Source organism: Castanea sativa, chromosome 3 (genome assembly GCF_040712315.1).
Source record: "Castanea sativa cultivar Marrone di Chiusa Pesio chromosome 3, ASM4071231v1".
NCBI lineage: Eukaryota > Viridiplantae > Streptophyta > Magnoliopsida > Fagales > Fagaceae > Castanea > Castanea sativa.
The window spans coordinates 17,799,169-17,871,257 of NC_134015.1; the positions used below are offsets into that span (position 1 = coordinate 17,799,169).

The following is a 72,089-nucleotide window of genomic DNA, read 5'->3' on the forward strand; positions in this document are numbered from 1 at the left end:
GTTAGTGATCTAAGTCGATATTGTACAAACTTCAATTCTTTCATGGTGGATCTGTTTTACATTGAGGATAGCAAGGTTAAATCCTCCCTAGGTTTTTTACCAATTTGGTTTTCCTAGGTTATCACATCATGTGTTATTTACTTTTCCGCACTACTTTGCATAATATGATTTAATTGTTTTAACCTAGATCTGAATAATTTACCTAAGTTAATCACTTGGCTAAATAACTAGGTTAAATAATCTAGTTTTATAGGGATCTAAAAACGTACATTACCGATTTAAATACCGGTTATACCAGAGCTATTTTGGCCATACCAGGTTTTAATACTGGATTTCCGCTGGTAAATGGATTTCGGACCGAAATAAAAACTCTTGCTTTCCCATACAAAATAATGAAAATATAAACCCATAATCCAAACAAAGTAGATATAGATCAGTAACGGAGGTGAGGAGACATTCTGCTAGGTAGAGGCGGCTTGAGAGAGGAGCATGGAGGTGCTATTAGGGACGAACGATGCTTGTTGAGAGAAGCATGGAGGTGCTATTAGGGATGAACGATGCTTGTTGAGAGAAGCATGGTGGTGGCGTAAAACGATACATAAGGAGAACATTGAGAGAGAAGAAAAGCTGTGACTAAGAAATAAGGACAAAAAAAAGAGAAGAAGAAAGAAAAGAGGAAAGTAGATCTGAAGAAAAATCTAAAAGGGAAAGGATAGAGATAAGATGTAAAGCACATGTGAAGGAGAGATAAAAAGTTAAAGCAAAAATGACACATAAGTTCAAAAAAGAGCTGATGGAGAAAACAAAGGAAAAGGGAAAAAAATTTATCAAAAATTAAATTAAATTAAAGGGTGGGCCTTGGTTTATGGTTTAGGTTATGACATGGGTACAATTTAAGGCTTGGGTTCATCACTTGATTGGCCCACTCAACTTTTAATTACATTATACATATTAATTATACACGTACACATATAAATATTTGCAATATTATTTATACACACTCACACACACACACACACATATATATATATATATATACATATTTTTAAAAATAGCAGTAATTTCGAAACAGTACACCGGTAATAGTCGATACCGAAATATTTCGTTTCTTTGACCTAACCAAAACGGCCTCCAGTATGGTATTGACTCCCTCAGTTTGGATGCAACCGTTTATGGGTACACATCTCCATGATGTCAATTTGCTCGATGCATGCCCTTTTCCACTCTGTGTGATGATATGCTTGTCTTGATTGGTTTGTGCCATCCCATTTGATTCTCTTTGTTTCTTTGCATCTTTGCACATTTGCCTATATGTTCATGTAAATGCCTTTGTGTGTGCTTGTTTGTGTCATCAAGCTTAGTTCCTACAAACTCATGCTGGCTCATACTCATCCCTAGTACATGAAGTCTCGAGTCCCTTTTAGGTACTTTGCTTGATGGCACATTTATCATCCGTACTCCAATTTAATGGAACTACAGACACCCAATCTAAACCTACATTTGTCCAACTAAGACGCCCTCTTTTGTTTGATAATATGCTTGTTTTCCCCTGTTTGTCTCTCTTCTTTTGTTTATCCTTGCATATGCTTTCTTTCTAGTTGTTTCTTTGCTTATCTGTTGGTTTTTTGTTTCTTTTGTCATTACATGTGCACGCTTGGAGCAAGGATGCAACTCCCTAGGCAAACAAAAAGGACAAGGATGCAAGCAAGAAGAAACAGGGCCAAAAAGGGCAATGTTTAATAGATTAGGAGGCCTAGCCTCTCCGAGTGGTCTTCTCTTTCTCCCTTTCTCTTTTAGCCTTCTTTAGAACCATGTACTAGGGTTTCCTTTCCTTGTATCTTGCTTGGGCCACATTTCTAGGGTATGGCAATGTCTATTTTACATTTCCTATACCTTGTTGGGCCATACCCTTTGGATGTAAGCGATTTTTGCTTTACTTTCCCACTCTACATGCAAGCATTGTGCATGATGTGTGTGTGTGTGTGTGTGTGCCTGTTCATCGATGATCATGTACTTTGTATGATGGACTCTCATGCTTAGGAAAGAGACCCTCTCATAATCATGAGTACTCTTGACCTTGTAGTGTGGGTATGCGCTCAAGGCGATTGCTGCAAGTGCATATTCATGCTACGTTGTGTGTATGATCATTGCAGTGTGATTATTTTTATTGGTTAAATACATGTTTGTATCGCATACAAAACATACGTAACGGAAAATTAACGGATCTACTTCATTTACAATTGTTAACATATACTATAAAAATTTCAGAATTCAAGAACAAGACAGCATAACTTGGCACGATGAAATTCAAAACAAAAGATCAGAAGTACTCAAGAACACTTTTAATCTTCACTCCAATTCCACTTTACGCCCAAAAAGTGTGGTCTCTCAATCAATTTTCAAAGGGAGAATAAGAGAGTGTCTCACACTCACATTCACACCATTTTACAATGATGTCACACCCACACATAAAATTTTGTATGTTTCTCCATTTGTATCTAACTGATTATCTAATTGGGCTAGCCTTTAGGCCTTTCCAATTGGGTTTTAGTATGTGACTTGGAGTGGGACCAAAAAGGACCAATAAGACACTAGCTTCAATGGGCCTTAAGTTTTTCTGTCAAATCCTGACAAGTCCAAAGTTACCATTAACTATATTTGATACCACTATATAAATATAATTGCACTCTAGGCCTTATTTATAAATTATATCCCAAGACTTTATTTATAAATATAATTGCAACCCTTTCATAAAATATTTGTATTAATATAAAGTCATTAATGTAGACTGCCACTTTGTAAATTACTACATTTTAATTCTTGAGTACCCGATTTAATCCTCTTTGTTATTCATCATATATTTATGAAATCCAATTTAATAAATATATACTTTAGTAACTCCTTACTAAAGTAGTTAGGCCTAACACTCTGAATAACCAAACCCATTAAACTTACCTCAATGAAATATTTTGTATCTCCGTTAAGAGACTATAGATTTCATCTTGAGAATATATGTTCCATCAACACTAAATATGGCTGCCCAACATATTGAGGTTTTGATCGTGTCTTTAGATCTCACTCATGATATATCAAAGAAACCTACATTTCATGATCAGGTCCATTATCCTCTCAGAATTATGAGTTCACGTAAATAGAAATCGTGAGATTTATTATCCATTTGAAAGTCGTTAGGAGAATAATAAATGCCACAGCGGTCCAACTCAATATGTCTTAACTCTTAAAACATATCAACATACCAACTAGAAGTCTCCACTTCCATGATCAAGACAAATCATCTTAGTTGATATGTTATAGTCTTCGCAGATGAAATGCCCAATTTCATCACCGACTACAAACTATAATTTTGAGTTTACAAAGAATTTGTGATTTATATCTTCTATGACTTTTCACATAAATCACATACTATGCATCTCATGATATGATAATGTTCAATATTCATGTTACCATTATTTTAGATTATAATAAAACAACTTTATTAATTACAACATTAAGTCATAGATAGCATCATACAATAAGATTTAAGGTCACACACCCTAACAGTTTCAATCCATGTTAGCTAGTGACATTGGTTTCCTCGTGTATGCAACACGCATCAGCGTGCTTAATGCTTTGAGATGCTTCGACTCGTGTTGATATGAGCATGTTGGCACAGGCCGTATACACAAGCACAAAACCCTACCGGTGCACTATAGCGCATCAAACGTGAAACTCTGCCAGATTTTCGTCATGAAAATGGGGCACCCTCGTTGCCATATTCTCACCACGAAAGCTTGGTAAGGATAGTGTTTTGTGTGCTATGATGCACCTGAGGTGAAGCGCTACTAGATTTCCAAACAAAAATAAGGTGAAATGCTGCTGGATTTTCATCGTGGAAATTTGGCAATGATTCCAAGATGTACTAGTGAAGCATTGATTAAGACCACACCCTCTCCAAATCCAAACCTCAAAGCCCAATTCCGTTAAAGCCCCAAAAGTTAACGCCAATAGCTTGATCTTAATTGCCAATGTTTGAAAATTAAGAGTTTACCAAAACAAAGGATTATCCTTGGACAGGCGTCGTGGGGTGCCTAACAACTTCCCCACACGTAACCAGACTTTCAAACTCAAGAATCAAGATTTTTTATTTATCCATATTAGATTAGGAAAAATGACAAGAATCAAGATTTTTTATTTGTCCATATTAGATTAGGAAAAATGACATTTTTCTTAACCTAGGATTAGTAATAAAATCAAATATAGTCTGGTGACCAATTACACTTTAGAAAAAAACCCAATGATTGGTGGCAACTTCACGTACCTTTGGTAACTCAATTAAAATTGACCCAATTCTGTCACGCACACTAGAGGTACCTTTCACCCTCATCTTTCACTGCACTCGAGCTATCGAGCTCACATGTTTAGGTCACGCGCGAGCGTTGCCGCGAGGCATCAACAAAAAGAAACACACAAAAGCATGTAAAAAGACCAAACAAGCATAAACATGCAAAAAGGAAACTTATCCAAACCCTTTAATGAACTTGGGTGTTCAGATGCAGGTCTAGGCCAAAAGATATAGATCTATACCCTACCCAAAAGCAAGAGACACAAAGAAAAGTCATAAACAAAACATTTAAAGCCACAAAGCATCCAAACATAGCATCCAAACAAGACATTTAGGCAAATAAACATGGAAAAATGAACAAAAGCAAGAGACACAAAGAAAAGTCATAAACAAAACATTTAAAGCCATAAAGCATCCAAACAAGACATTTAGGCAAATAAACATGGAAAAATGAACAAAAGCAAGAGACACAAAGAAAAGTCATAAACAAAACATTTAAAGCCATAAAGCATCCAAACAAGACATTTAAGCAAATAAACATGGAAAAATGAAAAAAAAAATAGACATATCCTAACCCAAGAAGGCTAGGTCAACAATATGAAAGCAATAAAGCGTGCTAAGAAAACAATAAAACATGCTAGAAAAGCAATAAAACATGTTAAGAATTTAAAAGAAAGCAATAAAGAGTTAAGGAGACAATGGGTGTAGATTGTAGCTAAAAAGCTACATCTACACCCCTTAAACCTCAAAATCAAGGTAGATGGACCAAGGAAGAGGAAATGGAATAAAGAACACTACCTCTTGATTTTTGAAGATATGAGAAATAATGATTTATTTGTGTGTTTGGGAGAGGATTTTGAAGAAAAGGGAGAGAAGAATGCTCCAGAAAAATGCTCTAAATTGCCCGATTTTTTTTTTTTTCAAATCTGGGAGCTGCTGGGGTATATATAACTTTTTTGTGACTTTTTTTGTCTTTTTCTCCAGCTTTTTGGTTCCAATTTAGGTTGCTCATTTGAAGGCATTTCCACACTTTGATTAAGCTGATTCTAGTGGCATTGGAAAGATATGGGTGTCTACTTTTCAGAACACTTTGTGTCTGTTTGGAACAGCTTATTTAGCTGAAACTGAAAACTTTTTGCTTAAAGTGTAGAAAAAAAGTTTAAAAAATAAGTTAAATACTATAGTTGGATCCATGAATAGTATCAAAAAGTGCAGCGGGATCCATAAATTGTAGAAAAAATAAGTTGAAAGTGGAGATAAACTGAAAAATTCAACTCATCCCAAACGCACACTTTACTTGTGAAAATCAGATGGTTAGCACCATTTTCAAGATATCTCAACCGTTTAACTTTGAATTCGACCCATGAATAGCCATTGGAAAGGGAATTTAATATTTCTTGCAATGGCATTGGTTCCAACCCATTTTGATAGTCAGATCAAAATTAGATTTTCAGTTGCTACAGAGAGTCAACCTTAGGTCAAATTTGGTCAAAGTTGGTCAAATTTGACAAAAATCTCTGATAGCCTCAAGTTTGATGTAAAAACATGTAAAATGTTTTTTTTTTTTTTTTTTTGGTTTTGACCAATTTTAACCTTTGGTCAACCCTGGGCTGATGAAAGGCATTTTGGTCATTTAACCTAAACTGGTACTTTAATTGATCCAATGCTTAAACGGGTTGTATTACGATGATCTAGATGTTATCATGGTCGTCCAGTGAGAAAGTGATATTTGTGGAATTTTCAGGATCTAGCACGCAAATTAAGGGCGGACAAAATATGATATCAACAAAAAATTTATAGTCAAGAATATTTAATTCATAGTAAACTTAACTATGATTATCAAACCTACATCTGAAACCCTCAGACTGCTCCAACATGAACTTCCAGTTCACGCTTTGCTCTTCAATACGCTTGATGCCTTAAGCTTGGGCTACAACTTTGTTCCACACTTATGGAATAAGATTGATCTCTGATAGATGCTTGGATGAGTAGAAGGCACAAAATCTCTCAAATCTCAAAAGAGTAGCTCTCTAAGACTTGAAAACGTACTTAGGGTTTTCCTCATATACCAAGTAAATATGAACTAAAACCCTAAACGTTTGATGGGCTGATGGGCTTTAATTAAAATCTACAAAATCGCATCTCTATCAGTCAAAGCTTTCTCTCGATCGATCGAGCTAGCCTGATTTTCAATTCCTGAACGTACATCTTATATGTTCTTGAATTCTAACTTGTAGCACTTTGAGAAATTTCTAATATGACTCATAGACACTAAGATCTATACCTAGCCAAATTTATGTGCACAGATTTCTAACAAATAAATCATTTAGAACCTAAACATTTAGACCTAAATATTTACAACCTAACAACAAGAATTTGATTTTGACAAACATAAGAGTAATTCTACATCTACAATAATTTCACAACAAATCCTATATAGTAAGCAGTTATTGATTTTAATTTGGGCCCAACATTGTCATCACTTTTTAACTTACTAATAACAGCTTGTCGTATAAGATTTGTTGCAAAAATGTTATAGATGTAGCATTATTAAAAAAATAATTTTGGCCCCCAAAAATGACCCTTCACCCCCCCCCCCCCCCCAAAAAAAAAAAAAAAGAAAGAGCTTAATGACAACAATAAAAATTGGCCAAAATAACAAAAAACAAAATAAAAACAAGACTAAACCAAACAATAAGTGAACAAATTGTTCAACAAAAAGCCTATTCGAAAAAATAAATAAAAATCCTTAATCATTCAAATTTGTAACTCATTCAGCTCATTATATAAAAATAATTTATAATTTCATTTTTCCATAAAAAAATAGTACAAAGAAAAATATTGTGGTCGTGAATTCTCCTTAGTGACCACCCTAAAAATAATTCCTAGAACCACCTAGAATCTAGAAGTTCTCTTATATATAAACACAGGCATTTAAGAAATACCTTCCACATATAAGTTTGACATTATATATTGTCTTTTTATAAATGAATAGTAGCATGATTTGAACTCTAAATACTATAACATAACTTCTTTATCACACTTTGTAAAACAATAATTTCTTTGAAAACCTTATCAAATGGGTTTATATAATATAAATATATTGTGATTAGTGTTTTATTCAGCCTCACTTATCTACCTGAAATTTATTGCATTGTTATGAGCATACATGGTTTTTGTGAACAAGCAAATGTTAAGATATAAATTATTTTGAAATCTTGTTACTCTGGCCAAAGGACATTATAATCTACATAGCAAAAGCCACTTCTATAAAAACTGCTCATACTCGCCAGAAGTCACAATTTTTAGGCTACACTTATTTGATCAAAAATATTTTAAGAAAAAATTAATTTCTATAGTTTTTATTTCAATAGCATCTAATTATTCAATTGAATATAAGGATTTCTAGTTGAATCCTTTGTTTTCATTTTTCATTTTCACTTCAAAAGAAAATTTTTAGTTGGAGAAAATTGATGGATAGGAAAACTATAAGTAAATCTATTCTAAAGATGAAAATATTTATTATCCTTATCTACTGATCTCGCCTCTATCTCTTTCCATCGCACTTTAGTTCCAATGTCAGTTCCTAATTTTTTAAAAATTTATAATAAACATGGCCTATTTTATGTATGCATTACCGCTGGACTTCAAGGATGTCTGCAGATACTTATAGAGAAAGGGGATATAGAAAAATATGGAATGTGTAAAATACAGAGTTTTCAACACTGCATGAGCAACTTATTGTATGTAAATGGTCGAGATTATTATGGAGTTTCACAGTGCATGAATGACTGCAACGAAGAAAAACTAAGATTTTACAAACATTATGCAGATTGTTTAATAAATTGTTATGTAAAGTTTCACAGGGAGCACCTTCAGATTTGGTACGTATTCTTCTATCTCTCTCTCTCTCTCTCTCTCTCTCTTCAATATTTTTATATATATATATATATATATATATGTATATATATTATTATTACAACAACCAGTAAATTTTATTATTTTTAGGAATTCTGATCTTATTATCTTTTATTAGATAATGTCCTATGCAAACACTTTGTAATTTCATTTAGAAATAATTTTTATGTCTTTTTAAGACCTATATATACTACTCATTTTGTTGTATATATAGTATTTACAACATTTCCGCACACTATTATTGAAGATAAATGCTATATCCACTGCACTTTCATAATAAATTATAAGTGACAAATTATTATAGGTTGTTATTAATAGGCAAAAATAAAAAAAAATGAAAAAAAATGTTAATAGTAGATTTGAACTTGAACCAATAACAATTTACTACCTATAATTTGTTATGAAAATGTTGTGAAAATATTATAGATGTAACACTTCTCATTATTGAATGCTTTAAAACTCTTTTTTCTTAATTAATAATTATAATTTTTCTTATCCTAGGTGTAGTTTCAAACTATTGAATATTTTTTAAATATATATATATATATATATATATATATATATATAGATAAATGAGATTGGAACAACATAGTTCTTAGATATTTCTAAGATATTATATCATATTATAAATTTAATATTCAAAATAATATAATAATATCTAGATAAAAAGTAAACTTAATGTCAAAAACTAAACACTTCACCTATCGAAATAAAACAAAATAATTTGTATAACAACATAAAGAGAACGTGATCAAACAAAGAAAATTTGGCTACATACACTTCAATTTATTAATATTTAATTGCCTCTAACTTGGCCTCCATGTCTTTTTTTTGTTTTAACTGAAACAAAGAGAAAGCTAAAATTTAAGAAATTAAGTCTAAGCTAAAATTGAGAGAACTGATCTCGTATTACTATAAAAATTTTACACAAGAGTTTTGTCCTTTATATAATAAGGCAAACACAATAAATTAATTTACAATCATAGATCAAAAATGTAATAACAAATCAACTAACTTGAAACTAATCTTAGCAAACTGCAACAATTATAATTAACAAGCTTCACAAAACACAGGTCAACCTCCAACTTCCACATCAAAACCGTATGCTGCCAGCACTCAAAATTAATAATAATAATAATAATAATAATAATAATAATAATAATAATAATAATAATAAGAAGAAGAAGAAGAAGAAGAAGAAGAAGAAGAAGAAGAAAAAGAAGAAGAAGGCAAGCCTCGTTTCATGGTCATAGCCAACTAATATGTATTAGGATCAAATGTGTATTGGGGTTAGTAACAGGAAAGACAATTTCGTATTGGTATGGCCGGAACTTACTGTTCCGGTGGGTCAACGGTACAGAAACACTATTGTTTTGTACCGCCCAAAATACCAAAGTACATCGGCTCATTTCGGCAATTTCGACGAATTCCGATGTATTTCGCCAATAAACTTGCTCCGAGCCGGTACAAGATGAATGAGTTTTTTTTCCCTGAGTATTTTTGGTACTTACATATACTGTTGGATGACCATGGTAGTCCAAATTTCAGCTTGCTAGATCATCCCTCACTTCTTCTTCCTCCTTTCAACAGACCAGATGGTTCAGGTGGACTATCCTTGAGCAAACTCCCTATTTTCTCTACATCCTTGAAAGACGAGTCCCATTTTATTTTAAAATGAGACAAGCTTTTATTTTTCAGTCAAAAGGGTGAACATATTGGGACATGCACCTCAACAAAGCTTACTTTTTGTTTTTCTTCAAGGCATATGGATCATGTGCATTAATTGTGCACCATCAAGTTTTGACACTTGATGTGGTACTTGTGAAGTATCTTGTGTTAGTTTAATTATTTATATTTTTTTTCTCCTTGTATGCAATAAGTAACAAAACTTTCTGTTTTTTATATCGTGTTTTTTTTTTTTTTTTTTCCTTTTAGTTGATGCTAAAGTTTAAAACTATGAATATTTTGTTTTAAATTGAGGTAATGTTTTATGATAAATAGAGATTTTTTTTGTGTATGTGTGTGTGTGTGTGTGTGTGTGTGTGTGTGTGTGTATAATACAAAATAGTGGTAAACCCGAAAAGGTACACCGGTATTGACTGATACCGAAATATATCGCTCCGCTGACCAAACCGGTACAACCTCTAGTACGAGATTGACTCCCTTGGTTAGTAAGTGTGAAAGGTTGAAGCTAAAGAACAATGTTCTTGGTCTGGGTGTATTTGGAATGGGATGGAATGAATAAATGAAGGGCTATGAACATTTTTATATAAAGTAACAGAAGTGCAAGAGGTGAAAAGAGTGAATGGAAACATGAAACAATTTTGTGGTTGTGTGTGTAAGAGAGATTGAAAAGTCCTGAAACAATGAAAGAATTTAATCTAATTTGAAATCAAAAGTTTTAGTACGCTTTAAACATTTTTCTTTTAGTTTTAGTTTCTCTCCCTCTCAAGAGGATCACCTTTACTAGCCGTAACAGCTCCCTAACTCTCACCATTTTGTTCAGTTAAGATCAATTAGAAATACTTCCAATAGTTAGTGTTCGGTTCATTTTGATGCAATTAAATTTTAATCAATTACCAAGTCGATTAATAAGTTGTTTATGGAAATACATCGGCAATCTAAAGTTTAATGTAGTGGAACGTATACTTGATACAAGCAACATGGTCACAATTGATGGAGAAAACCTTAACGAGAAAAACTCTAACAAGCGATATACATACATACATACATACATATATATAGGTCAGCACTCCTTGAAAAATACATAAACAAATATTGAGATTACAAGTCCAAAAATATACTCGATCCCAAAGTACTTACCTAAAGTATAACCTACTGAGCTATCTAAACATAGCTCCAACTTGATTGGACTACTCTTCTCAATGACCTTTTTCAATGTGCTCAAATCTCTAATCACCAACTTCACCACAACAACCTTGATGCAATTTAACAAATAAATGGCTGTTGTGGCACCATAAACTAGGCGATGCCTCTATCCGCACCAAATATCATAAATTCTTGCTAAAAAAATGTTTTACATGTTCCTAGAATTGCATTGAATCTCATATATGTTCACAAATTCTACTTACACAATAATTGTTCTTTGATGCCAATGAACTCAAAATACAAGATAGTCCAATTGGGAGGCTCCTTTACAAGGGATTAAGTGAGAATGATGTTTATCCTATCTACTCAAGGCTTCATCCAAAGCATCCTTCTTTCACACATACCTCTGCTATTACAGCTTCATAACCATCTCATTCTGCTTTCAACATCAATAGACCAAATAAATGGCTACTGTGGCACCATAAAGTAGTTCATCCTAGTGAAAAGATTCATCATTCAGCTTTGTCTTTTCTTGAAACTTCTAATGCACTCAATAAGACTTCTAATATTGTAACACATTGTAGAAACTATCTTAGTGGAAAATATCATCAACTTCATTTTAAAAAATTTAATTCTATTTCTACTAACCCCCTTAAACTCATTTGTAGCGATGTATGGGTTCCTAAAACCTATAACTTTTGTGGATGAATTCAAATATTCACCTTGTTTTTATTGATGACTTTTCTAAATTCTCTTGGGTTTATCTTCTTAAATTCAAGTTTGATGTCTTCAACATTTTTAAGTATTTCAAAGCCACCATTGAGAATCAACTTAATCTGAAAGTTAAGATTTTTATATCAAATGGTGGAGGTGGATTCTCTTCTAATGCCTTTACAGACTTTTGCTCTTCACAAGGAATACATGAATTCTCCTATCCACGTAATCCCCAAACAAAATGGGGTGGCTATGAGAAAGCACAAACACTTCTTTGAGTGCTCTCTCACAATCTTATCTAACTCCAAACTACCTCTATCCTACTGGTCTTATGTAGTAACCACTGCTATTCATATCATCAATAGAATTCCCACTCCTTGATTACATCATAAATCACCTTGGGAACTTCTATTCAACTCTTAACCTGATTTAACTCACCTTAGAACCTATGGCTGCACTTATCTCCCTTTATTAAAATCATAAAACGTTCATAAACTTCGGCCTCACATTAAGCCTTGCATCTTTCTTAGCTATTCATCCTACTCTAAAGGATACATCTATCTTGAACCCATTTCTCTTTATATATACATATCAAGACATGTCCTATTCAATTAAAAAGAGTTCTTATCTCCTAAATCACCTCCTATGTCCAGTGGTCCATTTGCATCTTCATCTGCATCTCCTTTTTCCACATGTTCTGCATGGTTTCAATATCTTTTTCACACATCTCCATCACCATCACCATCACCATCACCACAAGAACTTTGGCAGTGACATAGTCAGTGGAGGGCCAAAGGGAAAGCCAACAAGTTCCATGGCGGCCAGTTTTGGTATCAGACCTTGTGGGGACGTGAGAAGGTTTGGATTGCATGTTCTTTACCGATAAGCAAAGATAGGACCCAAGGCCAGTTTTGTACTCAATCTGATTAGAGGAGTGAAAGCTGCAGGAAATGTTGTTTTTGTATTTTGAAGGCAATGAAAATAGGCAGATTTTTAGGATATGTTAAATTACATTCAGTTTTCGTATATTTTCTTTTGTTATGCCTTCTCATCTTCTAGACAAAAATTGTATTATTCAACACTGTTATTCATCCAATTGAATATAACTAATATAAATTAAAAGTATTTTCATTTCAAATGTGCTTATAAGCAATTTCTTGTGAATTGTAAAGTTGTTTCATTGTTTGGTTTGTGTGTGTATTTTTTACTTTTGTTTTGGCTTCATTTGGATAATGTTTTGGAGCAAGGGGGAAAATATGGTATTTTTGTTGGTTAGTTTATGATTGCATATGAATTTCCTGGAGGTGTTTTGGGGATTGAGTAGTTTGGCTTGTAAATACCTGACGTTTTATTTTTTTGGATTTGGAGATAATTAAGCTTGATGATTGGTTCCTTGAACTTTTACTTTAGGATTGTACAAATGTTGTGGAAGTTTACTGGTTTTTTTTCAGTCTTAACATACTATACAGTTTCAAAATTTTATGGATTTACTTTGGTTTCTTTGGGATACCCAACAATGCAATGATGATGCCTTATCTCTTGCTATTTCCATTGCTTGGGCCATGTGGAAAAGAAGGAACTAGAAAAGGAATGGTAAGAAATTCATGACTAATTTTTTGCTAGTGCAGTAGGTTGGGCAGTTTATCAATGATTTCAGGGATGTAAATGTGAAGTCCCTCTGCAAAGTATTCACAAGCTTGGAAGCTGCCAACTGATATTGTGTTTAAAGTCAATATGGATGCTGCAATTTTCTCTTCTCAACGTACGTGTGGGGTAGTTAGTGTGATAAGGGATCAAATGGGATTGGTGGTTGGTGCTCTTTGTAAAAGGTTTAAAGTTCTAGTTTCCTATCAAAAAAAAAATGGTGTGTTAAGTTATAACACTGAAGATGTCCCACTTGATTGATCTATCAGTAATTGTGTGGTTTATTCTGCTTGGATGGATGATTGCCTTCACGTTCCTTTTCCTTGAATCAAATTTGAAGTTTATCAAAAAAAGTTATAATGTTTAACTATACCATCTGTGAAAAGTTGTATTGGAGATGTTGCTGCAGCTGTTAGATATTCTAGGACAATTGGGTTGTTTTTTCCTTTACTCATCCTTCAGTAAACCAAACTAGGCTGCCAAAAAAATGGGGGAATTTAACTGAAGATGTAGCTGCCATTTGACCCAACAAAAAAGTGTTGGCTTTTATGTTTTTCAACTCATCTGCTCGTTCCCTAGGTCCCAAAGCTGGGCTCTATTTTTTCTCTCATTGTTTTGGCCCTAGCAAATGTAACATTGGGTTGTAATGTAACTTGCTGTGGCCTTCATGTGCTACCCAGGATGCTCATGGCCAAAATTTTTGTAATACAATAGTTTTACATCAATAAAATTTCTAACATTTCTCTCAAAAAACCATCACTAATAGTCTACCAAACGAGAAATTTTATCGTCAAAATGAACAAAATTTACAATGAGATCCAAACACCAAAACACAAAGATGAACCTCATTTATAAACACAAATTATTTGCAAATACAATAACTAAAAGCTAACAAAGCTAATATAGCCTAACATACAAACTAATGCAAGGATAACTGAGCTTCTAAAGAGTATTTACAACTCCAAATTAAAACAAATATACCAAAACCACATAAACAATTCACATTAAAACCAATTCCTCCAAGTTAGTAGCAAGCCGACAACCAAATACTACTAATACAATCTTGCCCACAACCAAATACTACTAATACAATCTTTATTTAAAACTTTGGGACATCAATCTTTGCAGCATCAACAACAACATTCAAATGCAAAAATCATGGAACCCAACAACTAAAAGACTTACCATCACAATCTTCCCCACATTACAAATAGAAAAGAACTTAAAACACTTGTATGTCTTTATCTCATCAACCACGTCCCTGTTAAAATCGATTGTGGGTCTTAAAACCTAAATTACAAAATTCACATGTCCCTACGAGATCGAGTACAAAATCGGCCATTGTGGAGCTTGTGAGCCTTGTGTCCTATCTTTGCTTCTTGGTAAAGAACGTGCAACCCAAAACTTCTCACGTCCCCACCAGGTCTGATACCAAAACCAGCCGCAATGGAACTTGTTGGCTTTCCCTTCGACCCTCCACTGACTGTGTCACTGCCGGAGTTCTTGTGGTGACGGTGATGGGTGAACACAGCAGCCTTCCATGGCCAAAACTTCCGAAAATTTCAGTTTCACACAAAGAGAGAAGGGAAACTTCTTCTCTAGAGAGAAATTGGGGAAATAGAGTTAGAGGAAGAGAGGAAGAAAGAGGCGGATAATGTGAAGGGTTTGAGAAAAATTTTGAATCATTCTTTAGTTGATTTTGGGTTAAATGCGACTGTGTTTCTATTAGTTTTAACCTTGGTTTGATTTTCTAACAATAGTTAAGTTAATGGGTAAGTGGTGATGTGGAGTTGAGTAAAACAAATGATTAGGTGGCATTTTCCTATTGAGTGGCAGGAGGTGGGAGGGCCACATCAGTGGTCCTCTAGGAGGTCCGAATATTTTCTCCTAAACCTGCTTCTGAACTTCAGCCATCTAAGCCTCCTAATTCCATTCAGTCAATCTCCCATCCACCATCATTTACTCTACCCCAAGACACTATCTATCCTAACCCTCTAGTATCTACCTCACTTATTCCTTCTACATCTCTTCCCTCTTACATAGAACCTTCCCCTCCAACTACCACGAATTCTCATCCCATGATGACCAAATCAAAACATGGCATTTTCAAACCAAAAGCCTTTGTTACTAAAGCTCCTCATCTTGACCATATTTTGACTCAGCCTCAAACATATTGTGTGGCTACTCAATAGCCACAATGGTGTTCTGCAATGGATGAAAATGTTGAGGCCTTGGAGAGGCAGGGAACTTAGATTTTAGTTCGATCTTCTCCCTCTCAAAATGTAGTTGACTACAAATAGGTGTTTAAGCTAAAACATAATAGTGATGGCTCTACTAGAAGATACAAAGCAAGGGTAGTTTCTAAAGGTTTTCACTAACAGTACAAGGTAGATATTGATGAAACCTTCAGCCATGTCATCAAACCACCTACAGTGAGGATTATCCTTTTTTTAGTTGTTCAGTTCAATTTGCCTCTTAAACAGCTAGATGTTCAAAATGCCTTCCTTCATGAGTTGCTTAAAGAAGAGATTTACATGATTCAGCCACCTAGTTATGTTGATCCACAGCTTCCCAATTATGTTTGGAGGCTACAAAAATCCCTCTATGATCTGAAACAGGCCCCTAGGGCTTGGTTTGAAAGGTCCTCTACTAAACTATTAAATTTGGGATTTCATGCCTCTCTACTTGATTCACCACTCTTCATTTACAAATATAGCAAAATTATATTCTATCTACTTCCTGGTAACAATACTATGATTCTTAATGCTCCCATCAAACAACTCAGTTAAGCCTTTGAACTTAAGGATCTTGGTGATTTACATTATTTTCTTGGTCTTCATATCACTAGGACCTCCAAGGGTCTTTTTCTCAATCAGATTAAGTATGCTCATGACTTATTAGTGAAACACAACCTGCTTACCTCCAAGCCAGATAAGACTCCTATGGCTCCACATTTGAGGCTTATTCCCAATGAAAGCACCCCATTATCTTATCCATATCTCTACTGTAGCTTGGTTAGTTCCTTGCACTATCTCACATTTGCAAGACCTGATCTCAGCTTCCCTGTTCATCAGGTGTGCTGATTCACGTCCTGTCCCACTGATGTGCATCTTGTTGCTACTAAACGGATTCTAAGATACCTCAATGGCAATTCTGAATTTGGGGTTTTCTTCAAATTAGTGCTTTTTATCTCTCCGCCTTCTCTAATTCTAACTAGGCTGGTGACCCTTATAATTGTCTTTCCACTAATGGGTTCTTGGTCTACCTGGGTTACAGTCCAATCACATGGCGTGCAAAGAAACAACTCACTGTCTCTCACTCTATGAAGCACGGACGCGGCAAAACGCCCGTCGCATCCGCGCGAGGGAAGCCACTGCCTGCGCGTCGGTGTCGCGTCCAGTTTTTTTTTTTTTTACGTTTCACGACGCAGGCCGACTCACGCCGACATGGTGCCGACGCGGGCCGATGCGCGCTGAATCGGGCTGATTCGCGCCGACTCAGGCCGTATCAGTCTGAAACCGCCGAAACGCCAAAATTCAAAAAAAAAAATGCAAAATCTTCTTCTCTTTCTCTCTCTGTCTTGTTTTCCTGCATCTACTCAGTCTAGATGTTGCGTAAACTGGTTTAGGAAAACTAAAGAAAGGTAAAAACAAAAGAAAAGGTATGAACTGGGAAGTTTTTTTTTTTTTTTTACTGAAGAAGGTAGAATGAACTGGAAGTTGGAGACTTGGAGTGAGAGAAGAAACGAAGTACAGAGGCTGACCTGGTGTAGAGATATTACGTGATGTTGACTTGTTGGCACTGGAGTGGCAAGGGAATGGGGAGAATAAAAAGAGGAGGATTTTAAACTCATGGGTTGTATTTAATTTTTTTTTTTTTTTTTGAAGCGTGGGTTGTATTTAATTTATAGACATATTTTAGTTATTACTTACTATTACTCTTAAATTTGGTATTTGTTTATATAATATGAAAAAGAATACTTAGTAATATATTAAAAATATAAATATAAATTTTTTAATCGTCACACCCGCACCCAATTTTTTCAAAAATTACCGAACCTCGCACCCGCAAACGCACCCATACTTCATAGAGTCTCACTCCTTTGTTAAATCTGAATATTCTATTGCTGAATTATGCAGGCTTTGTCAACTCTTGAAAGATTTACGCATCTTCCTTCCCACACCACTTAAGCTCTGGTGTAACAACGTCTCAACCTTGGCTATTGCATCTAATCTAGTGTTCCACACAAGAACGAAGCATATTGAGGTGGATTACCATTTCATTTGTGAACGTGTGCTTCGTAAGGATCTTCAGGTCAGGTATATTACTACTGATGATCAACTCGCAAATGCTTTAACCAAGAGTCTTCCTACCACTAGATTTCAATTTCTGCATTCCAAATTCACTCTGCCAATAGCCCCTATGAATTTGAGGGGGGATGAAAGAGGAAGACCAAAATATTCAAATAAGCTAACGGTAACTTAAGCCAACGGTGGCGTTTTAGAGCTGCTGTTTGTAAGAGAAGACGACATCATTTGGTTAAGTGGAGCATGTTATCACATTAGGCAAGACGGCACTGTTTTGTTTTAGTTGTACTGAGATCATATTATCTACCGGACATCGTTTCAAGATTACAAAGTCTAGATGTGGTCACGATGTCATCTTGGCATGACAGTCTTCCATTGCTCTGCTCTTCATTTTGGAGAAAATACACAATTTTCATGATAGTGGGCAAGTTGATTCTAACCATATTCAATTGACAAACATATGATGGCTTTGATCTATTTCCTAATTTAGAAAATGATTTTTTTTTTTAATACAAAATAGAATTTTTACTCTAGCCTAATCTAAGTGTATATGTGTGTGAAATTTCATCCTGAAGATTTGAACTCCAGTCCTTGCCCCCCATACTCTACAAGCATTTATACTTGTATAGTGAGTCAGTGACCACTGCACTAAAAATGCGTGGTAGTAATTTAGGTAATGACTTTATTAGTTATATAGCAAAACATTCTTAGGAGTAATACAAACATAACAAGCCTTTCTCTTTTTCCTTTCTAATTATGTGAATTAAAAAAATATTTTTATATATCAGACAACCTACTTATTTTATTGAAAAACAACTTCTTTAACGTTATTTTTTATTGGCTTTATTTACTTGCTCTTTTAATATGCTACGTTCCAGAATCAAATCAATTGGAGAAATAATGTTTGCATCGATACAGTAACAAGACTTGCTACATGGGATTGTTTTAAAGTTATTGTACTTCTTATAATATGTTATTGTACTTCTTAAATTTATATTGTTGAATATTTAAGTGTCAAATCTATTTTGATTGGAGAAATTAATCCCCAAAATTGATATCATGATATGGATTAACCTAGAAGTTATCATCCTTTATTTTAAATAAATAATTTACAATGTCAAGATATTCTCCCTATGTAATAATATTTGTTTTGGGAGTTCAATTTTTTTAGTTGACTTGACAACATTTTGGATAATAGATATAGAATGTAGTTTTTTATGTATGACAATTTGCATAAGGTACATAGAGAAGCAAGGTTGACAGATGCTAATAAAATTATGTTTCAATCATCAAGATTCCTGGATCTTTGATGATTCAGTCTGATTTTTGTGTTTCTCTTATTCAAATGAAAACGATATTACAATGAAAGATCACAGGGCATGCTGATTGCTGAGGGCATTAATGCGATTGCATTATAGTTAGAATTTGAGTGGCATCTTCTATCGATTTGTGAATCTAAGGCCCTTGTGATTTATTGATAAAATGAAATTATGATTGTTTTAGAATTGGTTTTTAATATTGGGCGAATTGTTTTCAGGGACGGAGCCAGAATTTCGAGTTAGGAGAGCAAAATTCTTCTAAGATTGAACCTCACAAAATGACTCATTTTTTATTTTTTATAAGAACAAAAGGACAAATTATTATTACTAAATAAAGACAAATATAAGAATGCCGACAGTATGCATAAGAAATTAATTATAAATTTATTTCTTATCAATTCATAATTTAGTTTTCAATTTATAAATTTATTACCTGGTTATAGTTAATACATTTCCCTCAACAACCCATTAGCCAATCAAATGTTTTTATTAACTGTACAATTATTTTTTTTCTTTAACTTCACTTCTTTTTTTAATAAGTTTCTTTAACTTCACTTCTTTTTTTAATAAGTTTCTTTAACTTTACTAAGTAACTTTTTAGTAATTACTCACTCAATCTATTCTCTTTATAAGTTATAATAGGTCACGCTCACACACACTCAACACTTCACAGTTTTGCAACATATTTCGCAAAAACAAAATAAATAAATAAAAAAACAACAACAACAATGCAATCACAAACAGAGAGACAAATAACATAAATGGGTATGGAGGGAGATTCCAAGAGATAAACAAAATACATAAATGGGCATGGAGGAAGAGAAAAGAAATATTTGCTATTCACGTACACTAAGAGGGCGTTTGGATAGCCCGTCCACGTCCAAGTTGTGCGTTTCAGCATTTTCAATTTTTTTTTTTTTTTTTCAAGCCGTAGTTGTTGACTAATTCCTCATGAACATTGCATCCGTGCACTGTTCATGGACCCACAAATTTCACTTTTCAGCAACTTTTTCATTAAAAATGGGTCCCACGGTACTATTCACACATTTAAAAATTATTTTGCTACAGTGTTTTCAGTTTTCAGTTTTCAGTTTTCAGCAATAAGTTCTATCCAAACGGACCTTAAATTATTTGGGTTGGTTTGTTGTGTTACTTAAGACTTTTTTTTTTTGAAAAGGGGCCAAGAGTTTGGAGATGGGGGCAGGTTTAATTTTTCTTGGGCCTAATTGTAACTCAAGCCTATTGCATATATATGGCTGTTGGTTTTTCAAAATCTGGGGGGAGGGGTGGGCAATGGTCCCCCCTAATGCCAAACTGTAGCTCTGCCCCTGATTGTTTCTCACACTTCACTCATGTGCAATAGTTTCATCATATAGTTCACAACTTTTATTTACCTTGAAATAGAGAATCAGCTTTTATTAGTGAGTTTTATTACCCAGATTTAAACATCTAGATTATTTTTTGTTGTGTGTTGAACTATAGCTTCAACTTTTGAGGATTCAAGTGATTTCCTATTACACAATTAGATGACATTATAATGATTTCAAAAATATGGGTTTCTCAAACTTCTTTGACAATTCCTTTTGCTATTGCTAATATGGCTTCAGATGCGCCTTCTTAGTTTTCTACAACTTCTACAGTTACAAGATGACTGGAGAAATATCCCTATAAACCTCAACCTAGCGATATCAGCTTCATAGTTAGCCACGTGGTTAATGACATGAAAATTCAACTTCACTGGGATTGATATGTGTGACCCATCGAGCACTATATGCAAAATCCCAATCCTATTGCCATATGGTTAGCTACCCCATCAAAGTACATTTTCCATGTATTTTCTAACTTTGCAAAGAACGGATCTTCATTCAAGAACTCCTCATTTCATTCCTAATAAGTGTCTATCAGGAGTTAGGAAAATTGCTCTATTATAAACCATTCTTTTATTGTCGTGTACCTTGTTTCGTAATTGTTCAGCTTCTTGTTTGGGTATTAGATGGCCCTTACATATCATTCGTTATCCTCCGGAGCCTACATACTTCCTAGAGCATCGTCAATGACTAATAGGTACAAAAACAAAGGTATTCTAGATTTGGGTAGGATATGGACCGATGGGTTCAGGAGGTATTCTTTAATGGTGTTGAAGGCTTTTTACCAATCTTTATTCCACACCTTAGGTTCTCCTTTTATCAATACATGGAAAATGGACAGGTGAAGGTAAGCTTGGCTATGAAAAGACTTATGTATTATAACCTCCCTAAGAAAACCCTTTTATCTTCTTCTTATTAAAAGGCATGAGCATTTACCTAATGACATTGACCTATATTGGGTACCCTTCTATGCCTATATTGCTTACCAAAAACCCTATCAACTTTCCAATTGTCACCCCAAAGGTAAACTTTTGTGGGTTTAACCAAAGCTTGCACTCCTTGATTGGTTCAAAAGAACTTTTGACTGTTGGTCAAGGCTTTCCCTATCCTTGGATTTGACAATCAGGTCATTCATGCATACCACAACCTCCTTATTCATCATGTCATATAACAAGATTGTAGCCATCCTCTGGTACATGACCCGATTGTTCTTCATCAAAGGGCATGAAAGTGTAGTAATAAATGATCCACTTCATGACAAAACTAGTCTTAGTCATATTGTCGAGTGTCATCCTAACCTGGTTGTAGCTTGAGAACCCATTCATGAAAAACATGAATGCACTACCTGTGGTATTATTGTATAGCATGTCTATATGTGAAAACGGAGAACCATCTTTAGGGAAAACCCTGCTCACATCCTCGCAATCGACATACATTTCACACTCGATGCACTTCTTTTTAAGTACTAGGATAGGAGGATGATGTTAGCTAGCTATCCAATCGCCTGGTCCATTCGATTGATAAATTCAACTTTTAGATGTTTACTCAATTCTTCTCTTAAGGAGTCACTCGGGTCACAAGCAGCATATCTTTTGTTTTACTAGTTTCTTGTGTGGGAACTATGGGATATGTTGTTAGGCAAGTTTGGGATCAATTTTAGGCACATCCTCCAATGACCAAGTGAAGACCCTTTGGAATTCTCTTAAGAGGGCCTTGAGGTCTTTCCCTCTTGTGAGGATATGGTGCATATATATATGACTGAATTTAATGTGAATTTTCATTATTTTATGAATTTAACGTGGTAGTTTGATGTTCAACAGGTTCAATTTTATTGTCTCACTTTTTATTAATTTTATTTATAAATTCATAGGAATCATTTAAGTGTAGAATTTCATTATCAAATGACACACAAAATTAATTCAAATCAAACTCTATATATCTAAAGCTTGAGAAATTATATCAAAGCTAATTAAGAAATTCCAATTGACATATTGTCCTTATTGGTGATGGTCACGTCCCTACTTTACATGGGTGTTAGATAGCATTGTAGTCATATGGCTTCTTGGTCTATCAACTAGGCCCAATCCACTTACTTTTCTTTCAGGGTTTGGTCTTTCAAAATGAATACCTCATCAAAAAATTTCTTCAATGGCAGATGCTCTCCTTTGCTTACTCCTTCATGGCTGTTGGACCCATAACAACAGAAAAATTCCCCATCCTTCATAATACAGAAAAAAAAAAAAAAAAAAATTAGGTACTTTCGGAGCAGTGCTCCAAGCTCTCACAAAATGTGTGGAGCCCCATGATGAGACCCATGTGTGAGCTTCATCCCTTTTGTGAGAGCCCAAAACACTACTATGAGATTACTTAGGAATTGCCCTCATAAAACCGCCATTGAGCCTTATGAGTTCTTTAGGGTCCACTTCATCTGATCTTCTTCATATTCAAACCTACTCTTATCCAAACTAGTCACAAAACTACGCGATACACTAGGAAAGTTTTTCTTATAGCTAATAGATACAAATGTAGAACTCAAAGGATAAGGTAGAGAAAATATTTATTCCTAACAACATTTACGTACACAATTTTATCGATCATCAAAGTACATTAGATGTTAATAATTATTCCACAAAACAAACTTTTTAAAAATTTAACTCTGTCACCCTATATCCAAATAACATATCTAAAAATATATAGATCAAGTAAAAAAAAAAAATGAAACAAACAATTTTAGAACCCAAAACCCAAAAAAGCAGCATGATTAAAAAAATTAACTTAAAATTCCAAGATTTCACTATCTAATATCCAAAATGGAGAAAAGGTATCTCAAAATTTTATAACAAAGCAAAATTAAAATGAAATGAAAGCCATGGTGGAACAATAAAGATATGTTCATTATCGAGAGATCAATCCAAAATGAGGGTATTTGTAAATCTAACATTGAATGTGAATTTGAATGTGAACTCCTCCTATACCTTTTCATTGAATGTGAATTTTGAAAATCTAACAATTTAATTATATTTTCTTTATATTTATAATATGCATGTCAAATTTCATTCAAATCAAATGTTATTTACTATTTGATCTATAAACATATTTTTTATGCATGATTTAAGAGACAAAAACTTGAAATTTAAATATTTAATTGATAACATAGCTATTAATCTTTGATCTTCTTAGAATTTTACAAGCATATAGAATATAATAAAAAAGTACAATTGATTTTTCAAAATTCATATCCAATAGAAAAATATAAGAGAAATTTAAATGGTTTCTCTTAAAACTAGTACAGAAAACAAAAAAACCATAATTTTATTCTAAATATACAAGAAACTTTTAGCTCTATTCAAAAAACCAATTCCTTTTTTTTCCACTCTCACTCCTCTATGTACTCTCTCTCCTCTCTCACACTCTTATCAAATCTGTGATGCTTAGTAGATAACCGACAGTACAGGGGCGGAGCTATAGCAATGCTTGGCCCCCCCAAATTTTTTTTATAAAAAAAACTATTATATTATGTGTATGTACTAAAAACTTTAAATATTTAGCTACAATAATAGATTTTGGCTCCTCCAATGTTTGAGTTAGTCCAATGATGCTCATAAAAACCAATAGAATTTGTCAATCGATCTAGTAATTATAGAAACAAAGTAGTTTTTGTTTTCACAAATTCATTTTTTACATTTTTAATATCAAACTAGACAGCTTTTATATTCTCATTGGAGCCTAAAAGATGATAAGTTCCCTTAAAAATTATCTTATGAAGATACATATGCAAAAATTGTTAATTTTATATACACTATATTTCATAAACTATGACCAACTCTAGTATCAAAATATAATTTTTCATAAATGTATATGTGCACATGTATATGATGATTTATCTTAATTAGTGACTCCTATATTAGTACCAAAATTTGGTCCCCCAAAACAAAAAATCCTAGCTCCACCCTTGCGGCGGTAGGTCACTAAGCTTTAAGGGGCTCGGCTTAGACTAAATGTGTCACAACTTTGCGATTATGGTTGTGGTGGCTCTATGTTAAGGAGATGCAAATCTAATAAGAGAGGAAGGGTTGGTCAAATTCATGGTCATGACAACTCTGTGGCGGTAGTGGGCTACACGAGGTTGTGTATGTGATTTTAGGGGCTCTGCAAGTCGGGGTAGTTCACAGCAACCAATCAAGACCAAGTGGTTTTTATTTTGGACAAAATTTGGCTACAAACTTAGTTATAGTCTAAGTTTGTAACTTTTATTAACAAAATTTATTAAAATAATTAACATATTTATATATTTTGAAAATTTAACGGTTGGATTATATATTATTTATACTCTTAACACACAAGTAAAATTTGGTATTAATCAGATGCTATTTACTATATGATCCATAAAATTATTTTTTATGCATAATTTTAGATTACAAAAACTTGCAATTTAGACAATTAATTGATAATATAACTATTAATTTTTAATCTACTAGAAATTTTGCAAGCATGAAGAATATAAAAAGTAATGCAATCCAATGGTGGATTTTTCAAAATTCAAGTCAAATAAATAGAAATTGAGTGAAGTTGTAACCTTAGGCTACAACTAAGTTTATTCCAAAACTTTGTTCTTTTATTTTTTCCCCCAAGAATAAATATATCATGAAGGATAAAGTTTAGTTACAAAATTTGTTGTAGCATAAAGTTATAACCTTACCCAATAAAATAAATATTATTACATATTTTAAAAATCTACCGTTGAATTGCATGTTCTTTACACTATTATTATAAATGTCAACTTTTGTGTCAATCAGATGTTATTTATTATATAATCTATAAACTTATATTTTATGCATGATTTTAAACTACAAAAACTTACAATTTAAAGAATTTATTGATGACATAACTATTGATTTTTAATTTTCTAGAAATTTTGCAAGTATGTGGAATATATGAAATATATGTAATCAAACGGTGGATTTTTCAAAATTCAAATCCAATAAAAAGATATTAAGTAAAGTTGTTGTCTAAGGTTACAACCAATTTTATAGCTAAATTTTAATTTCTTGTATTGTAAATTGAAAAATCGGAAGTAAAAATAAATTTTTTTGGTAAAATACTATTTTAATTCCTAAGATTTAAAATTTTCTTTTTTGGTCCCTAAACTATTGAAAATTGCATCTTTTTATCCTAAAAATATTGAAAATATTTCGCTGCTATCCTAAATTATTGAATTTTTTTTTTCATCCTTAAACTATTGAAAAAAAAATATTTTTATCCCTATTTTTGCCTCTAATGTCTAAGCTACTAATATATATATATATGTACTCCTTCCGTCCCGATTTCTTTGTCTTCTATTTCATTTTGGAATGTTCCAAAATATTGTCTTATTTCGAAAATTAGAAGTTATTAATTTACTAATATTCCTATTCGCCTTACTTTATTTTCGAAACCATTTGAAAAGAATACCAACAAATATAAAAAAAATAATAATAATAATATTGATTAAAAAGATAAACTAAAATTTGTATTTGAAGTAATCCAAAATTGCTTGGAGCCAATACCCAATAGTTTTTGTATTGTGGTAGTTCTAGATTTTTCAAATTTGATTAAGAGGATAAGTTACAATTTATGCTGTGTAATTTCAAAAATACTAATACTAGTAAAGAGCTGATTTTTGTGCCTGTAATTTCAGGTTTGATATTTCTATTTTTTGATAAATTTATTTAAAGATAGTTATGAAAGCTTATACATTTTTTTTTAAGGTAGAAAAGAAAATAAATGATATTTCTTTAAAAAATTTAATTTTTTAAACAGGACAAACAAATTGAGACGGAATGAGAATATATATAAAGTTTAAGGACAAAAAGAGAATTTTTAATTTTTTTTTTAGCAAATAATTTTTAAAATTTAAAGATAAAAATACATTTTTAATAAAGTTTAGAAATTAAAATAATATTTTATCTTAAATTTTTTATAGAGAAATTATGCCCAACCTCGTCTAAATGCTCACACCAATACATTTTATCATATTCTCACACGTACGAGGCCCCGAATATGGTACTTTTGGAAACCTGACCTTGGACTCTCGCGATCGAGTTCTGCTTAAAATACTTCCATCTAATTCTTTGACGTTAAGATCTTGTGGAAGTATCTTTGCTTTCAGGTTTGGACTTTGGAGAAAGTTAATTATAGCAGTGTTCACATCAAAGGAACTGTTTCGTACAGTTCATTTTGCCCAGACTGAGACAACACGATAAAAAAAATCCCCAGAAAGATTCTTCAAAAAATTCACAGAAACAACAAAAAATGGTGTGTGTTCTACACTTCAACACACTCCTCAGTGAGGAATGAGGATATGGGCCATGAAAGTATGAGTCCCTAGTCCCTACCCTACTAGTGTCAAAGGTTGTGGGACATTTCCTTCCTACCACTCACATGGTTTGTGCAGAGGAGGCAAGAAACAAAAAAGTATCGCAAATTCTGAAAGCCGAGCAGTCCCCCTGGACTTGTTGCGTAGATATGGAATGTGATGTTGACCTTACAATTTACTACAAATGCAGAGAGAATGCAAACATGTGAGGTGCTGTCCCTCTCATTTCTTTCGTAAAGACATGTGAAGTGTGTCCTAACACAAGCCACTCATCAATAATATTACCTAGCTGTCAATTTGACTGCAAAACCTAGTCATGTAACCATTGGCACTCTTCCCAATCCCTACCATAATGGGACCATACCTCGTCATAAATTTGTTTTACTTTCTTTTCCTATTATTTGACTTTGAAGGTTTTTTTTTAAAATTATTATTTATAATTGCAACTTGCAACCATAAGTTATTACTTTAAAAAGAAAATTATTCATGAAATTAAATAGGTCTCAAATACGTAAAAATTATTTACAATACCAATTTGAGAGCCTCAAAAAATAAACGTTAAATTCGGAATATACATAAACAATTAAGTGGACAAGTGATCGGTTTGAATAAAAATAGTCATTTGAGAGAATAAATTAATTAATTAACGATTGGTAAATAATGAGGCAATGATAGTTAAAGGTTAATATGAATAGAGACAGACAAAAGATGAAGTGAGGCGTGAGCTATTTGCTGAGTATATAAATTATAATATTAAAAACATATAAAAAAAATATTTTTTTACTCTTTAAAAGTGGAAAATATTTTCCGTTCCATGAACCTCTTGTTTTTCGTTACAAAGTAATCAAAAATATTTTATAGATCTTTTCCTTATAATGGTTTTTGGGCATATACGGTTATAGAAAATGTTTTTCACTCTTTAAAAGTGGAAAACGCTTTCCATTCTATGAGCCTTTAAAAGTTGAAAACAAACTAAAGTGAAATTCATGAATGTTTTTTCCTTACTTCACAAGCAGGATATTTTTGCATTCTATCCCACAATCTTTTATGATGTTTTAAACTAGTATTCACTATACACGATCCCTTATGTAGTTACAAAATAATAATAAGACTAAATAATGAATGTTTTTTCTTATCTTTCTTACTTAATGTTTGAGTTTGCTTTTATTTTGGTCTCTAATGTTTAAAATGCTTTCATTTTTGTCCATAATATTTCATATCATTTGCAACAGCATTCTTCCATTTGATTTAGTTATTGATGTGACCGTTAAATGCTTTTTTTTTTTTTTTTGAGGGGGGTGACTGTTAAATGCTAGTCCAATCAAAAAGAAAATATAAAAATTAAAAGTTCTATCTATTTTAGAGAAGTAAGAAAAAATCGTAAAACCCTTAAACAAAGAATTAAGAGAGAGCCCCCCCTCAACAAAAAAAAAAAAGATTAAGAGAGATTATCTCAAAAAAAAAAAAAAAAACATTAAGAGAGAGAGAGAGAGCTCCAACCACTATCTTCCACACACAGCATCACCGACAACAAAAAAACCTAAACAACTTTGAGAAACATCCTCGCCAACATTGAGACCCACACTCATATTTACACAGACTATGGGCTGTGAGAAGCACGTACACCTCAAAGGGACTAAGTAAGTATAGTAAGTTTAGGTTGTACTAATAATGTTAATTCCCTAGATAGAGAGATGCATAATAGAGTTACCACTTAATTCTATTTTGAACAAAACCAAGAAAACCAAATGATATTACATTTATTCAAAATAAAGTCCATAACTATAGTCTCAAATTTGAGGGAAAAAAAAATTAACATTGCTATTTTCCTAGTTAAAATCTAAAGAAAAATTACACCATCTTAATTTATAGTTACAAACTAAGAAAAATAATAAATAATAATTGATAGGTGCTAGCCTAAATCCCCAAATCTAGATTTGAAGGCTAAGTGATAAGACAACAAGGATTTAAACACCTATCTTACATGATCCAAAGATCTATCACCTAAGAATTAATGTCCAATAAAGAGTCTTGGTAGCAAGCAAAGCAGATATATATTTGTGTGTACCCAAAATATGTTTATTGGGTTCAACCTCTAATTGGGCTTACAATCTATTTGTATTATGGGCTTTGAATTTCCTACTATGGGTGATTCTATGCTCGACAACTCAATTACACTTATTTTCTCAACTCTTCTCTAGGCCTCACAGAGTTGCTTCCTTTCTCTTAGAATGACCACTTTCTTTTCCCAATGTTCTCTCTAAAATTGCGAACTCTATTTCTCCATTCTCATCTCTTATTTATAGCTCAATACTAGTGGAAGGGTTATGATTACTTTCGCGGTGAGTGGGAAAGGAGGTCCAATGTTATTATCTTTAAGTGGGTGCTTAGTTGGGAGTGGGAGGCAGTAAAAGTGGCATTGGAACTGCTTCCCACATTAGAAGATCTGTCCGGCAGCGATACTTCCCAGACAATACCGAGCATCTTGGGACTCACCTTCCTGGGAAACTGCATTCCCCGCCTAGGCAGGGTCTCAACTTCGCCGTTCATGTCATAATGGCTTCATTACGGTTTCTGGGCTTTGGATGGGCGACAAGGCTTGCCTGAACCAAGTTCGTAGGCCCAACAGTACACACATTCACGCATGATGTCCCAAGACCTGAGGCCCAACAAGTCCAAGGCCTTGCACACGTGGCATCATTGTGATGGGTTTTATGAACAATAGGCCTGAGGGGAAGTAGCATCTCGTACAATATCCCCCCTGATTCGTGCCCGACTCCCGGGGATGAATCAAGGATTCTTAAAGCCAAGCGCTATCCAAGAAGTCCAATCGGGAAGATACTAGATGGTTTAAAAGACTCATTAATGCACCCTTAAAAGGCGTGTGACATCTGACTGTTGGCTCAGCCGCCATCATTTTCTTACGGTTCGTGAATCGAGGCGGCGCACGTGTGGCAGTTGAGATAGGGATTTGTGGGGTTTCCTGCTCCCCATTTATTAAATGTCATTTATCCCCTTATTCAGCTCCTATAAATAGTTCCTTTTGAATCCCTACTTCACTTTTACATTCTTCATTCTCTAAACTACCTCTCTGCTGAGCATACCGTTTTCGTGCACTCATCTTCCAGCCCAGAATACCATTCCTTCCTAGACCCCCAAAGTAAGTCCTCTTTGCCTTTCCTTTCATTTCCTCTTCTTTTTTCAGTTTTTGTTCAATCTTAGTTTAGGAATGGGTTATTCTCACCTCCTCTCTTCGAAGGCGTCCTTGGCTAGCTTTAAGGCAGCCTACAATGTTCCTGGAGACGTTGATATCGCTTATTGTCATGAGGGCGATATCGATCTTCATAGGCGTACCGGCATAAACGCCGTCTTTTTCCCTTTGATGGCTACACTTAAGGGTGGGGTTAGGTTCCCAGTTAACCCTCTCATTATAAGTACCCTTAGATTTTACGGTTTGTGTCCCGACGAACTCCCCCCTAATTTTTACCGAGTGGTGAGTTGTGTGAATATGTTAAACCACATATTCGGTCTACAGTTTAACCACCACGATATTAACTTTATGTATAGTCTGTGCGAAAACATTAGGTCCGAATATTACTTAAAAACCAGAGATATGCGGGTACGACTGATATCATGCCTTCTCGATTTTAACAGAAACTCGACGGGGAATTTGTCTAGGTGAGCGGCAATTGGCTTGCTGACGAGCTCCCTTGCTCGTTCTCGCCACGCAATGTTGGTCAGTAATGAGAACCCTCATTTGCTTTGAGTTTGCATCTCTTGGTTGTTTACTTATTGAACTAATCAATCTTTTTTGTTGATTTGCTGTAGAATCAAAAAGGTTCCAACCAGATCTCTGAGTTGTACACATACAAGATCTTAATTTTGTACTTAGATCAGAAATTTTTGTACATACGGACAGACAACTCCAAGCATCCCATATGATACTCGGTGTTGACCCCATATACTCAAGCATTCAGCCAAGCTTTGCTTGTAGATAGCCCACTTCTATCGTACATAGACGTCCGGTACGCAAACTTCCCCCCGCCTATGCTCACTATCGGCGAAGCTTAGGATCTTGGCCCGTGGTACACTACCGCGGATGATCTTGCGCCGATAAGAGATGCCTCCACTAAAATTGTATCTTAAAATCGCAAAAAACACGTGCCTGTTGGAGAGCCTGAAGCCCCCACCCCAGTAGCTGAGCTAGAAGCAGCCGAGCCAATTAATCCCTTAGGCCCTGAAGCCAGTCAAGGAAAGAAGATGGTAAAGAAGAGAGTGATGACCATTGATCGGTTTTTGCATAACACCCGCCCCGCGGATCAACTTCAATTCCCCCAAGGAAAGGATCAAGTTCCTCCTGCTGGTGAGGCTAAGAAAAGGAAGCGCACCACCAAGAAAACCCATCAGGTTCTGGGCAACGCTCCCTCCAAGATCCCACCCCGTGTAATAGGCGAGCCCACGATCCAAGAGCCGATTGGTGTTTCTCAGCCAACAGTCTGGGTCGGGACCAATGTGGCGTCCTCTTCTCAGTCCGAGGCAAGTTGGCAGACCGTCTTTAGATTGGGCGATAGGCCTTTACCGGTGACTGCAAGTGTGCGGACGTGGGCGCAAGATGAAGGGGACAAGTCGCCTAGAGCTTAGTGCAAGGTCACCTTCTGCTCGAGGATGCTCATTTCTTCTCAGAAAGGGATGACGAGTCACTAGCTAGGCGGCTACAATGGCATACCATTGCGGTAATTTACTATCTCATCTTTTTCCATGTGTAGCAATGCATATGTATCTTTCTTATCTTTACTTATCATTTTATCATTGCATGTCATCAGGCCGCGCAGATGACCGGCATCATTGATGAGAGATTGAAAGAGGCTGCCAAGGTTATTGAACGGGAAAAGGAGTTGAAAGACGTTGCTGTGGTCACGGACGAGGAGAGAGGCAAAGCTGTTGATATTTTTGAGAGGAAGGTGCAAGCTGCCGAGAAAGCCCGATTGGCGACAGAGAGTAAGTTGACGAACATGGGGGCTAAATTGGGGGAAACTGAGCTCAAAATAGTGACGACAGATAGCCTAAATTTGGCCCAAGCCGACCAGATTGCTGACCTGAAAACAGCCCTTGAAGCCTACGAGGACAAGTGGTATAACATAGGCTTCACGGAGGCTGAAAACTTTATGGAGCCTATTGTCCACCAAGCTCGACATCATAGGTTCAGGGAAGGGTGGTTGGCCACCCTTTAAGCAATGGGAGTGGCCGAGGATTCTCCACTGAGAAATCCCGAGCAGATTCCCTATCCAGCCCCTCCTTCCCCCGTTCAGAGTCAAGCTAGTGCCACGAATGAGGAAAATACCCCTAGCATGAGGGAGCTGGTACGGGCGATTGACTCCCATGTGGAGTTGGTTGATTTGGAAGTCACCAGCAACATTCGTACTGCCGCCTAAGACGCCCAAGCTCAGACACCCCCTAAAGCCCACACAACCAAGTGTGCATCCGGACAACCTGCTAGCCAGCTTCAGCCTACTGATCCTGCAGCGTGAATATTAATGTTTCATTTGTGTTAAACTCTCTTTTGTTGTTATATTTTTTCTTACTTGTTATGTGCCCAGTTTACCTAGGTCGTCGGGTTGTGGTGACGAGACAATTTATTTAACCTTTGAATTATTTTAATTAGTCCTCTTAAGATGGAAACTGGATGTTTTTCTCCTTTCTCCTCCCCCTTTCTTTTAAACATATCCATGCTTGTAGGTAATTACCGAGTTTGCACATTATTGTGGTTAATCTGCTCATCATACCTTACTTTCTCACTCATGGTGGCTAGGAACCTGTATCGGGGTTTACCCGATTTTAATTCATGGTTTCCACCCACTCGATAATAAAGATCGAATCGAGTAGAGGTTTCTGTCCTTAGGATATTTTAGTGTAAGGTTTCCACCTATTCGGTGATGAAGATCGAACCAAGAATAGGTTTCTGTCCTTAGAATATTTTAATGTAAGATTTTCACCTGCTCGGTGATGAAGATCGAACTGAGGACAGGTTTCTGTCAGAATACTTTAGTGTAAGGTTTCCACCTGCTCAGTGATGAAGATTGAACCAAGGACAGGTTCTGTCCTTAGAATATTTGTGTAAGGTTTCCACCTACTCTGTGATGAAGATCGAACCGAGGACAGGTTTCTGTCCTTAGAATATTTTATCTTAGTTCTCTCCACATATATTAACCGGGGAAAATGAGTTAAAAATGATGGAATCATAAGTACAAATACTCCTGCATGGATAAACATCGCTTTTGTATTAATTAACAATATGCACATATAATACTACACTCAATAGGTACCCCACGTACTGATAATCAATGATAAAATTTCTTCAGATTGTAGGCATTCCATGGCCGAGGGAGAGGTCTCTCGGCCAAATCCTCCAAATAATACACCCATGCGCCTACAATGGCGATAATTCTATACGGCCCCTCCCAAGTTGGTGCTAACTTCCCTACGTTGATGTCTCATGTATTCCCTACTACCTTCTGAAGTACTAGGTCCCCCGCTCCGAACTCCCTTTTCCTCACGTCCCTATTATATCTCAGGGCTAGTTTTTGTTGATACTCTGCTAACCGTACAGTCACGGATTCTCGGCATTCCTCCAACAAGTTTAATTGTTTTAACTTCAACTCTGAATTCTCAACGGGGCTGAATCCTGAAACCCGAACACTGCACAAGTTCACTTCTGCCAGTATGACTGCTTCCGCTCTATATGTCAGGGAGAACGAGGTTTCTCCCGTGGACCTTCTTGGGGTAGTTCGGTATTCCCATAGAACACTGGGCAACTCCTCGGCCCACCTGCCCTTGGCGCCTTCTAACCTCCTCTTTAGCCCGTTCACAATGGTCTTGTTGGTGGCTTCGGCTTAGTCGTTGCTCTATGGATATGCCGGGGTGGAATACCAATTTGTGATACCAAGGCTGCCAAAAAATTCGCGAAAAGTTTTGCTATCAAACTGCAACCCGTTATCTGACACTAGGGATTTTGGTACCCCAAATCTCATCATTATATTCCTCCATATGAACTTCTTAACATCCACATCAAGGATGTTCGCCAACGCCTCTGCTGCCGCCTATTTGGTGAAGTAATCCACAGCCACGAGGACAAACCTTCGGTTTCTCGTTGCCCGAGGGAATGGACCAACGATATCTAGCCCCTATTGCGCAAAGGGCTAAAGGCTACTAATGGGATTCAAGTTCCCATTCGATTGGTGGATCATTGGGGCGTGATTCTAACACTGTTCACATTTCTGAGCATATTCGCTAGCATCCTTTTGCATTTGTGGCCACCAAAATTCCTGAGTCATTGCTCGATGTGTTAATTAGTGTCCCCCGACATGGCTGTCGCACACCCCTTCATGCAGCTCGGCTAGGAGTTCTTCAATCTTACTAAGGTATAAACACTACAAGTTGGGCCCATAAAAAGACCTTCGATACAACATTCGATTGGCTGATAACCTATACCGAGCTACTGTCTGGCAAATTTTATCTGCTTCTTTCTCATCAGCAGGCACATGATCCTTGACCAAAAAGTTAATGATCGAATCCATCCAGCATGGCTTAGCTGTTGTCATCTGTGAAACACTCATTTTCACATTGATACTTGGTTCTGCTATTAACTCCACTTTTATTAACCAAGGAATTCCCTCGGTTGACGATGACACCAATGTGGCCAATGAGTCAGCGTGCCAGTTCTGCCCCCTTGACACCCGAACCACTTTGACGCTCAAAAAGCGGTCCATAATTTGTTTCACCAACTGTAAATACTTCATCATTCGAGGATCCTTCGCCTCGAAGCTTCCCTGTACCTAATTGACCACCAACCAAGAATCTGAATATACCTCTATCTCCTTAGCACCCAGATCTGATACAACTCTTAACTCGGCTAGCAGGGCGTCATTCTCGGCTTCGTTGTTGGAGGCTTTAAAGTCTAACCTAAAGGAATGTTCCAATTTTATTCCTTCTGGGGTGATGACTACGATCCCAGCCTCGGCTCCTAATGCGCTGGACGCACCGTCCACAAATACCTTCCATGGGATTACCTCTACAAAGCAGACCATCTCCTTCCCCCCTCTTGAGGAAAACTCTGCAATGAAATCGGCGAGAATCTGTCCCTTCTTCGAGGTTCTTGACTTGTATCGATATCAAAGGAGCCCAGCCGAGTTCTCCACTTAGCTATTCTTCCTGTGAAATCAAATCTCTTCAATAATGACTATAAAGGATATTCGATCAATACGTAAATGGTGTAAGTTTGAAAGTAGTGGGGCAACTTCCGTGTAGCATGTACTAGTGCTAATACTAACTTTTCCAAGGGTAAATACCTTGTCTCAGCATCTACCAGGGTCTTATTGATGTAATATACTGTCTGCTACACTCTCCAGTCCCTGAGAAGCATGGCACTCACGGCATGTTCTGACACTGAAAGATACATGAATAAATCTTCCTCGGGTTCCGGGGCTGTCAGTATAAGCGCCTGCACCAAATATTCTTTCAACTCCTGGAAAGCCTTTTCACATTCCTCACTCCACTAGAAATATTTCCACTTCTTCAAAAGTTGGTAGAATAGACGACAACGGTCTGCAAATTTGGAAATAAACCGGTTGAGGGCAGCTAACATGCCTGTCAGTGCTTGGACTTCCTTTGGATTGCTCAGTGGTTAAGACGTTTTACTACTTGAATTTGATCAAAGTTTACTTCTATTCCTCGGTTATTGCTCAAATACCCTAAGAACTTGTCAGCCCCCACTCCGAAAGCACACTTCTCGGCATTGAGTCACAGCTTGTGCTATCGAAGTATTTCAAACACCCCTTTGAGATTGTCAATGTATAGCACTTCTCGTTTGCTTTTCACCACCATGTCATCAATGTACACCTCGACTATTCGCCCTATCTTGTCTCTGAACATTCTCGTCATCATTCATTGATATGTAGCCCTAGCGTTCTTTAACCCAAACGGCATCACGGTATAGTGATAGTTAGCATCAAGGGTTATGAATGCTGTCTTTTCCTGATCCTCGACAGCTAGGGCAATCTGGTGATAACCTTGAAAAACGTCTAGAAAGCTCATCCTTGGATGCCCATATATGGCATCTACCAGCTGATCAATCTTCGGCATCGAGAACGGATTCTTTGGACATGCTCGATACAAGTTAGTAAAGTCAACACAGAGCCCCCATTTACTGTTCTTCTTTTTTACCACCATAGTATTCTCAAGCCACTCAGTGAAGAAAATATCCTTTATAGCCCCAGCTTCCTCCAACCTCTTAACCTATTGTCTAACAGCCTCGACGTGTTCCATAGCCAATCTCCTCGGTTTCTGCTTCTTGGGAGGCCATAGGGAATCCACGTTGAGCTTGTGAACTATAAACTCAGGGTCCACCCTGAGTACCTCATACGGGCTCCAAGCGAACACATCTACGTTCGGTACAAGAAACAACAACATTTCTACCCTTTCTTCGTCCTTCATGCTCGCTTAAATCAGAAAACTCTTGTCGTCATCTAGCAATATCTTCACTCTCACCAAGTCCTTGGCACAGCCGGTCCCTGCTTCCTCTTGGGGTTCCTGTAATTGTTATAAAGGGGTCTCCTTAGTTGACTCCTTTTGCTTGGTTTCTCGGTTAACTACAGCCACCAAATACTATCTGGCTATTTGTCGATTGCCCCTTACTACGGCAAGTCCCTGCTTAGTGCAGAACTTGACCTTTACATGCAGGGTGGACGGCATAGCCCCCATGGCATGAATCCATGGCCTTCCAAGGATCGTAGTGTACGAGGAGAAAGAAGCGACCACTATGAACGTTACGATCACTTCCTTACCTTCCATATTCACGGGAAGTGAAATATGTCCTTCTGGAATTACCATATGGCCATCAAACCCCATCAATGGCGTATCATACTTGGATAGGTTGTCCTTCTTCAAGCCAAGGCCCCTGTACAAGTCGGGATACATCACCTCTGCACCATTCCCCTGATCTATCAGTACCCTCTTTACTAGGAAGCCATTTATCTGGGTTGTAACCACCAAAGCATCATCGTGTGGTTGAATTGTGCCTTCCATATCATCGTCATTAAAAGCAATGGGCTGCTAAGTGTACTTCAACTTCTTCTTGGAGGGTTGCTCGCCTGTTCAACTTTCTGCAGGTACCACGGCCAATACCCCCTTTCTCCTAGACGTTTGAATGCCTCTTGGAGCTGCGTGGATGACTTCTATCACCCCCCAAATGGGGTGGGAGAGGATTTTCGCATGGCTGAGCACCCTGCCCAACTTTCTGATTTCTTAGGTCCACCATAAACTCTTTCAAATACCCCGCTTTCACTAATGGCTTTAAATGATCTTTTAAGACCCTATACTGCTCGATGGTATGCCCCTTGTCTTTATGGTAAGTACAATACAAGTTTTGATTTCTCCTAGACGAGTCTCCCCCCATCATGTTCGGCCACCTAAAATACGACTCGTTCTTAATTTGATCCACAATCCAGTGCACCGGTTCCTTGAAGGCTACATTCACCTCTCCCATCTGCGGCCCTGGCTCTTGAATCCTCAAATCCTTCCAGGTTTTGGATTAAAAGCTAATATGCCAAGGATGACTTATGACCGGGGCCCTTCCCTTACTCTGTAACCGATCATCTTCCAACCATTTATACTCCTCAATACTCCTCATTAACTACCTCATATCCTCCAGAAGCCTCCTCGTCAACGATTCCCGCAGTCTAGAATCCTCGGGCAACCCCATTCAAAAAGTACTCGCCGCGATTTTTTCATTACCTCCTCCAATCTCGTTGTACAGTTCCCAGTACTAGTTAGCATAGTTGTGGAGGGTCTCCCCAGCCCCCATTTCATTGATAGCAACGCGTCCACAAACTGCGGAACTCGGCTGCAGGTCATGAACCATACACCAAACTCCTGAATTAATTTGGAAAAACTGTGAATTGAGCATTTCCTTAGCCCATTGAACCATCTCAAAGTGGTGGGGCCGAGGCTCGAGGGAAACACTTTACACATCAGCGCATCGTTATGAGCATGCAAAGACATCATTTGAATATAATGGCTTACATGTTCCACTGGGTCCATCTTTCCATCGTAGGAATTGAACGGCGGTCGTGTGAATCTACTTGGGATTGGTGCTCTTTCAATATCTCTCTAGAATGGTGATCGGACAGCTTGACATAACGCCCGGCTCATAGCGTCCATGGCCACATTCCGAGGTCGTCCCTCCTCTGGGGAGATTGAATCCCGGTCTGCATATTCTCGTGAGTGATTACGGTGCCGATGAGACCCGGATTGATGGGACCTTGCCCTATAATGATCCCCGACGCTAGCCAACATTTCCCTTCGCTTCTCGTGGTCCCTTCTCCAACGCCTACCTCTTGCTTCCAACTCCAAATCCCTCACCTGTCTACGTAGACGCTCGAGCTCCTGATCCCTTTTGTCGAAACGGTTGCGCCCCCCGAGGCACCGAATACTGACCGGTACGTTTAGAACGACCCCTCACAATCCTTATCCTCGCACCTTTTTTGCCTTCTTTCTCGCCATGTGGATCCTCGTGAAGACCTCCCAGAGCCACTTTCAGCATAACTTCCTAGTTGATACCCAGACATTTTCCCGTGCGCATCTTGACAGAACCACAACTACGTAGGAAAGCCCCACGGTGGGCGCCAATTGTGCGTACCCAAAATATGATTATTGGGCTTAACCTCTATTTGGTTCACAATCTATTTGTATTATGGGCTTTAGATTTCCTACTATGGGTGGTTATGTGCTCGACAACTCAGTTACACTTATTTTCTCAACTTTTCTCTAGGCCTCATAGAATTGCTTTCTTTCTCTCAGAATTACCACTTTCTTTTTCCAATGTGCTCTCTAAAATTGCCAACCCTATTTCTCCATTCTCATCTCTTATTTATAGCTCAATACTAGTGGAAGGGTTATGATTACTTTCGTGGTGAGTGAGAAAGGAGGTCCAATGTTATTATCTTTAAGTGGGTGTTTAATTGAGAGTGGGAGGCAGTAAGAGTGGCATTGGAACTGGTTCCCACATTAGAAGATCTATCTGGCAGCAATGCTTCCTAGGCAATACGGAGCATCTTGGGACTCACCTTCCAGGGAAATTGCATTCCTTGCCCAGGCAGGGTCTCAACCTCGCCGTTCATGTCATAATGGCTTCATTATGGTTTCTAGGCTTTGGATGGGTGACAAGGCTTGCTTGGACCAAGTTCATAGGCCCAACAGTACACACATTCACGCATGATGTCCCAAGACCCGAGGCCCAACAAGTCCAAGGCCTTTCACACGTGGCATCATTGTGATGGGTTTTATGAACAATGGGCCTGAGGGGAAGTAGCATCCCGTACAATACTCTTCAGTGCCATAATGTTAACAATAACACCAAAATAAATAAAGTGAATTTAACCAATAGAGACGATCCATGCATGGAATTAAAAGAAAACTTGAAATTCTCAAATTGGTAAGAAAAATATTAGGATTTTTGCCTTTTCCTCTTATAAAATCCCTCTTTGCACACACACGTGCCGGGGGGGGGAGAGAGAGAGAGAGAGAGAGATAGATGTTGCAAATAACTTGCCAAAAGATTGTAATAAAATAACATTAAGTATTAGGATCTTCTACATGTAAAATTGATCAATTCTATAAATTAGATTAAATATTAAATATAAAATTGTATATCTAGTACTATATTATTTAAAATTTTAAATAATGTGACACGATCAAATCCAACAAATGTAATATTAATCATGAATTGTACATTCTACATTTCAAGTGAAATGGAAATGATCTTATTCTAGGATGAAACCACGGGATTAATTCCACTTAAATGCATGAATGACTTACAATAGGAAAGGCAAAGGAGAAACTTAGCTGCATATTCATGACAGCTATGAAAAAGTAAGTTAATTAGGCATGTTTGGTTAACATTTTTAAAAGTGTTCTAAACCTCTCTTGAAAAACTGTGTTTTTAGAAATAATTCTCAAAATTGGTTTTCTAGTGTTTTCCCATAAAAACAAACATATAAAATTGATGGAATTACTATTGTGTAATGTGTCTCTTTTATTTGTTTTTGTAATAGGTGTTTTTAATAAAATTCAAATCTAGTATTTGTATGACATAAATACGACACTTTAATGAAGTGTTTGTACTTCCTAACTTGCAAGCAAGACATGTCGTATAAAGGTCACAAGATGGTCGCTATAATAGCATTGATCACAATTAGACAAGGCTCAAATACTTTTTATCCAAATATAATTTTCCCAAAAAAAATTAAAATAAGAGACAAAAATACACAAAAATTCGTTACCGAATATAGCCCATAAATATTAAAGTAACACAATTCATATAATTTAATTTTGTTAACAATATTAATTGAAACAAAGGATGAATTTTATAAAACAATTATATAATAATAATAATTATTATTATTATTATTATTATTATTATTATTATTATTATTATTATTATTATTATTATATTGTACCATCACGATATGCCATTCGAGATTTGAAGATGTCGTTTGTCATTGGTGGTGGTGTGACAGGTGTCTCTCAATTAAAAGCATAAAAAAAGGAGAAATTTTGGTGCCACACTCAAAACTACAACTTTGCCCACAACTTACTCGTGTGGCAAGTTGTGGTTGGTAGAGGGGTGTCCTCACATGAACCCACGATCACCCCTCTATCAACCACAACTCGCTACATAAGCAAGTCTTAGACAAAGTTGTGATTTTGAACGTAGCACCAGAAGTTTTCTATATGAAAAAAAAAATCAATTTATATGACACTGTATAGAGTAAAAATTCGGGTGAAAATGGTCAAATACCACCATTTTTAGAAATTTGTAGCAATTAAGCACTATTTCGAAAATAAATGGGAATCTAGCACTGTGGCATTGTTGACTTGGTACTCGAGTTCCTAATTTCATTCCACTGTGGCATTGCTGACTTGGAATTTGTGCAATTAAAAAAAATAATGTGGTACTCGAGCTTGGTAAACTCGAGTTCCATGCAACACAATACTCGAGCATATTAGGCTCGAGTTCTTTGTAAATAAAATGCTTGTTATTTTTTTTCTACAATACTTGAGTTCACCAAGCTCGAGTTCCTTGTAATATGGAACTCGAGTTCCTTATAACTTTTTTTTTTTTTTTTGATAATCGACAAATAAACGTAAACATAAAAATAAGTAGTTTTTTATGTATTTATTTTTTTAAAATAGAAGCATTGTAAAATATAGAGATTTCAATTTCAACATATGAATTTTTAGGCCACTCATACCCCTTGTTCATTCATTTTTAACACATTCATCAATTTCTTACTTCTCAGAAGCATTATGGTCAAATTGGTTAAAATATTGGGGTTACAATGAGAAATTAGAACAAAATGTAAAAGAAAAATCTAACTCCATTTTTAGTCATGGGTACACCGAAAGAAATTTAAGCTTCATATTGTTACTTTATCAATCCCGTTCGGAATTACCGTATGGTCAAATGTTGATAAGTATTGCAGAAAGAGTGGACCACTCGGATATAAAGAAGAACTTAAGCTTTACCACATTTGGATATGTAAGTTCTTGACTTGCAGTGTTTCTAAGAGGAATGTGAAACATTTTTTTTATGTATATCTAAATGTTTGGCTAATGATGTGAAAGTCACTTTGGCAACTATTTTTCTTGGAGAGTTGTAGCACCCCATGTTTAGATATTGTTCACTGTTTTCTCATAAAACACCTCCTGAAATTGTGTTATCTCAATTTAAAAAACAAATTTGTATGCTTTTTCGTGTTTAAATTTCACAATAATCGAATCTATTTTTCTGTATTGATAAAATCTGTTTCTACATTAATAAAATTTGCTCTCTGCACATCATATTTACTGTATATTCAAATCTGCTTACTGCATTCATAAAATCGTTCACTGTTTTCTCATAAAACACCTAGTGAAATCGTGTTTTCTAAATTTAAAAGTCAAATCTGAATGTTTTTTCATATTTTGAATTTCAAAATAATCGAATCTATTTTTCTACATTGATAAAATCTATTTCTACATTAATAAAATTTGCTCTCTGCAAATCATGTTTACTATATATTCAAATCTGCTTACTACATTCATAAAATCTGTTTTCTACATTAATTAAAACGGTTCACTGTTTTCTCATAAAATTTGTTCATTGTTTCTGCATAAACTGTTTTTAGCATTGGCGCGGTTATTTCACTTAAATGGTTTTTGTGTTTTTTTAAATATGTTACCATATGAATAATGGACAAACTCCATGAAAGAAAAATGAATGATTCATATAAATCACCTAATTACAAATGCCTCAAATAATTCAAATTTGTAAAACAGTTTATCTCTTGTCCAACCAAAGCACAAGAATCATATGTAGCAACAAAGAACAGCAGGGAAAAATGAGCAAGTGATTTCATATAAACTTAGCCAAAACTAATGAACAATTAATCTTTAGATTTGCAAAAGTTGAATGTACATAATCATCGATTGTCAGACATTAACAACAACATTCTATATTGCACAGAACGTGTAGACATTAACAACAACATCTAATGTTCAAAGGTAGAAATTTTTGGAAATCATCATTGCTTGAATCTGAGAAGTCTAAAATATCTCTTTCATCATCTAACGCAGTAACTTCATTGATAGATTTGATGGCTCGCTCTTGCGCCTTCCCCTTTAGATGCTTCCTAGCTTTTTGGATTGCATGAAAACAGTCTAATCGCCTTTGCATTTGATTGTTCTCTTGTTCAAGATGAGCAAGTATGTTGGCAAGCTCATCTCTAGGTAACTCGGCTGAGCGTTCCTTAGGAACTCGTAACCCGTGCCATCGACAATACACCTCCAACTCACATCTCTTCTAGTATAGGGTTGACCATGGTGGTTCTGCTATGGTGAACTCTATTGCAGTGGTATCTGTAATCAGTTTTGTAGGTTTGCCAACCATGACGTGTTCGACGCTTCCAAGACTCTCGTATGTGTATATTGGCATATTAACGAAATCTCTCTTCTTGCTAGCCTATTTTCCTCCATAGTGATTTATGTATGTCTGTAGTTGTTGATCTGCTGGAACTTGTGATAATCCATTTGTTGAAGTAGATCCAAACTTGTTTCGCATCGTACGATTTGATGTTAAGGCGTTGCGACTCATAGCTTAGTCAATCTACGAAGTCAGTGGAGTAGATATAAGATCATTATTGTGGCGCATTTATAACCTCATTTCATGTTCCAAGCATTATAATTTCAGTTATTAGGGCTTGTCATGTCAATACAGGCTGGAAAAACACTATATGAACAAAATTTTAAATGTTCCCAATGTCACAGTGAGATTTGAAAATGTGAGTGGTAGTTGCAGTGTTCTTGAACAGAGCATCATATTCAATTGACACAGTGCTATGTCCTTGGCACCAGGGTACGATTATTCATATATTTAAGTATTCATGTGAATATGGATGATATGACTGGACAGTGTGTGAAACAGTGCCGAGCTGTTGAGTAGCACGTGTGAAATAGTGGTGTCTGTTGGCATATGTGGTTCGTATGACTACAGTTGGTGCTACAACAGCGAGCTGGTAACGTGTCTTCAAAAAACTACCCATGCCACAGTCGGTGCTACATCATGTTTACTGTATATTCAAATCTGCTTATTGCATTCATAAAATCTATTTTCTGCATTAATTAAAATTGTTCACGATTTTCTCATAAAAATTGTTCACTGTTTCTACATAAACTGTTTTTAGCATTCTGCATAAAATTATTTTCTGTTCAGCATTATTTGAAAAATTGTTCACTGTTTTTTCTGCATAAATTATTCACTGTTCACTGCATGTTTACATACAACAAACATGTTTACATACAACCTTAGGACTATATGATTCGTCCAAAAAAGGCATAATAACTACTTTTGTCTGTATAGTAGGATTATTAGTTACTCTATGGATTTATTCAAGGCATTTATCACTAGGTGATTTATACGAATCATTCATTTTTCTTTCATGGAGTTTGTCCATTATTTATATGGTTACATTTTTTGAAATAACAAAAAAAAACAAAAACCATTTAAGTGCAATAACTGCGCCAATGCTCAAAACAGTTTATACAAAAAACAGTGAACAATTTTTATAAGAAAACAATGAACATTTTTAATTAATGCAAAAAACAGATTTTATGAATGCAGTAAGCAGATTTGAATATACAGTAAACATGATGTGTAAAGAGCAAACTTTATTAACGTAGAAACAGATTTTATCAATACAGAAAAACATATTCGATTATTGTGAAATTTAACATGAAAAAGCATACAAATTTGGCTTTTAAATTTAGAAAACACGATTTCACTAGGTGTTTTATGAGAAAACAATGAACAATTTATGCAGTGAACAGAGAATAATTTATGCAGAAAAGAGAGTGAACAATTTTTTAAATAATGCTGAACAGAAAATAATTTTATGCAGAATGCTAGAAATAGTTTATGCAGAAAATAGTGAACAATTTTTATGAGAAGACAATGAACAGTGTTAATTAATGCAGAAAACTTATTTTATAAATGCAGTAAGCAGATTTGAATATACAGTAAATATGAGGTGCAAAGAGCAAATTTTATTAATGTAGAAACAGATCTTATCAATGCAGAAAAACATATTCGATTATTGTGAAATTTAAACATGAAAAAGCATACAGATTTGGATTTTAGATTGAGAGAACACAATTTTAGGAGGTGCTTTATGAGAAAACAATGAACAATATCTAAACATGGGGTGCTACAACTCGCCAAGAAAAAAAAGTTGTCAAAGCAACTTTCACATCATCAGCCAAACATTTAGATATACATAAAAAAATGTTTCACATTCCTCTTAGAAACACTACAAGTCAAGAACTTACATATCCAGATGTGGTAAAGCTTAAGTTCTTTATATCAGAGTGGTCCACTCTTTCTGCAATACTTATCAATCATTTGACCATACGATAATTCCAAACAGGATTGATAAAGTAACAATATGTAGCTTAAACTTTTTTCGGTGTGCCCATGGCTAAAAATGGAGTGAGATTTTTCTTTTACATGTTCTAATTTCTCATTATAACCCCAATATTTTAACCAATTTGACCACAACGCTTCCAAGAAGTAAGAAATTGATGAGTGTGTTAAAAATGAATGAATAAAGGATATGAATGGCCTAAAAATTCATATTTTGAAAATAAAATCTCTATATTTTACAATGCTTCTATTTAAATAAATAAATACATAAAAAAAACTACTTATTTTTATGTTTATGTTTATTTGTCGATTATCCAAAAAAAAAAAAAAAGTTATAAGGAACTCGAGTTTACCAAGCTCAAGTTCCATATTACAAGTAACTCGAGCTTGGTGAGCTCGAGTACCGTAGAAAAAAAATAACAAGCATTTTATTTACAAAGAACTCGAGCCTGCTATGCTTGAGTATTGTGTTGCATGAAACTCGAGTTTACCAAACTCGAGTACCACATTATTTTTTTTAATTGCACAAATTCCAGGTTAGCAGCACCACGGTGGAATGAAACTAGGAACTCGAGTTTACTAAACTCGAGTTTAGTGAGCTCGAGTACATAAAAAGTGGTAGATTCTCATTTAATTCCGAAACAATGTTTAGTTGCTACAAATTTCTAAATATGATGGCATTCGGCCATTTTCACGAAAAATTCGTAGTAGCCGTAGACAGTAGACAGCAGACAGCTAGAGAAACAATGCCCTAGTCTACGGGACAATCCTAGAAACTGGCAGTACAAATAATCGTAGTAGCCTTAGCTAGACTTGTCTCAATGAACAAACAACACGACCGTCCAAATATACTCGAAGGCATACAATGCCAAAGAGACATCTTCAGTTTGATGACGCCTTCTTACATACGAAGTGGTTATAGAAGAGGAGAGGGGTCTGTGGTTCAAGATCCAGGTAGCAAGGGTGGGATAGATATTTCGGGAAAAATTTTTAACCATGATTTAAAAAAATAATAATAATAATAATTATACATGTGCAGATCTTTGTGGTGCCATGAATGTTGACAAAAAAACCCTTTAATGTGTTAGGAAGATAAAAAAGTGGAAGCATTAAACATGGTGAAAGGATAAAAAATTTGGAGAATAGAAAAAATTTAATATTCTCTCATATGCGTTTAGTTGGAGTGATGTGAAAATAGAGGGATAAAAAAATCTTTTGCTTAATTAAGGAGAAAAAAATTAATTTACTCTTATACTCCTATTGCATAATATAAAAATAATATGTTTTATTTTTCTTCATTATTACATTACATTATATTATTTATATATATGATAATTATAGAAGAAAAAGCTATTGTTAAAACACAAAAACAACCGTTGAGACTTGAGTAAAAAAAAAAAAAAAACTTTATAGTTTATTAAAAGAAAGAAAAACACAAAAAGATGAAAAAACAGAGATTAAGAAAAACGAGCCATTATTTGAGAAAAGACAAAAAAAGAAGAAGAAGAAGAAGAAGAAGAAGAAGAAGAAGAGGAGGAGGAGGAGGAGGAGGAAAAAGAACAAAACAGAACGTATAACACAGACAAGGGAGGGGCACATCTGGTATTTTCTCATCTACCCCTCTCCTCTACCATTTTATTTTCTAAAATCACTCCAATTTGAAGAGATCTCTTTTTGTTTTTGGTGGATTTGGAGAGAAAATGCATAAGTCTCACCAAAATCCCTAATATTTTCCATCTTACCAAACAACCTTACAAATTATTTTTTCTCCTCTATTTTCCATCCTCTTACTTTTCTTTCCAACCAAACAGACCCTTAGATTGTGTTTGGAAAAATGCAACAAACTGCTATTTTTTATAATAAAAAAAATGTGTTTGTGATTGGATGTGTTTTTTTTTCAAATTGTCATCCTTTACAAAGGATCCAAAAAAACTTTTTTATTACGACTATTAATATCTATATAAATACATTCACCGAAGAAAAAAATCACTATCAATTATAAGAATAATAGTAACAAAAAAAAAAATATCAATGACAATTTCAAATTCCTTATCTTCTTTTCAATTCTTTTTCTACCGTCTTTTATTTTTTCTCACTTAAGTTTTCTTAACACACCCAAATAAACACTAATAAACCCTTTGTTTTTTATCTCTCCTCCTTATCTTTTTTCTTCTCCCTCCCTAATTCCCTATGATCCTCTCCCACTCTTCCACGTTACCCTATAGTCCACATTCCTCTCTTGTTTTTATTTTTTGGAAGTAATCCCACATCCCTCTCTTTATATTCTTTTCTCCTTACATCGAATCCATCAAAGAACAAAGATAAGCTCAAAGAGATCAACTGCCTTAATCAAATGCTTTACTCAGCGCATAAGAAGAGCTTAGACTATTTATAACCTCAACTACATAAATGCTATAAACTTCATTCATTCTCAATATTACCATCCCTAACCCATATCATTTTACCTTTCAAATAAAACAAAAATTTGTTGAAAATCAGAAATAAAAATTTAACCACAACACATTCTTAGCGTGATAATTACTCTACAAATACAAGTATTTGTAAGGTTTGAAAATAATGATTGAAGTTCAAGTTTCTATGAGAGAGTTTCACAAACATACACTTAGATTAGATTAGAGGAAAAAAAATTTCTCAAATAAAAAAATTAGTTTAGCTCTATTGTCAAATGGGTTTGTTCCACAAAGACAATTACTTCACAATAATAATCGTTTTTATTATTATTATCTTTATGGGGTTTTGATGTCCTTTTGGAAATGAGGCCATTAAATGAAGATGAATGCTTGAACAAAAATATTGCAATGTAGTCACTTCAAAAGGGATCCGATTTGATGACATTATTTGGTTAACCCATGTTCAAACATTATTTGATGACATTATTTGGTTAACCCATGTTCTTCATAATTCTGTAAAGTTGTGATTTACAACTATGTATTTGTTGGGTTTAATTTTGTGTCAAATTTAATTGTATTTCTGCTCAATCATTTCTCTGTATTTTTGTAGGATTTAATGTAAGAGCTGTGCGTGAGAGTTTGGTGAAGAATCTATGAAGAAGTGGTTTTTGCGACTTGACTCATGACTGCTAACCAGTGAAACAAGCCACGTGAGAAGCACAGGTTGGAATTTGAAGAGTCATTGATAGGCTAGATTTCGCGAGTAACTTGCAACTCAGGCCAAGTCGTGAGTAACCCGCGAAACCCACTACCTATTGCTTTTTGGAGTGTGACTTTTTCCATTCTTTACCAATACTATATAAACCCTCATTACCCATGAAATGTAAGAAGAAGGAGTATTTTATGAAGAAACGTTTGAGAGAGAAACCCTAGCCAAACACTCGAGAGTTAGAGATTGTTTTATCCATAATCCTCTACATCATTTCTCTAAAGTTTCCATCTACTCCCACCTCTCCATCAATACATCCTTGAGAGATTCTTAGTCCAAACACTTACCTCACCCACTCTGAGTGTTGAGAGAAGTTTTGGTACCTTTGGGAAGCATTGGTAGAAGCCATTGAGTGGTAGATGCAATTGGGCAAAATTGCAGGATCCGGATAACTAGTAAAGACAAGACGCTGAGAAGTCTGTTGGTAGCAGGAGCTTGGAGGACTCAAGTGCATTGGGTAAATTAGGCTTGGAGAGTCTTTTTGATATTTGTGTACTCCAACTTACTCGCTAGTGGATTGATTTCAGCTTGGAGGGTCGTGGAGGGGTTTTTCGCCGAGTACTTTTGTTTCCTCTTCGATAACACGTCTCGGTGTTATCTTGTGTTTGCATTTCTCTTCCCTACTCTTTAAACTTATTATTTATTGTACTTACTTATGGCTTAAAGTAGTGTTCCGGTTTTTTGCATGTGTTTTACTCTTGTTCCACACTTAGATAAATTAGAGTAAAAACAATTAAGTCATAATTTAAAATTAGGGATCTAAACAAGCATCAGTGTTTACACACTAATTGAGCTTTCAAATTCCAATAATTTTAAGGTCTTAATTCTGTTATGAATGATGTGGGCCATCATTTTTTCTGGGATGTAACAAACATAACAAGTGATCACACATAGTTAGGCGCTTCCATTAAATTTTCATTCCCCCCAGAGTAATACTATAGATACAAACTAATTTACAACATTTTTACAAACTACATGTTGATATGGCTATAGTATATTTAAAATAATTATTAGTAAATATAAATGTGGTGTTAGTGATGGACCCATATTAAAACTAGTAAAAATTTACTGCATCAATAATTTGTAAAAATGTCGTAAAATAATTTGTGGCAGTAGCATTATTCTTCCCCCAATAGTTACAATTAATTCTTTTTAAAAGGTTTTTATGTATTTTTAGATGAAATGCTAGTCAAGGGTGGAGGATCATTGGCGTTAGGGCCATGGCCCCCACCCCCGCCTCCCAAATCTTTTTAAAAGGTTTTTTATGTAAAATAGTTTGTGATTGTAGTATTAATTCTTTTTAAAAGGTTTTTATGCATTATTCTTCCCCTAATAGTTACAATTAATTCTTTTTAAAATATTCTAAATTGCAGTTAAATTTTTAGATATCTCAAATATTTATATTTATAGTTTCTAAACTGTATTACCATTTATTTAAATTTAGCCAACATTCATAAAATTGTAATGAACAAAATTATCCTAAAAATTATCTCAAGTAATAATGGAAAAACAAATAAGGGTGTTGTTCTTACACTGCCTGCCCTGAAATTTATATAAAGATACTTAACTTTTGTATTATTTTTTATTTATTCAGTAGTATAGTGCCTAAACATCAAATCATTTTGTCAATATATATTTATATAATCTATCAAATTTAATATATATTTTTTTTGGTAGACATATTAAGGTTATAAAGTACTTAACATTTTAAATTGTTTTATAGTCCTCATTTATATTACTATACATAGTAAAACCGTAGTATCCAAAAGGAATTACTTATTTCATTCACTAGTGACATTTTGTTTTCGGTATGCAAGGTGGGGGAAATTGGGCTTTTATCCTTATTTTGCAAAAAATCTAGCAATATATAGGTTCGTGTCAATTGGGCTTTGAAACTATTTAGGTTTGTATCCCTATTTTGAAATTCGATTTTATCAAAATTGAGTTTCAATATAAAACTCGATTTTTAGAAAATCGAGTTATGCCAAATCAAACTTAAAAAAAAAAATGTGGAACTCAAGTTCCATAATTTTTTTTTTTAAGTTTGATTGCCTATAACTCGATTTTTTACAAATTGAGTTTTATATTGAAACTCGATTTTGAGAAAATTGAGTTTCAAAATAGAGAAACGGACTTAAATAGTTTCAAAACAGGGACATATTGCTAGATATTTTAAAAAATAAGGGTAGAATCCCAATTTCCCCATGCAAGGTGTGCATTGTTAACGTTTCATGAGAGTGAGTGTTGTGCACTCAAATGGGACTCCACGTTTTGCCAAAAACAAAGAAAAGGGACTCGTTTGAAAAAAATTTGAAATGCGTGGTAAGCGATGTATCTTAGCATATATATTCAACTAGTATACACACTCACAACTATTGAGTTACACGTATAAGTGAAGTCCTATATTAAATAATGATGAGAAGAATGCAGGAGCAGCTCTATACCCAACTCAAGGGGTTCAAATGAACCCCTGGCCTGGCCTGAAAAATATATATATATAATTTTGTTTTTTTTTTTTGGACCTCTAAAATAAAATTTTGAACACCCAGACCTTAAATTTTGTTTAAACCCAATTGAAATAAACTTGAAATATGATCATCTTAGTGCTATTTTCACAATATTTTTACAATAAAGGTTAAGTGACAAGTTGTAATTAGCTTTTTATCTAAACTCATAAGTGACATCACTTTTTTACATACCTTTAACAACTTGCCACCTAGATTTTATTTCATAAATGTTGTGTCAGTAGCACTTCTCTTAAAATTGTTCCTTTGTTAATAAATAAATAAACCTTCTCCCTGGACTCAGGCTTACTTTACAGTTGATGGTAAAATGAAACAGTTTTTTCCTACTCCTTTGTTAAAATATAAATAGATAAATAAACCTTCTCTCTGGACTCTGGCTTACTTTACCATTGATGGTAGAATGAAACGGTTTTTCCCAGCACTTTTCTTCTTCATCAGCAAAACATTACACCACTTGTACAACAAACTGATCTGTATTTACATCTATGATTCTTTTCTTATTCCCTCTTTCTCCCTTCTATGTTTTCTTTCTATTTAATCAAGTAGTTTGATAAGTGTTCTACAGTTTTTTGAGTCCAAAGAGTCTTTTAGTGCTTGCTCCAATTCCAAAAGAATGACCACGTGTGTGATTAAAAATCCATACATCTCAAAAGCAAAATCTTATATAAGTTACTATTTATTTTCCTTAGTATCACGTTTACTCTCAAACTTACTCTTAGATGTGTTACTATTCTTCTTTATCATATATTTTTATTTAATTGATATTACTTATGATTATAATAAATTATTATTAATTTGACAAATATTTGATTAGTTATTAATTTTTATTTATTTATGCATTCAAATGTTGTTTTCTTACCGATCTTTAAACTATTAATAATTTTTTAAGATTATTGTACAGTATAGTTGTATTGTATATTAAAATACTATGTTAGATTATTGTATGTAATATGACAATTGTATATACAAAATAATAATAATAATCATTTTATTTTTTTACTCCCCACAACAAAATCCTATCTCAAGACACTATTGACCCCCTAGAAAAATATCATTGAGCCGCCACTAGAAGAATGAGCAATTAATATAATATAATTGAACATATTCCCATTGGACATAAGCCTTTTAAATTAAGTGTGTCTTTATATGTTATATTAATTACTCAAGGAAGCTCCTTAATATGTTTATCTCCCCAACAAGGGATATGAGGATCCATGGTGGTGTGGGACAAAGGTGGCAAGGTTATTGAGGTTTCTTTCATTGTTGGAACAAGAACGAGGTGTGTGTACTTGAAGCCCTTTTGCAAATAGAGCAGTGCAGCTCCCTTTCACAATTGGAGTGGGGACGGTATATTGCATCAAGCAAACCCGTAAAGTCCACACAAACAATCTTGGAAAAAGGCCCATCAAAAGAGTATTATTACCAATAGTGCTAGACAACGGTGAAGTGTGAGATTTCCATGGAGGATATATAAAATGTGCAGGGTTGATACGTGAAGGCCATTAGATAATGCACTAGTGAAGGAAAAAGTTTATAGGCAAGGGAGAGCAAGTAGAGCTTCTTCATGGCCCACAAAAAGGTCTTGAAGCCCACAGAAAGATAGAAACTCACACGTGAGGAGGAAATTGTTGAGTTATATGTGTCAGTAAAGTCTCACATTGAATAATTATTAGAAAAATGAATGATTAAATAACATAATTGAGCACATACATACCCATTGGACTTAGGCCTTTTGGGTTAAAATGAGTCTCTATTTGTTATATTAATTACTCAAGAAAGCTCCCCAAGGTGCTTATCTCCCTAACAACAAAATCTACCTACCATGTATACTTCTGCCGTACCATAAAGAAATCTATTAATGGATGGCATTCACCTCTATATGAGTGAGTCCATTGTTTTGATATTCATGGTACTAAGGAAATTTCTTTTAAAAATCCACATAATTCGTAATCTTTTTTATTTTATTAGACTTAATCGATCATTTAAAGAAAATTCCAATTATATTTGACTTTGATTAGGCAAATTTTTTACCATATAATATTTTACCTTGTTTAAGCATTGAATTAATACATTTACTGTTAAAGTTATAAAATTCAACAATATAGAGTTTAGTTATTCTATTTTTTTTTTCTAATTTTAGATAGTATGCTTTATGTTGGTGGGAATGATGCTTGCTATCAAATATTATCCTTTGGATTGTGTGATGAACTTTTGTCATATACAAAACAAGATTATTATTAACCAATAGGTTCACACTTGAATTATTTTTGAAGAACCACATATTCGACCATCAAGAGAAGAATTATATATGGAACAACATAATTTTCTTGAAGAAAATATAGAGATTTTTGAGGAAATTAATGAAGACTTTGTTATAGAAGAAGAATCTAAAATTAAGACTGTGGAGGAGATTAATGAAGACCCTATTATAGAGAAAGATCCTGAAGTAGAGATGGCAGAGACAATTGAAGAAAAAATTGAAGATAAATGTTTTAGGGATCTCAATGAAATCAAATCATATGATTGTCAATCTCAAAATCCTTTTATTTTGGTGGTAAGTGGTACATAGAAGTTTATTGATTTTATTAGGGTTGATAGATCTGATTCAATTGTTAGTTCTTATTTGGTAAATCTTTACAATTACATGAAGACCAAGGAAAAAGAAATTCAAGTTAATTTGTTTATTCCATTGATGAGTTGCAAGTATGGAAAGAAGATCAAGGTGCTCAAGCATTTGAAGTTGTTGGGTTAAGATAGATTGACCCTGATTAATTAATTCAATTACCCAAGTTGATTAATTAGGTCAAATTACATGCAAATCGTTGAGGCACTAACAAATCACCAAATAAACTAAATGCAACTAAAATTAAATTGACATGGTAATTTGTTGATGAATGGAGAAAACCTTTCACAAGGCAAAAACCCCACCGAGTAAATTTAAAGTCACCACTCCTAAAAATCCATTAATCAATAATCAAGTGATTACAAGTATGAGGAATCTTACCACTGTCCTGGCCTATCCCAAAATACTAACCTGAAGTTGAACCTTCTTTTCAATACCCAATTGAACTTGATATTGTAGTAGTCTTCTTTCCTTTGTCACACAAATCTCCAATCTGTGACTAACTCCTTTGCATGGATCCAAGTACTTGACTAACTCTAGCAACTTGAATGATTGTTGTTGACTACAAAGCTCTTCACTTCATCAACAATGAAGATCAGGAAGCACTTGGTTACAAAACCCTAACGCGTACAAACACAGTAGCTTCACACAAAGTATATGAGTTTTAAGTCTCTGTTTCTGTACTTGATGACTTTTAAAATAAGCCTTATATATGACTACGGTTGTGAGAAAAGAAACTCTAATCATCCAATTTATCATGGCCAAATTTCAAATCTGAAAATTCTAAAATCATAGATCTCGATAGATTGAACTTGTGTTGAGCTTCTCCATTAAACTTCGATAGCAGCATTCGTCAGGCTTCTGTCGAGACTTAATGAAACAGCTTTTCTTTACTTCTTTCTTGGATAAACCTTCATGTCTTTAATGATACCACTTGATTTTTTAAAAAACATACTTCTTGATATATTAAACTCAACTTCGATTTACCCAATTACAAGTAAAATGCGTTTTGTTAAAGAATTAGCTTAGAAAATATGTCCCTAACAATCTCTTCCTTTGACAATCCATGACAAAACCGGAAGTATAATTATGAGAGAAGTATAAAACAACAATCTCCATAACTATTACACAAAAAATACATAAGTCTAACAAATACAATGAACTCTTGAAAAACTTTGCAAGAAGAGAGATCATGGCATGAAAGACTTGCAACTTGTCATAGCTAAAACACTTAAACAAGATCCATCAAGTGTGAAATATAGACAAGTTATATAAACTAAGAAACATGTGTATAAAGAGAGAAAAGAAATAACACATGTGAGATTAAGATGAGAAATATACATCATCATCATATATATAAAAGAAGTACAACATATGTAAAAAGGTCACAAGACCAAGGTACATGTAATGAGAACTATACATCAAAAACCTTATTACATATCTCAAAACAATTTCCCTTTATCACTAGTCTAGCTCTCCCCCTAACAACATGACTACTTTCTCATAACCAAAACTACTTCCCTTTTATGTCACAAGGGACAAAGGGTGAATTACTGAGAAACAATCACCTCATCATCACGAGCAGAGCCAGAAGCATTATCACTCTTATCATCTCCACCATCAGAAGACTCCTTAGAAGTATTGGGTGAGAAAAAAGGAGCATAACCACCAAGGTACGACTGATGACGAGCGATACAACCAATCTTGTGATCATCTGACACATCTCATCAGAAAGATGGTCAAGACGACAACCAAAATCACCACACATGTGCTGAAGTTGATCCATGATGGCAACAAGAAATGCCTCTACTTTAGAAAAAGAAGATGGAGCAGACGAGGAAGAGGGTTGAGAGGCATATGCAGCATCCTCAGCAACTCAGAAAGCAGCCTCCTCTTGCTGGCAAGAGTGGGCTCCTTACAAGGCTGCTTGGCCTTAGCAGCTCGTTGTGCATCACTTCTCTATATAAATCCCTAATTAATAGCACCCATGATAGAGAAGAAAGGTAGGGATGTGCATGTGTGTGAGAATGTGTGTGACAGCTAAAGAAAAGATTAGCTTATCACGCGTAGCAATGTCTTGATAGATATATATCATTGATACTATCATGTGTGAAGGAAAGTCTATAGAGAGACCCTCCAAGAGAGAGAAAAGAAAATGATTTTAATGCTATTTAGGTCAAATTTGGTTCCTGTTATGGTTAGGTATTAATTAGGAGTTTTTTTAATATTATTAATATTAATAAAAATTCAGAATTTTGTCTATTGTTTCTCTGGTGAATTCTAGAACCCTTTGTCTTTGTGGACTCAAGTTACCCAGTGGATTTGAGGTTATTTTCAAAAGCAAACGTGTTTTATTTCTTGTTTTCTAGAAGTAGATGTGTTCTACTTCTTAACACTTCTACATCCTGCATCACTAAGTCTGGAGGGAACAATGGTGTATGGCTACTTTGATAATCATAACCTTGACAGCAATAGCATTTTTGGACAAGATGGTGTATTGATACTTTAACCTTCGTCCTTGTTTTCTCTTTTAAACCTATCTTGAGATTTTGAATGAGGGAATCCAGACTTCTTGCGATCCTTGTCACCCATCTCAACATTTGCATTCTTGATGAATTTCTTAAATTGTTTGGTGATGTAAGCTTTGAATTTTGAATTTTCATCTTCAGATGGCCCTTTCTCTTCATCATTCTTAGCCTTTAAATCCATATTCTTGCTCTCACTCCCTTTGCCAATTCTTACTAGACCGAATTCATAGGTCTAATAATTTCCAATCAGCTATGTCAAATGAATTCTGGTGATGTCCTTTGCTTCTTTAATGGTTGTAATTTTAGCATGAAACCATTCACAAGAAGAGATCTGAGTATCTTCCTAACAATCTAAGGTTTAAGAATCCTTTCACTTAAATTAAAGGTTGAATTCACTATGTCCTTGAGTTTGGCATATAATTCATCAAAAGTCTCATTGTTATTTATCTTGATATCTTTAAAACTAGTAGTGAGCATTTGAAACTTGGAATCTTTAACAGCTTTGGTACCTGAATAGGTATTTTGAAGAATGGTCCAAGCTTCCTTATCACTTTCAATGGACGAGATTTTCTTGAATTCCTCGTTAGTCACAGCACTAAACAAGGCATTCAATGCTCTACTATTGAAATTGGCAGCTTTGATCTTGTAATCATCTTTAACAGCTTTGGTACCTTAATAGGTATTTTGAAGAATGGTCCAAACTTAGCACTTTCAATGGACGAGATTTTCTTGAATTCCTCATTAGTCATAGCACTAAACAAGGCATTTAATGCTCTACTATTAAAATTGGCAGCTTTGATCTTGTAGTCATCCCATGAAACAGGGGCCTCAGCAGGTTTAGTCCATCCAACTTTGATAGCTAGCCAAACTTTTTCATCTAGGGATTGCAAAAAGCTTTTGTGCGTACTTTCCAATATGCATAGTTAGTACCATAAAAAAGAGGAGGAATGATTAATGATTGTCCACGATCCATGATAGTAGGGGTCAATGGATTACACAACAAAGGTTAAAACTTAATTTGAATGTGCCCGCTCTAATACCACTCGTTGAGTTATAAATTGGTCTCAATTAATTAATTCAATTATCCCAATTGATTAATTAGGTCAAATTATGTGCAAATCGTGGAGGCACCAACAAATCACCATATCAACTAAGTACAGTGGAAATTAAATTGATATGGTGATTTGTTAACAAATGGATAAAACATCTCGTAAGGCAAAAAACCTCACTGGGTGAATTTCAGGTCACCACTCCTAAAAATCCACTAATCAAGAACAAGTTGTTACAAGTATAAGGAATCTTACCATTACCCTGGACTATCCCAACATACCAACTTACAGTTGAACCTTTACTCTAATCTCCTATTGGACTTAATCTTGTAAAAGACTTCTTTGCATGCACGGGTTTCAGTACGTAACTAACTCTCAACAACTGAATAATTGTTGTTGGTTGCAAAATTCTTCACTCTAAAGTACGTTGAAGATCTAGAAGCACTTGGTTACAAAACCCTAAAGCACACAAATGCAATAGCTTCACATAGTGTGTATGAGTTCTCTAATTGAGTCTCTATGTGTTTAATGATTTTAAAATAAGCCTTTTATATGGTCTAGGGGTTTATAGGATGAAACCCTAGCAATCTAAGTAATTATGGGCTGAGATTCAAATCTAAGAATTCTGAAATCGCAAAGCTTGATAGATCGAGCTAGTGTCAAGAAGGTGTCAAGAATTCTTCATTAAGTCTCGATAGATGCTAGTGTTGAGACTAGTGTCGAGCTTCACTGAATCAACTTTTCTTAGCTTGTTTCTTGGTTAAATCTTCAAGACTTTAATGATACCACTTATAAAGTAAATTTCACATACTTCTTGATACATTAAACCCAACTTTGATCTACCCAATTACAAGTAAAGTGAATTTTATCAAAGGATATGCCAATATATAGAAAATATGACCCTAACAAGGCTCTTAAAATATTGTCTAATGTATATGTGTGCCTTTATATGTGTTGAAGCTAAAGGCAGAGAAGAAGATAACACAGTGCCATTTTGTGAAGAGAATACAAAGAATGCAAGATGCGATGTCGTTTCAGTTAAAAGAAAGAAGTGCAAGTTAAAAAGGGCGTCATAGCTTTTAGTAACAAACTATTAGTTTAGCACATGTTTGTACATAGTTAGTGGATGAGATTAACATGTGTCATCTATTAATTGGTAGTTTTCTTTTCTGTTAGTTTTTTTCTTTTTGAGATAAGGGAATATACTTACACACCAACACCAAAACTACATGCAGCAGTTAGTGCCGCGGAGCAAGTGATAAATTCATTTTCAATATCACACCTTACCGATGTGGGATGACTCGACAACACTAAATGTATTTTTTTATTTGATAAACACACACACACACACACACACATATATATATATATAGGGGAAGGGGAATAAGATAAGGGAATACACTCACACGCCAACACCAAAACTGCATGCAGCAATTAGTGTTGCGGAGCAAGTAATTAACTCCTTCTCAATATCACACCTTATCGATATAGGATGACTCGACAAAACTAAATATCTTTTTTTATTTGATAAACACACACACACATATATTTATAGAGGAAGAGGGATGAGATTAGGGAATACACTCATATGCCAACACGAAATACCTGAGCATATATGTAGCTTATTTACTCTGTCTATTTTCTTAATTCATCAATAAAGTTTAAACTTTTATTTAGAAAACTCCCAATTTTACAATATATAATCGACACGTTCAAAATATGTTAGTAGTGTTTTGCTTGGAAGGCTGATTACATTGATGTTTGCTCCTTGCTCTTTTGTTTAATTAATGAAAATTCTAGTTCATTGAAAAATGTCAGTATTATTTGGCAAGTCAATTTTTTACGGTAAAATTTTGATTCGATTGTCCATATGTGGATGAAGCTACGCAGTAATTATATCTACCTTCTTGAAGCTATGCCAATGCGAATCGTTTAAAAAATAAAAAATAAAATGCCATATCTAATACACAATTTTTACTTTTTAATGCGGGGTCTGAGAGCAGTGAATTTGATTGATCTTGGCACATCCTAATATCCTATTACAACTTTATCAGTTTTACTTGAAGAAAAGTGACATATTGATTCTAAATTGGGTTTTATTAACGTATGTCAGATATATATTAATAAACTATTTAAAAAAAATTATGAAAAATAAGAATACAACTAATTAATTTAATTTTTTTTCAATTTATTAAAATAGATAGGTAATTTATGTTCGACCCTTCCTAAATAAACCTAAATCATCTATTTCCTAATCCACTGTCAATTTCATGTATCACTGTATCAGTGAAATGTCCATATACCTTTCAACATTATTGGATTTACAGGACATTCATGTTTTCGAGAGTTGGGCCACAAGGCCCACAACATCTACCATCAGTGAAATTTCCAAATTAATCTTTCAAAACATGCATTAATTCTTCAACCAGTTGAATAGAATTGAATCTAACTTCTTGTCCACTGGCCAAGGGCACAAAGTGAAAAGAGCAAGCAGTCTTGTGACTCTTGTCAAAGGGACAAGCCCCACCTTCTGCCATTGAAAAGAAAAGCCAACAAAAATAAAAACAGACTATTTTGGAATTTGTGAACATAAAAATTGACACACCCCACCTATAGATCATGTTCTAAGAGCTGGGAGCACCACTTGCCTTTCATTTATGAATCATGATCATTTGATTCACTTTTTCTAGACAAAATATATAATTTTTTTTATTCGGAATATTGTCAAAATTTTGGAATCTCAGTTCTCGAAAGGGGCACCCTGTGTTTGAAGACTATGGTTCAGTGATCTTGTGAAACCGTAGAAGACTATATGGTTACTTTATGGTTACTTTCCCATGCATATATCATTCATCAGGGCCCCAGTTAGGAATGATGGAAATAGACTTATTGTTGTTATTGTTGTCGTTGTGTTTGACACTACTACTTTGGAGAATCTTCATTCATTTAAGGCCACTTTGAAGTTTTGACGATGTATCGTCCATGAGAATTTAGCAACAAAAACAAAAAAGTATAGTCCATAAGAACGCAAAGTAGGACAGATCATAAATGGACGGGACAGCACAATGAGGGGCATGTGAACTCTTGGGTCCTAATAATCATATTTCAAGTTGCATTTGCTTATATATATATATTGGTAACTTGTCAGTATAAAATTTTTTCATTTTATGTATTTAGAAAAATAATTATTTGAGTTTATTTAACACGGTTAAGGAGCATTTATATTAGTGAGTGTTAAATTATGCAAAATATAAAAAGATGTAAAATTTACACAATATTTTTTAAATTTGCTCCGCATCAGTCCTTTTATTGTTGTGTAAATATACACATTTGCTACAGTGACCGTGCAAATATGCACGGTTACTGTAGCTGTGTATATTACTCCATCTGTCCCACTTTGTTTGTCCTCTATTCCATATTGTTATATCCCAAAATATTGTCCTCCTTCTAAAAATAAAAGTTATTAGTTTACTAATTCCTATTGTACCCCTACTTTATTTTCAAAACTATTTGAAAAGAAAACTAACTAATATTTATAATAAAAAAAATCAATCTAAGTGGGACACCTTTTTAGTTGTCTCATTAAGAATAACTCTTTTTTAAAAAAACTGATAAATTTACTCCCTCCGTCCCAATTTGTTTGTCCTGTTTGAAAAGTTAAACTTTTTAAGGAAATATCATTTATTGTCTTGTCTGCCTAATAAAAATGTATAAGTTTATAAAACTACCCTTAAATAAATTTATCAATTTTTTTAAAAAAAAAGAAGAATTATTCTTAATGAAGCAACTAAAAATGTGCCCCAATTAGATTGATTTTTTTAATTATATTTGTTAGTTTTCTTTTCCAAAAATTTTGAAAATAAAGTAGGGTTATAATAGGAAAATTAGTAAATTAGTGACTTTTATTTTTACAAACAGGACAATATTTTGGGACATCTCAAAATGGAATAAAGGACAAATAAACTGGAACGAAGGGGGTATTTTTTTTCTCTCACCTCTACTCTTATCAGTCTCTCTTCCCCACATACTCTCATCAGTCTCTCTCTCCCTTTCCATAGGCTCTTCAACGTGAAGAAGAAGATGAAGATCCACACGTTTCCCTTCGCTTTAGGAACCATTGGACCCAGAGCTTTCGCCCAAGCCCAGCGACTCAACTCTTTGCTTAGAATGGACGAGCCAGAACGTGAGCCAAATTTGGGTCTAACCAGTTGAGTTGGGCCAATCACCAACAACCACTAGCACCACCCAACCACCATCAGCACCACTGCAATTCAGCACTACCAATCTCCACCACCACAACCCACTTCAACGGTTGAAAATCCAAACACAAAATCGACCCAAAATCAACCCAACCATCAAATATCAATCTCAAACTCAACTCAAAATCAATCCAAACTCGTCAGAAAACCCATCCCAAACCCAACTTAAAATCAACCCATACCCACCAAAAAACCTATCCTAAACTCAACTCAAAATCAATCCAAACCAAAAACAAATCAAAACCAAACCCAATGAAAACCCATTACAAAAACCCAATGGGATCGTCAGAGTTGCCGCCGATATACCTCAGAGTTGCCGTCATTATCGTCGGATCCACTGTCGTAATCTTTGCCGCCGTTTTCATCGGATCTTCTCGCCTCCATGTGTGAGAGTGTATGGGTTTGGGATATGAGAGAGGCAGAGAGTTGAGGAAGGAGATGGAGAGACATGAAAGAAAGAGAGATGGAGGAGACTTTAATGGAGATAATGTTAATAAAATAATAATAAACAAAAGAATAAAAAGTATTATTTAAATAAAATAGTGTATATAATAGATGGTCTGATGTGAGCATTTTGTAAAATGATAGTGCAAAATAAAAAAAGTAGCCTCTTATATGTAAAATAGATAGAAAATTTTAGATAAACTGATGATGATGCTCTTTATCAAAGCTTAAATGAAGTTAACAGGATTAGTAGCAAAAGCAGAGGAGAAGCTAGCAAGATCAAAAGTCATAGCAGTGATCACAGAAAAATACACATCAACAGCAGAGCATAGACAAAACGACAGTGTGGAGTAGTTTCTATACGGCATGTAGCTTAGTGTAGTTAAGTGACAACACGTGAGAGTTTCTGTTAGTCTTGTAGCTAAACACGTGTGGTAGGCTATTAATTCTGTTAGGTAGTTATTTTGTGTTCACACCTGTATACAACAGTATATATATAGTCCTATAATCACACTGGTTAATTAATGAGAATATTCAGTTTTAATTCTCTGATTTCTTGATACTCTTAAAGTGCATTCTTCTAAGTGCATTTTTCATTTGTTATATTTAGAAAATTAATTATTTGAGTTTGTTTAAGGATGGTTGAAGTGCATTTTTCTTAAGTGTTGGGAGATAAACCTCAATAGATATGTATTCAATTATATTACATTAACATTTTTTTAAGATCATTTGTGTGGAATTTATGGGTTTGATCCATTCCTGCTCTATTTGTGAAAAGGCTCCAAGTACACACACTCCGATAACCTTGCCACCTCTACCCCATGGCTTTGATACCAATTGTATGGAGATAAACACCTTGAGAAGTTTCTTGACACACTTTAACACCTATGCCCAACGACACAATTATATTATATTAACTTCTCTTTTTTATCATCATTATTTAATGTGAGATTTCACTCACACGTGTATACTCAACACTAAGTTGATTTTTTTTTTCTTTGCAGTTTATCAACTTTGTTTTTTGAAGAGTCACATAATATTCAATTAAATGGTATTTAGTTATTAGTTTTAGATATTTTTCAATATATTTTATTTGAATCAAACTTACAAAAGCAATCGATCACCATTAACATATTTTAATATATTTTATCTTAACTCGAGAAAATTTTAAAATGGAATCTAATTTAAAATTTGAACCGCTGAAGGTTGGAGTCTCAACTACAACAAATGATAGCGTGAATTGATGAATTTGAAGAAATTATCAAACCTTGACAAATTCGCTTGGAAATCATGAAGAATGTATCCGTACCACATTTCTCTTTGAAAAGCAGGTCCTAAAAAGAAATTTTTTTTTTTTTTTTTTTTAATTTTCTTAGAGACATCAGACATGTTACACGATAATTGGATATAAGGAATTGTTTGAATTGTTTTGAACATGCGCAATCTCTTTATTGGGTCCAATTTTCTTTTAGAGTGTGTTTGGAACAAGTGAAAGGGAAGGGTAGGTGGTAAAGTGTTGGGAAGAAAATACTGGGTGGGAAAGTAATTTCCACTATTTGGTTACTAGAGAAAGAGAAAAGGAGTAGAAGTTAATGAGAGAATTTCCACCAGGCCCACCTTTTGTAATCCACTCAATTCTTGCTTATAAACTTTCATTCCTCTTTACTTCGTCATGGCATAATTGTTTTTTTTTTTAACATATATTTTTATTTTTTTGCTTTGTTTTCTCCTTTCTTCTTTTCCAAATATATGTGAGGGAAAGTGGAAAGAATTTCTTTTCTTTTCTTTTCTTTTCTTCGTTCTCTCCCCCTAGTTGTAAACAACAATGTGTTAAAGTGGTTACACGATTTTTACTGTAGCGCATGCATGTTCATCTTTAAAAACTCTTTAAATTTCTCCTAATTTTTTTAATAATTTGGGGAACATGTCCTATATTTATTTTTAAGCTTTGTGCCATTTTTGTTAAAAAAGTGCTAGCTAAACTTCGTGTTTTAATTATAATCCAAAGTCACGCAATTTGCAATGTGACGATCTCAAATTTCATCACGTGGCATCATCACATTAAGCCATGTGTCCAGGGTTTTGCTCAACATCACCAACTTCAATGTTCCCTTTAGTTGAACTCTGTTGCCCCTTAAATATCAACTCGCCGACATCTTTATTAAACCCCACTTTTAAACCTTTTTTTTTTTTAAAAAAAAAAACCCCACTTTTAAGCTTATTAGAATATGGTACGAGTTCTTTTTAATTTATATGTAATTTTTTTTTTCAAAAATATAAGTATACTTGAACACATTTTTAATAAAAAAAAGTAAATAAATTATTCCAAACAAATACTAAGGGTGGGTTTGGATTGCGCTGAATGCGTCCGCGTTCAGCATTTTCCTTCTTCTTTTTTCTTTTTTTTTTCTTTTTTTTTTTCATTTCTGCTGCGCGTTTCAGGGGACAAAACGCACTCTGCAGAAATTGTGCGCGCACTGTGCACGCACTATTCATGTACTGTGCATGCACTTTTCAGCCACTTTTTATTAAAAATAGGTCTCGCAGTACTATTCTCACATTTAAAAATTATTTTGATACAGTATTTTCAGTTTTCAGCTGTATCTAAACGGACCCTAAGTTACGTCTTCATGACATTTCCATGGTGTACTTGCAAACTCAAGTTTGATTTCACTCAATTTCCACCTTGAGTTCAGGGGAAGGGCGTTAGAACATCTACAGCAGTAGAGCTAAAAATTTAGTTATTTAACATCAAAAAAAGTTACTTTATCTATTTTACCTACTCACTTTACAAAACATCCAGCAACAGTAGATTTATTTTAGCTTTTAACAAAATAAAATAATATAAACATCACAATAAAATAATATATCTACTACAATAAAATAATATATCCACTACTATAAACAACAATCACAACCACTCGCAACTGCCACCGCCGCCACCACCGCTACCACCACCAACTCTTCGACCGCCACCGCCACGCAACCGCTACCACTACCATTACCACCGCCACCAACTCTTCCACCACCACTGCCATCGCAATCGCTACCACTGCTACCGCTACCGCTGCCGCCACTGCCACCGACTCTTCAACCGCCGTCGCCACCAACTCTTCCTCCGCTACTGTCGCAGCTGCTATATGGTAGCAAATTATTGTCTAGTGTTAACAAGTGATTTTTTTAACCCCAAATTATACTTATACATTTTTTGTTACTAAAACAATTTCTCAATCATCATGACAGCAAATAATTATCTAGTGTAACAATAATATTTTGTTTTAACCCCAAATTATATATATACAAATTTATCTTTTGACTAAAAAAATTCTCTCAATTATCATGATAGCCTATTATCGTCTAGTATAACAACATTATTTTTTTAAAACCAAATTATATATATACAAATTTATCTTTGACTAAAATAATCGTCTCAATTGTCCAAAAGCAATCTCGGAACAATGTGAACTATGAAATGGAGGAACTTTATAAGAAAATATATAAAATAGAACACATATTATAGTTGAAACAATGTAGTCTATAGATTACTCACACACATAACTCAAACCAAATTATAATAAAACTCACACACTCACACAAATTTCTATGACTCATGTTTCTCAACATATAAAAAAGGAAGTTCCTATGACTTGCCTTGCAATTGCCATAAATGTTCAATGAGGTCCAACTGGAGTTGAGAATGAATTTCTCGATTTCTAATGCGTCCATAACTCTCAATGTATGATATAAATCCATCACTTTGTTCACGTGACACTTGCATAGGAGGATCATCTACTCCATCAGTTTGTTCATAATCTAAGTCCACCACTTCATTATCATCCCACTCATCTTTAACAAACATGTTATGGAAAATTATGCATGTTTTCATGATCTTTTGGAGTACTTCAAGATGGAAAAATCATGTAGGTCCACAGACAATTGCGAAACGTGCTTGAAGCACTCCAAATGCACGTTCAACATCCTTCCTATACGCTTCTTACGCTGCTACAAATAATTTTTGCTTTTGTCCTTGTAAAGCTGGGATTATTTTCACAAATGTTGCCTACTTTGGATATATGCCATCAGCAAGGTAATATCCTATTGTGTAGTCATGACCAATGAATGAGTAATGTACTGCAGGAGCACGTCCTTTAGCAAGATCATTAAATATATGAGATCGCTCTAACACAATAATGTCATTATTTGACCTAGGTAACCCAAAAAATGCATGTCATATCCAAAGATCATATGAGCCAACAATGTTCAAGAAGAAAGAGTTTCTTGAAGGTCTCTTTATATAAAGCCTTCGCATTGGTAATTTAAAAAAATTAAAAGAAATATAGCATGATTAGTATTTTCAAACTATTAGTGAATGGGTATGTTAACACTATTGTAATATAATTTATACCTTATCTTATTCGGTTATACCACTTTGATGATGTGCATTAACTTTAGCCATGCACCCAAAAAATTTATTTGTCTTTTCATTAATCGTTCCCTAACGACTTATCAAAGAGACAGCAAGTACGTGTGGTACCAGATGTATTGTACTGCGTGAAGTATTCCTAAACTTTTTGACAAAATATATTTTGTATTTGTTCATTCCTGTGTATGACATCAACACTAGTATTAAAGCATGTTCACTAGTATTGAACCATGTTCACACTAGGAGTTGATCTTCCTCTAAACTAAAGTTAGACTCAAGCCTATACTTTGACCTATGGCCTATTGTCCTACAGTTAGTACTATATTCTGCTACCTAATTTATTTATTTATTCTTTTGAGAAGATATTCTTCTACCTTTAGATTGTACAATCTTACTATTGTTTTATTCGTGTACTATTATGTGCAGTGGCAAGGCAAGTACTTGATTTTAAAGGGAAAAAAAGTTCCCCAACGACACATATATGCATACACATGCATATGAGTACTTCAGATCAATCTAAATAAAAAAATAATTCATGTGAATAAAGAGGGATAAGTTTTTTTTTTTTTTTTTTTTTTTTTTTTTTTTTTTTTTTTTTTTTTTTTTTTGAGAAAGAATAAAGAGGGATAAGTTGATGTAAGAAAATTCACAAAAAAAAAAAAAAACAAAAACAAAATAACTCATTAGGTGATTTTCTTTTTGAGTTAAAATTCAACTTAAGATTTACATGAATGGTTTTACAATAGTTAGACAAACTTTAAAGCACAACATTTGCGAATTATTCTATTTTGGTTAGTATAAATCTATAAAATGCTTAAATTGTAACTTTTTTTTGAAACCACTTAAATTGTAACTTTAAAAACTATATTTTAAACACATATCTACCTGAAACTTCTTGGTTAATTTCAAAAAAATATTATACATTTTCTTCATTTTATTTTTGAGAAAGATTCAATTTATGATGTCTGCTCCTTATAATAACTTTTTATCGTCAGACCAAGACATTAATCGGTTTTTTATGTAGGCAGGGATTAAACATCATATCTCTTATATAACCATCAGAGATTTTACCAATTGAGCTAATTGAACTCACATACATTTTCTTCATTGTGTAATCATTATTATATTTTATTACTTTTACATAGTGTTTTATGAAAATTTCAAATTATTACACTAAGAATATACGCTTCTTTTATAAAAAATTTAACACTTTTGAAAGGTATATAAATCAAAAGACATGCATGGATAAATAGTAAAGAAAAATATTTCTTATACCTTGTCAGTGTTTGATATAAAAAAAGAGAAATAATAATCTATTAATCATAATATAAATAAAAAATAAATATGCAAATATTTTTTTAGAATGAAATATATATATATATATATATATAATATGTAAATAAAGTATATTGAAAAGAAAAAAAAAATCATTTTTTAGTATAGATAGATGAGAGCGGGGAGGGGGAAAAATGGATGTTAGATAGTAGATAGTTTTATCGCCATGTACTAAAGTGTGTCTTTGACTCTCTATATCAACTACTACTAAGCCAAGAATGTATTGACTCCTTAATTAAATTAACTAATTAATTAGCCAAGTTAATTAATTAAGTCAATTTAACATGCAATACACATGGTAGCACAAACAAATCATCAAATAACTAAATGCAACGAAAATTAAATTTGATATAGGTGATTGTTTACGAATGGGGAAAACTACCGAGGCAAAACCCCACCGGGTGAATTTAAGGTCACCACTCCCGAAAATCCACTATTTTCAAAACAAGCGGTTACAATAAAAGAATTTCAGTACCTTATACCTACCTACAGTTGAACCCTTACCCTAATACATAATTGGACTTGTAATGTAGTGACAATTTCTCCTTTCAATGCACGACTCCTAATACGTGACTAACTAATCGATGCGCGGATCCCAGTATGCAGCTTACTCCTTTGCAGGAATCCTAGTACGTGACTAACACACAATTTGAGAAAGAAATTGGCTACAAAGTTCTTCAGTTATCCACACAATGAAGATCAAGAAGCTCCTTGATTCCAAAACTCTACGGCATACAAACACAATAGCTTCTTCAAGAGAAAGATGAACTAGGGCAAATTGTCTCCTGTCATAATTTGAGTGAATAATCACTTTACATCAAGTTGCATAACGATAGACGACCCTTAAAATAATCATTATATATGTCTAGGGTTATGAGAAAAGAAACCCTACACAAATAATTTTAATATGCATGAAAAACAGATCTGAAAATCTGAATTTCGTATATCTCGATAGATAGGTTATCTGTCGAGCTGCTATCGAGTATCGGGCTAAAATTCCCTTTTAAAACTCGATTGATACAGTCTGTCGAGATATTTGTTGAGCTTTAAAATGCAGCACTTCTTCACTTATTTCTTAAACAGATTTACATGGTTTTAACTCTTGACTTGAACAATATGTTGCTTGAAGATTTAAATCATCCTAAATCTACCCAATTACAAGTAAAGTGCGTTTTGTCAAAGGATTAGTCAATTCTAAATGACATATGTTCATATCAATTTCCACATATGTCCTAACAACTACAACCTACAAAAAGGCAGGTATCTGTTCTCCCTATACACACTCAACATCACACTCTAGAGCATCTTTTCCTAAGGTAGTTGTTTAGGAGGGCAAGGGGTCGAAGACCTCCGTATGTCTTTGACATCTTTGTATATAGACCTCCATGTGTACAGTATTATTCATAAAGTATAAGGAGAATTGCTTCTCAATTCTAGGGGTTGTTTGGTAGTGTGTTTTAAACAACAGTTTTTTGTGTTTAGACAACATTATACGTATTTTCACACATTTTTTCATCGACACGTATTTTCAAAAAATACAAACAACGTTATTAGAATAACATTACCAAACAGGACCCTAAAATCACGAAATGATTATGTTTTGAATTTTTATTATTTATTTAAAATTGATATAGTATAATATGCAAATAATCTCAACGAGTCACTAGTTATAAAAAATAAATAAATAAATAAAAGGTTTTGGAAGACTTGCAATAGAAGACCACTTAATCGGGTGATAACAGTGTGGTGCACGTCTAATTAAACTTTTTCGATGCTTAAGTCAAAACTCACTAAAATTTAATTTACACAAAGTAACAAAGTTTTCTAAGAGTTTTTTTTTTCCTCATACTTTAGAGTGGGTGTGGTTGGTCTCCATATATATAGGGTGGTTTCTAGCCTCATCTTCCTTAATTCTCTTCATTCATTGGAGTCATTGCGTAATGGATGCTGATGGGGGCTCGAGTTAAAAGGGTTTGTCCATGGTAGTCATCCATAATCAGACCACATCCAGAAGGCTTTATAAGGAAAGAAACCTAAGGGGAGCATCACAGGTGTGAATACAATCCATCCATAGGTAACAAAGTCGTCCAATTCCAAGATAGTCATCCATGACCCGAGGGCATGGACAACTAGACAACACTTAGTGAATTCTAAAAGAAACTTTTAGAAGGTTTCATATAACCAGATCATGATGCACTATTCATAAAACGTGGAGGGGACTCCTTGTAATCCACTCCACATGCTCCATCTTCTCCATTTTTTCTCCATTCACTCTACACATGTCCCACGATGGTAGTGGATTCGAGCAAGTAGACCCACTTCTAACTCTCTATAAAATGATCAAGTCACATTCACCCAAGGTAAGTTCTACCATTCACATTTTTCCATCCTTGAGTTCTAGAGAGAAAACTGACTTAACCATCGAAGGATCCTTGGCTGGGTTATACCGGTCACCCTTGACAGTTCTTTCTTTCTTTTTAGATCTTATAGCCATCAACATAGCCTGAAGCATTCTAGCCTACTGATTTTCGTGCATCATCAATTGGTACCGTCTGTAGGAAGAGTTAAAGTTTCTAGGTGTTAGCTTCCTTGTTTTCCAATATAGAAAAGTTGCATGGTTCGGACTAGGTCGATGGCCACCAATCTAGGACACCAGAAGAGTGGAAACGCCTCCAGTCACCCAAACTGTGCACTAGCACCACTGCTAACCGTCCAACAACAATTGCAGTCCATGGCAGCTGCGATGGCATAATTGACACAACAAAACTAGGAGTTAACTAGAGAAGTTAATAGACAGCGTCATCAGCGACGTGGTGATTAACAAGGACAAAATTCAGAGAATGGAAGGGTTGAGAACAATGTTGAAGGAGATTAGTCTAGAGGTACCGTCACTCGTAGGATACCACATTTGGAGAGAGATGGATCAAATGAAAAGAGCCATGGAGGAGGTGAAGGATTTCATGAGGAGAGCAAATCATGTGGATGACCTCGTCCACAAGACTGACTTTCCCTTCATTACGTCCATCACAAGTCACCCATTGCCCTCCAAGTTCAAAATGCCTACCTTGAACTCATATGATGGAACGCAAGATCCTTGTGATTGCATTGCCACGTTCAAGATGACCATGCATCTCCAAGGTGTTCTAGAAGAAATCATGTGCAAGGCCTTTCCTACCACATTAAAAGGCCTAGCTAGAGTATGATTTGGTAAACTATCACCAAATACCATAACTTCATTCTAGGAGTTAAGTAAGTTGTTTGTCAACAACTTTGTTGGAGGCCAAATGAATAAGCGTTCCTCGTCTAGTTTGCTAAGCATAGAGCAAGAAGAAAACAAGAGTCTGTATTCGTTCATTAGTCATTTTAACAGAGAAGCCTTCTTGGTGGACGAGAAGGACAACAAGATTCTCTTAGCATCCTTCTACAATGGAGTCAATTCAGATTTGTTCAGCCATAAGCTGTACGATAAGGAGCCACAAACTATGGCTGAGTTGATACATTCAGCCCAAAGTTTCATGAATGTTGAAGATGCAACTATTGCTAAGAAGAAGAAGAAGGCTGAACGAGTGGAAAATGGTTATGTACACCATCCAAAGCAGGGTCCTCATCCAAAGAAGGCCAAAACATGGGAGAAAAGGGATCGTGATGGCAAGAAGGTAAGGTTGTCCTCCGGACGATATTCCAATTACACTCCTCTGAATACCCCGCTTGACTAAGTGCTGATGTAGATAAAAAATGACCTGTCCTTAAAATGGTTTGAAAAGATGAAAGGAGATCCTAGCAAGCAAAACAAAAGCAAGTAATGTTGTTTCCACCAAAACCACGGGCACGATATGAACGATTATGACTTGAAGCAACAAATCGAAATTCTCATTAAGTAGGGAAAATTGAAAAATTTTCTTGGACGGGACCAAAAGGACAAAAGGCAGCCAATGAAAGGTAAACTAGAAGAACCAATGCATCTACCGCTTGGAGAAATTAGGGGCATTGTTGGGGGCATATCAACTAAAAGCTCATCCAAAGCCAAGAAGACCTACTTACGGGAAGTCCAAAATGTCCAACTAACTGGATGACCACCAAGGGCGATCAGGGAAGATGAACCTAAAATCATTTCACGTATGAGGATGCCAGACAACTTCATCATCCTCATGACAATGCAATTGTCATTACTTTGGCAATTGCGAATTACACAACTAGAAGGGTGTTAATAGATAATAGGAATTCAGCAAACATCCTTTACTATCCAGCCTTCCAGCAAATGAGAATTAATAAGAAGTTACTTTGTCTAGTGAATGTGCTTTTATTTGGATTTGAAGGAATGAAGGTTTTATGGGCACTATCTCCTTGCCAGTCATGGTTGGCTCTTACTCACAGCAAATCAATAAGAAAGTGAATTTTGTTGTTGTGGACTGCTTGTCTTAGTATAATACCATCATTGGACGACCAACTTTGAACAATTGGAGGGCCGCGATGTCCACCTATCACTTGTTTATCAAATTTCCAACGGAGTATGGCCTTAGAGAGGTACAAGGAGACCAACTAGCTATTAGGGAGTGTTATTTAGCAATGTTGGAAATGGATGAGCTGATGCAAACAATGAATATCGAAGAGAGAAGAACAGCGGCTGCGCCGGTTGAAGCATTAGAAGATGCACAGTTGGACCTCAAAAAGTTTACTAGGATCGAAGCAAGTATGGAAGAGAAGACAAAGCAAGACCTTGTCCAATTCCTTAAGAGGAGCACAGATGTTTTTGCTTGGAGTCATGAAGACATGCCTAGGATTGACCCTAGTGTGATTACTTATCGTTTAAATGTGTCTTCATCTTACAAGCCCGTCTGACAGAAAATGAGAGTATTTGCCCTAGAATAAGACAATGCCATTAAAGAAGTCAGAATTTGGTGACCGCAAAGTTTGTCCG

At 34.7% G+C, this 72,089-nt stretch overlaps 1 protein-coding gene across 1 annotated transcript; it reads right to left on the reverse strand.

The window, feature by feature from the left end:
- Nucleotides 1-36,290: 36,290 nt before the first annotated feature.
- On the reverse strand, nucleotides 36,291-36,875 carry LOC142628622 (uncharacterized). Its single transcript, XM_075802678.1, has 2 exons — nucleotides 36,489-36,875; nucleotides 36,291-36,380 (listed from the first exon to the last, which is right to left on the reverse strand). The coding sequence occupies exons 1-2, from the start codon at nucleotides 36,873-36,875 to the stop codon at nucleotides 36,291-36,293; spliced, it is 477 nt and encodes a 158-aa protein (XP_075658793.1).
- Nucleotides 36,876-72,089: the final 35,214 nt, after the last annotated feature.

Coding starts and splice junctions, on each gene's coding strand:
- LOC142628622 (XM_075802678.1), bottom strand. CDS start 36,875: ATGGAAGGCACAATTCAACCACACGATGATGCTTTGGTGGTTACAACC. Junction 36,381..36,488: donor GCACTAAGCAGGGACTTGCC/GTAGTAAGGGGC, acceptor TAACAATTACAG/GAACCCCAAGAGGAAGCAGG.